At 34.5% G+C, this 69964-nt stretch overlaps 8 protein-coding genes across 12 annotated transcripts in view; 5 read left to right on the forward strand and 3 right to left on the reverse strand.

The window, feature by feature from the left end:
- Window positions 1-10792: 10792 nt before the first annotated feature.
- Window positions 10793-14296, reverse strand: LOC114759466 (actin-related protein 6-like). Its single transcript, XM_028948642.1, has 8 exons — window positions 13169-14296; window positions 12675-12835; window positions 12472-12540; window positions 12016-12100; window positions 11847-11897; window positions 11659-11721; window positions 11428-11587; window positions 10793-11329 (listed from the first exon to the last, which is right to left on the reverse strand). Exons 1-7 carry the CDS (start codon window positions 13903-13905, stop codon window positions 11458-11460), a joined length of 1296 nt encoding a protein of 431 aa, XP_028804475.1. The 5' UTR covers window positions 13906-14296; the 3' UTR covers window positions 10793-11329; window positions 11428-11457.
- On the reverse strand, window positions 14213-26062 carry LOC114759462 (glucan endo-1,3-beta-glucosidase-like). Its single transcript, XM_028948639.1, has 5 exons — window positions 25990-26062; window positions 24818-25522; window positions 15553-15792; window positions 14326-14433; window positions 14213-14217 (listed from the first exon to the last, which is right to left on the reverse strand). Exons 1-5 carry the CDS (start codon window positions 26045-26047, stop codon window positions 14213-14215), a joined length of 1116 nt encoding a protein of 371 aa, XP_028804472.1. The 5' UTR covers window positions 26048-26062.
- A 1636-nt stretch (window positions 26063-27698) lies between these two features.
- On the forward strand, window positions 27699-44203 carry LOC114759460 (caffeoylshikimate esterase). Of its 2 annotated transcripts, XM_028948635.1 has the most exons (9): window positions 27699-27704; window positions 38154-38319; window positions 39417-39446; window positions 39630-39756; window positions 39851-39997; window positions 40840-40970; window positions 41410-41547; window positions 41874-41972; window positions 43551-44203. In XM_028948635.1, the coding sequence occupies exons 2-9, from the start codon at window positions 38176-38178 to the stop codon at window positions 43761-43763; spliced, it is 1029 nt and encodes a 342-aa protein (XP_028804468.1). In that variant the 5' UTR covers window positions 27699-27704; window positions 38154-38175; the 3' UTR covers window positions 43764-44203. The 2 variants fall into 2 exon arrangements, with proteins under 2 accessions (XP_028804468.1, XP_028804469.1); XM_028948636.1 differs by lacking the exons at window positions 27699-27704; window positions 39417-39446 and having other exon boundaries at window positions 38008-38319.
- LOC114759459 (BRCA1-associated protein) lies at window positions 29050-32885 on the forward strand. Its single transcript, XM_028948634.1, has 11 exons — window positions 29050-29432; window positions 29688-29796; window positions 29918-30032; window positions 30134-30231; window positions 30709-30815; window positions 30979-31234; window positions 31447-31500; window positions 31762-31905; window positions 32000-32064; window positions 32338-32392; window positions 32477-32885. The coding sequence occupies exons 1-11, from the start codon at window positions 29146-29148 to the stop codon at window positions 32633-32635; spliced, it is 1449 nt and encodes a 482-aa protein (XP_028804467.1). The 5' UTR covers window positions 29050-29145; the 3' UTR covers window positions 32636-32885.
- On the forward strand, window positions 42630-48512 carry LOC114759461 (protein ABA DEFICIENT 4, chloroplastic-like). Of its 2 annotated transcripts, XM_028948638.1 has the most exons (7): window positions 42630-42634; window positions 46074-46138; window positions 46472-46631; window positions 46861-46961; window positions 47748-47876; window positions 47980-48068; window positions 48168-48512. In XM_028948638.1, the coding sequence occupies exons 2-7, from the start codon at window positions 46088-46090 to the stop codon at window positions 48316-48318; spliced, it is 681 nt and encodes a 226-aa protein (XP_028804471.1). In that variant the 5' UTR covers window positions 42630-42634; window positions 46074-46087; the 3' UTR covers window positions 48319-48512. The 2 variants fall into 2 exon arrangements, with proteins under 2 accessions (XP_028804471.1, XP_028804470.1); XM_028948637.1 differs by lacking the exon at window positions 42630-42634 and having other exon boundaries at window positions 46029-46138.
- A 2516-nt stretch (window positions 48513-51028) lies between these two features.
- LOC114759467 (myosin-M heavy chain-like) lies at window positions 51029-52459 on the forward strand. 3 transcript variants are annotated; one of them, XM_028948644.1, is made up of 3 exons: window positions 51029-51204; window positions 51635-51782; window positions 51863-52459. In XM_028948644.1, exons 2-3 carry the CDS (start codon window positions 51708-51710, stop codon window positions 52199-52201), a joined length of 414 nt encoding a protein of 137 aa, XP_028804477.1. In that variant the 5' UTR covers window positions 51029-51204; window positions 51635-51707; the 3' UTR covers window positions 52202-52459. The 3 variants fall into 3 exon arrangements, with proteins under 3 accessions (XP_028804477.1, XP_028804478.1, XP_028804476.1); XM_028948645.1 differs by having other exon boundaries at window positions 51638-51782; XM_028948643.1 differs by lacking the exon at window positions 51029-51204 and having other exon boundaries at window positions 51591-51782.
- Window positions 52460-66594: 14135 nt separating this feature from the next.
- Window positions 66595-68612, forward strand: LOC114759464 (40S ribosomal protein S7-like). The gene is made up of 5 exons (XM_028948640.1): window positions 66595-66693; window positions 67452-67610; window positions 67700-67823; window positions 68039-68221; window positions 68310-68612. Exons 2-5 carry the CDS (start codon window positions 67462-67464, stop codon window positions 68427-68429), a joined length of 576 nt encoding a protein of 191 aa, XP_028804473.1. The 5' UTR covers window positions 66595-66693; window positions 67452-67461; the 3' UTR covers window positions 68430-68612.
- Window positions 68613-69362: 750 nt separating this feature from the next.
- Window positions 69363-69964, reverse strand: part of LOC114759465 (mannose-6-phosphate isomerase 2-like) — a 3561-nt gene continuing 2959 nt past the window's right edge. Inside the window, exon 6 of the mRNA XM_028948641.1 lies at window positions 69363-69931. Coding sequence (XP_028804474.1) covers window positions 69605-69931 — 327 coding nt within the window. The 3' untranslated portion in view covers window positions 69363-69604. The remainder of the gene's footprint in view (window positions 69932-69964) is intronic.

Consider the following 69964-nt stretch of genomic DNA (forward strand, 5'->3'; position numbering starts at 1 on the left):
AATTAAAATATATTAATATTATTCTCATAGGTTTAATAAAGAAAATCGGTGAATCTTAAATCAGTATGTAAGTATGTTGACTAATTCAATTATCACTGGAATTTTAGAAAGAAAAACTTGTTCTAACCATATTTAATACATATGACATAAATGTTGGCGTAAGAATCCCCTCAAATGATATTCCTCTCTTAATTTAGATTAATTTAAAGGCAACTTTTGTAGTTTTATCCCAATTTCAGCTTGCAAAATACATTTTAATTTATGAAAATTTCAGTTTTCGAAACACACTAGTATAAGCTAGTATGAAATTTCATATCCAAAACATATGACTCTATTGGTTTTTTGGTATTGGGTTAAGGTGCACTTAACATCCTAAAAGTACATTTTTAGTTGCATTCGGTGTTCTAAAGCTATTTATGGTGTAATTTTACCGTTAAAGTAATTGAATTGGTGCAATCTATAACTACTAGTTAATAATTTTAAGAATAAAATGGCACTACAAATAACTTTAAGGCATTAAATATACTTGAGAAATTATTTTAGAGTGTTAGGTGCAACTTAACCATTTGATATTCCAAATGTCTTTAAATATATAGTAGCACACAAACTAAGAAGCTTGTCTTTGTTTGAATTTTTTTTTTGTTCTTTTCAGTCTACCCATTATTAAATTGGTGTATTTTTGGGAAAAAACCATTTATTATGGAATGGGAGGAAAATTAATTAAATAGAAAATATCATATAATTCTAAATTCTACATGATAAAAATGTACATAATCTTAGAAAAAAAAATATCAACCATGCTTAGGGACAAAAGAAAGTAAAATAAATATTTGATTCGTAGATTCCCCTAGAGGAAAAAAAAATCTTTAAAAGCTCGATTGGGGTCTAAATTTTAGAAAATTGAATTAAGAAAATGTAATTATTTTTCCCAAAAAAAGACAAAACTTAATTTTTAAAAATAATTAAAATAATACTAAAATATTGACGTAAAGAAGTTGATGACATGGACAATGTAACAGCTGTAGAGATTCTTTGGTCGGATATTTAAATTTTTAAATAACAAATTGTCAAAGTTACTATAAAGCATAAGCATGAGAATATTTTATTTAATTAAAAATCAATTATTATAATTGCCGGTGGCGAATTTGTCCATTTGTCCAAAAGAGAAAACAGGAGGCAGCAACAAAAGAGAAATATAGACGACAGTCTGAGCTGTAAGATCACAAACTAACATAATATAATATAATAAATTAATAATTAAAGGATCTAACTGAAGAAAAAGTTGAGACAGGAAAAGGAAAATGGAGCAAGCAAGATTCAAATTCAGTTATGAGTCACCGAGCTGGCTTCCACCTATCTCACAAATCTCTTTGACTTTCTTGTCAAAGCAAAGGGCTAATTTTCCGGGAATATTAGTTGCATCGGGAAATTCTCCCTGATTTAATATGATTGCTGAGGATCCTTTGGGGCTTAGAGCCTTGGACTGCCTTTTAACTTTAAATTAAAATATGGGGTCAAGCATGTCTCTCCGCGCCCTCCATTCATTCATAATGTTTTTAAAGAGACTTAATTTGACAGTTTCTATAATTATACCTGATTTTTAAAAGGGAAAATAACATTGAGGTCCCATGCAACACAAAATACTATAAAAAGGTCCCAGGAAATTTGGTAATGATTCTGAAGTCTCAAAAGGACTTGAGTGCAATTTGCTGAATTGTAAAAAGACGCCTCTGCCCTTGTGAGATGCATCTAAACTAACTCAAAGCTGCCCTGTTTTTCAGTCTGAAAATCAGCACCTATACGCAGGAACAAGAGAGAAAAAGCCCAAACTTTATTCTGCTTCTTCCCCCACTCCCATCTGAAATCTCATCTACTCTATTAATGTTAATCATTGGCAAAAATTGCTTATGTTTTTGGTTTGGTGTTTGTTTGGTCATTCAAGTTGGGGTTTTTTATAGGTGGGTAGGGTGATTATGGTGTGTCTGTTTCTTTGTATAATGTGGGTGGATTGAAGGTAGGCTTGCTCTGTCTGGGCATGGTTCAGGGGGAATTGATGAGAAAAATGAAGGTTGGTGTGATTAGAAACCCTTACTGCGAAATAGGAAAATATGTTGTCAATAGGGCTGCGACAGTTGTCAATATAGCTCATTGACTTGTCAATAATGACAGCATTGTACAGATTTACATTAACTGATTTTTTTAAATTTTTTACACAAAGGCCATAACCTTCTGTACCCTTGACTCATTAGTAGAGGTCACAAAAAAAGGAAGAAGATACAACAAAGAAGAGTGAGTAGTTACATGAAGCAAAAGAAAACAAAAAAGCCACTTTGATCCTAGACAAATGATGGCAAAAGAATTTTTTTTGTAAATAAAAGTGACATAAATTTTTTTTTGTAGATGTCACAACACACACAAATAATTAGTTTAATACTGGATACATGCAACTATATGTTTTTTTAATGGGGTTATAAAATCGATGTAATTACATGTAAATGAAGTTATAAATAAAAGTTAGCTGTGTATTACATTCTGATGCATAGTTAGTTGTCATTATCCGCACCCTTCATTGTCAATATATGCTTCATCACTTGTCACTCACTGCACCATCAGTTGTCAATTAATGTGCTGATATAAATTTAAAATAAAAATATGATTTTCATTACATAATGTTATACAATATCACTAATTCCTCAAAACTAATCCATTTTTTATAATATGATGTAGAATAGTTATTAAAAGTCAATCATCACTGATATGAAGTCATAAAATCACTTGTCATGAACAATATATTCACTTGTTAATGGTTTTGCTCTGTTCTGATGTTAGTTTAGTAGCAAAGGAATAAAAAGATGAAAGTTAGTGTGGGTAGAAACTCTTAGCACGAAATGGGATATTGTGTTGTCAATCAGGCCGCGATAGTTGTCAATGTGTGCCACAACAGTCGTCAACGTAGCTCCTTGACTTGTTCATGACAGTTGCGTGATTCTTGATGTAAGTTTAAATTACTGATGGCGAGTACATTGGAAAGCATCTATTTTGCTTTGTTCACATAGGGAGAAAGTTTATAAATGATAAGAAGATGATATGAGATATGTGGGAGGTAGTGTTAGAACAATAATATAAAGGAGGGCACAAGTTATGAAGAATTGAAGGAAATCATATCATTAATTGTTGGAAAAGAAAGTAACTCATTTCTTTTGAAATTCTCAGTTGTGTATAGTTCAACAGCATCCAGCGTAGAAATTAACAACCTGAGTTATCCAAAAACAAGTAATATAAAAGGAGTTAATAACAAGTGATATAACAATTTCATAACAAATGAATGTGTAGATATTAATAATTAATATTCAAAATTTTTACAACTGAAGGTGTCATTATTTATAATGTTAAGTGATATTTGCATTAAAATATAATTATTAAGAAGAAGGTGTTACTCAAATTTATGTTCAATTGATAAGAGACAGTGCTTTTATTAACAAGTCACAGTACTCTATTGGCAAGTCACAGTGCCACCATTAACAAGTCATAGTGCCACTACTGTGGCGTTTGACCATATCTGTCGCAGCACTCCCATCTGTCCCAAGGAGTTGCCATTCTGTGTAAGGCACCCCAGTGCCTAATCATATCCGCCGCAGCGCCTAAACCTTTTAAGAAGTTATTCGGTGAATAACAAGTCACAGTGCTACCATTGACAAGTCAGTGTGCCACCATTGATAAGTTATATTGTCACCATTGATAAGTCATACTGCTTTTATTGACAAGTCATAGTGCCACCATTGACATCTTCATTAATAATATATATGACAATATAACCAAAATATAATATGACAGAGTAATTGAAAATATCATATAATACTAAAACAGGTTATGTAACTTGAATTCATATTGCTGACAACTTATATCAGCAAATTAATTGACAAGTCACAATGCTCCGTTGACAAGTTATGACAGGTCTAATAATAATGCAGGGTGCAGATAATGACAACTGAAATGACAGCAGAATCTAACATGCCAAGTTACACTGAAACCATTAACAAGTGAATATGCTGTTCATGACAAGTGATTTTATGACTTCATATCAGTGATGATTGACTTTTATAACTATTCTACATCATATTATAAAAAATGGATTAGTTTTGAGGAATTAGTGATATTGTATGATGTTGTATAACATTATGTAATGAAAATCATATTTTTCTTTTAAATTTATATCAGCACATTAATTGACAACTGATGGTGCAGTGAGTGACAAGTGACGAAGCATATATTGACAATGAAGTGGGATAATACAACTAACTATGCATCAGAATGTAATACACAGCTAACTTTCATTTACAACTTCATATACATGTAATTACATCGATTTTATAACCCCATTAAAAAAGCATATAGTTGCATGTATCCAGTATTAAACTAATTATTTGTGTGTGTTGTGACATCTACAAAAAAATTTATGTCACTTCTATTTACAAAAAATTCTTTTGCCATCATTTGTCCAGGATCAAAGTGGCTTTTTTTTTCCCTTTTGCCTCATGTAACTACTCACCCTTCTTTGTTGTATCTTCTTCTTTTTTTGTGACCTCTACCAATGAGTCAAGGGTACAGAAGGTTATGGCCTTTGTGTAAAACATTTAAAAAATCAGTTAATGTAAATCTGTATAATGCTGTCATTATTGACAAATCAAGGAGCTATATTGACAACTGTCGCGGCCCTATTGACAACATATTTTCCTATTTCGCAGTAAGTGTTTCTAATCACACCAACCTTCATCTTTCTCATCAATTCCCCCTGAACCATGCCCAGACAGAGCAAGCCTACCTTCAATCCACCCACATTATACCCAGAAACAGAACACCCATAATCACCCTATCCACCTATAATAAAACCCCAACTTGAATGACCAAACAAACACCAAACCAAAAACACAAGCAATTTTTGCCAATGATTAACATTAATAGAGTAGATGAGATTTTCAGATGGGAGTGGGGGAAGAAGCAGAATAAAGTTTGGGCTTTTTCTCTCTTGTTTCCTGCGTATAGGTGCTGATTTTCAGACTGAAAAACAGGACAGCTTTGAGTTAGTTTAGATGCATCTCACCAAGGGCAGAGGCGTCTTTTTACAATTCAGCAAATTGCACTCAAGTCCCTTTGGGACTTCAGAATCATTACCAAATTTCCTGGGACCTTTTTGTAGTATTTTGTGTTGCATGGGACCTCAATGTCATTTTCCCTTTTTAAAAGGTGTTTGCATAGAATAAAAAATTATGGTTTTAAAAATATTTTTACTATGTACAAAATAAGTATGTGGAGGAGTTTATCAGGGTGTTTAAGTAAAACAAAAATCATAATTTTAAAAATAATTTTACAATATATTAAATAAATATATGATAAAAATTATCTCGATTTATGTGAAAATATTTTAAAAAGTGTTTATGAGATTTGCCAAATACCCCTGTCTCCATTTGGGGAAAAATATTTTTAACAAGCACTTTTTATGATACTCAAATACCACCTCATCAAGTTTGTGAAGTTTTTTTTCGTTATGATTTTTTTAATCAATTACCTATAACCACGGAAAATCTAAACATACTAGGTTTAGCAATGGAACAACTAGACTGCAAAGTGAGAGAGTTAAGATTCAAATCCAATTTTGTTGGGAAAAAGAAAAGCTAGAGAGAGGAATCTCAATAAAAAGCCTTAATCCAGATTAGGCAATAGACTTGGAAAGTGTTTGGGTAAGAACAAAATCATGGTTTCAGAAGTGCTTTTACGGTATACAAAGTAAATATGTAGAGGAGTTTGACTCGATTTAAAAAAAAATGCTTCTGAAAAGTGTTTCTAAAGTTTTCTAAATACCCTCTCGATATTAGGCAACAAGACTAGAAATAGCACTAGATACCGAGTGTCTCAAAAGGGTTAGGAAAAACAAAGAACACGATTAAAGTTCACCTTCAAGGTATCAACCAGGGATTTTACCCAAAAGGAATTAGAAATTGAGTCTTTACTATTAGTGATATTTAATGGCCCGCAAATTAAAATATTATTAAAATACGTCAAACAAAAACGCGCGTAATCTGCGCACACACAGAAAAGCGTTATGATTGGATGTATTAAAAAAAAAAAAAAAAGGTGTTCGGGACACGTACCATGTGCATCCTATGCCCCAAGTATTATAACACACCACGCGGTTCACGTTGTAATAATATCTAAATATGTTTTTTGTTGAGAGAAACAAAAGGACGGAAAAATTATTTTAAAAAATATAGTTCAATTGGCAAACACTTAATTGGAATTTTAAAATGTGGATGGATTTATAATATTGTCTTTATTTAAAAGAAAATATAAAATCACTCTCACTAACTAGTTAGCCGCTAGCGATCAATGTCAAAAGTCTGGTAAGTTATTGGGTCAAAAGTTTGGCTGTCCTGTCAGCAACTTTTTTTTTTATAATATTTATAAAATAATTGAAAACTTTTATAATAATATTCACAATTTAATTGACGTACTGTCTGTCAGGTTTTCAAACTAGGACATTTTCAACATTTGTAACATGATTGATAACTCTTATAACAATATTCACAACTCTACTAATGTTATTAATTTATTATTCAAATGTTTTTTAAATTTTTAAATTGATTTTTTTTTAACATTAGTAATGCAATTGACAACTCTTATAATAATATTTATAATTTTTTTAATAGGATTAACTCTATTAAGGCCATTGTAAATAAAATGTCACTGTTCATCATTTTCATCCCTCGTACCACATTCTTGAACCGTATTTGCATTTTCATGCCAGAGAGGTAGAAAGTTTGCGGGACCTTTGGCACAGATGGTGGGACCAGAATTGTTTCCCCCCCTTTTTTTTTTTTGTTATTTCTAACCATAAATATCATGCACCGGGGGAAGCAAACTTTTTTCTTTTTTTAAATTTTATTAAGAATTTCCTTTTGAGACTTAGAGAGCAAATAATTTCCACCCCTTCTGATAACTGCGTTTTTTGATATTTAAATTTATGTTTCTCTTCTCATGAAAGTACGGCCACTTACCACTTTAAGTTACAACTTGTTAGTGAGGGAAGCAAACTTTTGTATTCCATATTTTCTAATTAGAACACCTAATTTATTTGAACATAGATAAAAGATAGTTAAATATTGTTGACATCGGTTTTTTGGGAAAAAAATGTTGCTCTCACTTAAATGCCTTAATTTTCTAAGAAAAAGACAATAAAATATCTTGAAAATTGTTAAATGATAAATTAGTACGAGATGAATTTCAAAATATTAATTCATGCCTTTTATACTATTTTAGAATTTTTAAATCTTGTCAAATTATATAGATGCCCTTTATTTTTTTTTAAATATTACCACTTTAGTACCCTTAACCAGTTTTCTAGCCGCCCTTGTTGGTGGTCAACCGCCGAAACTCCGACAACATGTCATCAGAACTTCGTTGACTCTTCTTTCTTATGTATTGGTTACTCTAATATTATGACATACTACTTTCATTTTAAAAATTTGGTGACTACTCCTGTTTAGTTATATACTACTCTAGTTTCATTATTAATTACTTTTATTTCAAAAATTCAAAAAGTACATTAAGTGTTATTAGATATTCAATAACTACCTTTTGTTTAGTTATTTACTATTCTTATGTAGTCAATAATTATACAAAAGTAGTCATTGAAACTTTGAAAATAAAAGTAGTCAATAGTTAAACTAAAATAGTCAATAGCTATATGAAAGTAGTCATTGGGAGTAAGCGTAGTATTGTCATTTTATAATATTTTAAAATTTAAAAAATAATATAAGAATTTTGATTTGAAATATTGAAACTCACCTACCTTAGTTTGTTTGTTAACATTTTGAGGGTATTTTAGTGTTTTTTTTTTCAACTTTTTTCCAATCATTAAATGCCATCATTAACTCAACTGCAATCAAATGCATCTTTACTATGCAAGAGCAAGACGTAATTGACTAATTGTATTTTAATTATTCCTAGAATATTACTCCTTCTTGTCTATAATATAAGACATTAACTAGAAAAATTTATGACAAAAAATATAAGACATTATCAAGATAATTAATGTAATTTTTCACCCTCACCCCTATTAAATATAGGACAGAAAGAAGAGAGATGAAAACTAATAAAAAATATAACATCAAAGACAACTTTATTATTTTTTAGAAGTAAGATAGGAAAATTCTAGGAAAAATGGTAAAAGAAGACTGCGGAATAGAAAAATTGCACATACGGACTAATTTATAAAAATTATTGTCAAAACCCAAATTATTCTTGTTAAACTCCATACTAATATTGTCATGGGTCTTTATTCGTAATTTTTCTATTACAATGATCTTTTTTGTTATTTTCCCAAAATTCTATCAATTTAGGATAAATTTAATGTCTAAACTTATATTTTTAATATGTAAGAAAAGTTAATCAACTTCTTATATTATGAATCGGAAAGAGTATAAAGTGACTTAGAATTAGATGCCCCACAACCCTAAGTTGAAGAGCTTTGAACCATTTTAAATTTTTTTTTTTGATGTGGAATATCCAATTATTTTCTGGACATACCTCGCTTCAACTGGAAGAATTATGAGAGGCTCAGACAAATTTAGATAATTATGAAGGATAAAATTTTACTACCAACCTATCTCACCTCACCTAAAAGATTATCCTGGACCTATCGCATTCTAACTGGTGGTTGAACTTTCTACCTTTTATGGTCTTGCACAACTCAGGCGTGTCTGGGTATTATGAAAAATACTTTTTAAAAACTTTTTTTTCTCACAAATTGCGATAAATTACTGTACATATTTACCTTATATACTGTAAAAGCATTTTTAAAACTATGGTTTTAATTTATCCAAACATCCTCTCAATCTATATCAGCCTGCCCCAATAAATTCTGCAATTAAAGTGAGTAGGCCTAACAAATTAAATGCTCCAATAAAAAAAATTAGAAAACAATTTAAAACTCCTCACTACTAAACAAAAAAAAACGAAGTTGTCTTTTGTAGCGGTAACGTGAACATTTTGTAAAAATTATGCATCCAACTGACATGAACATGCAATGCTTTGACTGATAGTGACACGCATAATGACATTAGTAGCAATTGTTATTGTATTAGCAGCGGTTTTATATGTAACATCTGCAAATTATAATGTGAACGGTTGGGGCGGGAGAAATGGTTACGAAATTAGCAGTGGTTCAGTGCTAAAAAACCACTTCTAACGAAAAAAACGATGTGACCATTGTAAAATCACATGTTTGTAGCAATTCTAAATGAATTGTTGCAAATTCATTTGCTTTTGTAGCGATTTTCACGAACCACTGCAAACTTGACTCATTGTGGCATACTAACAGCAATTTGTAGTGGTTCTACCAAATAACTGCTACAAATAACTGTCAAAAACTGTTACAAAATACTTTATTACGCCTATTTTAGTAATGATTTAAATAATAGCTATAAACGCATTTGTACATTAAAAAACCACCACAAGCGCATCAAAATAACTGTTACATATGTCTGTTTTTTTTTTGGTAATGCAATAATTTTAGAAAAAATTCTAGATAAAGTTCTTCAAATATACATAATTTTAGATTGGGTTCTGGAATTGTGTAAATGACAGAAAGGATCAATGACCTAATCTGTCATTTGTAAAATCAAGAGGAATCGACAATTTTGTCCTCATTTGTATTTATTTATTACAATAATTTAAGAAATCATTATAAGGATTTAGATATTACCTAAATTCATGTAGAGAATAACTACTTATTTTTTCAGAGTCAGGAATGCCCCATGAGAAGGTATCTTGTTATTAACTACAACTAATCATGTAATCACTAGAACAGTGTAAGCGTTACTTAGATTCGTTTAGAGAATAACTACTCACTTTTGCCTTCATTTGTATTCATTCACTATAATAATTCAAGGAATCACTATAAGGGTTTAGGCATTACCTAAATTCGTGTAGAGAATAACTACTTATTTTTTCGTAGTCAGGAATGCTCTATGAGAATATGCCTTGTTATTAACTACAACTAATCATATAATCACTAGAACAGTATAAGCGTTATCTAGATTCGTTTAGAGAATAACTACTCATTTTTACTTAATCAGGACAAAATTGTTAATTTCTCTTAATTTTAAAAATGACAGATTGGGTCATTGACTCTTTTTGTCATTTACACAATTCCAGAACCTAATATGGAATTGTGTATATTCGAAGGGTTTTATCTAGGATTTTCCCATAATTTTATGCTAGGAATTAAATTAATTTTCAATTTTTAATAACATGATGATGCTGCACGCATTGGGAGCTATTGAATTAATTTGAATGCACAATATTGGGACTCGCTGAGGGAACTGAAAATCCAATGACATCCAATTAGCTGGAAGACAGGATTAAGAGAACCCCTCATTTGGCATCCATCAGGCATCATCAACAACAACGTCCACGATGAGGAGGAGAAATCACTCCGAACAACCGTCAGTTCAACCTTACGCAACACATGACAAGTTTGTTCCGTATCATGTGGCCTACCTACTTCCATTGCATGTTTATTTAATGAGTTAGATTCTCTCTTCAAAGCATAGCAGCAAACTTTTGAAGAGTGATTTGTTCTATTTCTCTAGTTCTTGCATTGAATTCGACTCCTACTTCTTCTCTTCATAATCTTGTATGGACATGTTAATGGTTCAATTTTTTATAAACTTCATTTTTCAAACATGTTTCAGTACTTTCACATCTTTCCTATCCCTTTCAATGCTTCTTCAAATAACTGGAATACCGTTTTATTTGCTTTTCTGTGTACCAGCCATAAATTTGAACCCAAATATTCCATCTTATTTGAGGTTTATTTCCTTTGCTTTCCATATTCCAATAGGGCAATGAAACCTTAGTGTTAGCAAAATGCTACTTACAACTATAAACATCTCAGCTGAAACATCACATGCACAGCAATCCAAACTCGATGGCACTTTAAAAGCAGGCTACAAACGTTGCAGGGGCCAAGGGCGTCTCCATCTCAGGGCTTCTACTGGAAACCTGAAATCCATAAACTGCAAGATTGATTCTCGAATGAATCTTCTTCCCCATGAAGATGAAGTTCCAGGGCCCTATAGTCCATCATAAAAACCACAGAGGAACAGAAAATATGACATGGCTGCATCTTGCAGGACACATTTTGACAGGCTTCGATCGATATCCCTCTCTTCCCAGGCAAGCCATGGAAAACCAGAGTACCCATTTTGTTCACTGAAAACCGATAGCAAATTATTTCACTGGAAAACCACCCTCCATGCCATGCCCTATTCTGTTGAAAGAAAGCTGTAGAATTAGGAGTTTAAACATTCATACTGACAACTCAAATGATCTCATCATCTCAATGGATTAAGTGCATGTTAGGCTTACATGCAAGATAAACATTTCCATGGGTAATACTCAATGAAAGAATCTCTTGCGACATCTAGCAGATCCAAGCTCCTCATACTCAGACTTGGTCACGCACATAGCTTCAAAATCTGGACTTGATGCCAACAATGATCCTCCACGCCAAACACCTAATATGGGACTGTAGAAGAAAAACAAGTTGACATGAAAATTAACAAAGACAAAACAGAACATTTCAAGAAAGATACTTACTCTTGTTGTTGAGTTATCTTCACATGGTAGTCATCAGGAACTAGAGGCCGCAGCTCCATCTCTCTGCAATTCAATTAGTATCAGTTATCTAAGTTTGAATGCCACGTTATTTATAAAAGAAGGCTATGGAGCCTAAGGAGGACAAAAATCGGAAGTACTGAATGCAAGGACTCAGGAAAAGAACCTACAATCTCTCAGCAAATTGAGGAAATAAGGTGCTTCCGCCAGTTAAAATGATGCTGACAAGAAATACAACTGGTGTTAAGAAAGAAATAAACTAACTACCCAGGAGGTATGAATGAAGCTGCAGTAACCTGCAAATAGTTCCATCAAATTCGAATACTCTGAAAGAATTACCTCTCATAGAGTACAGGGTGGAGTTGTGGATGGCAGCAGTTAATAGCTCGTACAATGCACTCTGCTATTCCAGCCTCATTCATTCCTGCAAAGCGGAGGAAACACAAGTAATAGGCAAAGGAAACTAGACTAAGATACTATCTATCCTTAAGTAGCACTAATTGCCAATAACGCCTCAATGTTCAATGGTTTCTTCATTCTTGTGTTGAAAGTATAATGCCATATAAACACAAGTTTAGCAAAAACAAAACATTTTCCTCATTAGATACTTTTAAGCAAGAGGGCAAGCAGGTTGAACAGTGTTTGAAAATAAAAAGAATTGAAAATAAAACTAAACGATACTAATCTAAGTCATTTACAGCCCTTTGATAAGGTCATAATTAATAAATTTCTTCAAGAGACTAAACTGACAGCAGATCACATTTCATTAGTGAGTAGTACTGGAACTATACAGACCTAAATCAGCAGGATGGAAGATCATTTCTGGGACAAGAAAGCGTTCATTTGTCAAGTCAAACTCCTGAAGTAGACAAATTGAATACAAGAAATTAAATTCAGTTGAGATAAATGAACATTAAACGTCAAGTAAAATGATGAGACCCACATTTTGGTCAAATCAACTCTCCTTCTTTCCTCAGGCTTTTCAGTCATTTCTGGATGATTCATATCCTCCTTTTTTTCTTTTGGAGGCAAAGGAGAATCATCAGCCAGAGTAAGATATCTGTGTACTTGATCTGGATATTTAACAAAGCCTTTTGTGTGTGTAACACCATCCGGAAGCACATATGTGCATCTAAAGAGATTTTCTTTTCCAGGTTTCCTACAGGCACAAAAGGGCAAATGAGAATCATTTCTATGACATGATTGTATTACGTAACATGCAAAGTAGACACAATTTACATAGCATAAAAAAATCACATAATACAAACATATTGACAATGGTTTGGAATTATAAAACTGATAACAATGCAACAAGCCACAAGCACTAGAAGAGATCCAAGGAGTGTATGGACATCCAATGAGAAGTACACAGATTATCCACTGGATTAAAGCAGCAAGATTTTAAAGCAATACTAAGTTGAACCATTTTCAAGTGTGAGGTAAAAATAATGTTCAGCAACAGGAAAAAAACAAAGTGGATAACCTTAATTACCTTGCAATCTGGAGATCCCGGGGAACATCAAGGGAAACAAAGCAGAGCTTCTCCTTAACATCATCCATAATAAAAGTTTCCTCCATGACATTAACAGCCCTAAAAGAAACCAACTCCTTCAGATAATTGGTCAATGCTTTGCCACCCAAATCGATTCTCTTCACAGCATAATTCAACGTGAAGTTCTGAAACACCGGTGAGGCGTGTGTGAACGAAAACCCGCAATCCACAACAAGGCTGCACTGCGCTCTAGAGACAAGACCTTCAGGCCTACGACTTGCCTCATAGAGATGAACCAAAGAGGGTGAGTCAGCCACATAAAGAGACTTAAAGTTGAAATCCTCAAAGACAAGCTCATCCATTGATCGCTGAATGGAAGGAAGGGCGAAGAGGGGCTCAGTGAGGAGGAGTGAAGAGTTTGATGGGTTTATGTGGAGGATGGAAGAGAAGAGGTGAGCCCATATCTCTCGTTGAAGTTCAGGATTTATCATATACCCTCTGTCCATGGGCCGTCGAACTGCAGCCGAGGTGAGGTCCACTTCACTGACTGAGGATGGTTCCATAGAGGAGGTGGTGGTGGTGGTGGGGTTGAGGGGGTTTGGTTGGAGCCATTTCTTGGAGGACGGAGGTCGGTAAAGGCAGTTGGGAACAACAACAGAGGGGTCACACTCTCCACCGAGGCCAGCTTTGATTAGGCCTCCACCGTTGTCCAGAACCACCACATTGTGGGGGGACATGTTAGTGACAACTCTCAGCAATGAACGGGCGTGAAAACTATTCCAATCCCCCTCGCTCTTGCGTATGCATTAACAGTACAATTCGATTCCCATTTGGCGTGACACAAGTGAGCTTATACCAAGCTTATTGATTTCAAATTGAAGTACTATGTTACCTGCGGGTCGCATGCAAGGTTATCAAACTTACAAATTTAAGAGACGACAAGTAAACGCATGATAATGCATATCAGCGAAGTATTTAGCATAAGCTACCAGTCAAGAGGACCTAATAGTTCTAAATCCACCATTTTTCTTACCGGTCCAAACTCTAAACTACAGACAAAGCCAGACACGTTATAGATTAAAGTGCTATTTTTCAAATGTATACTACTCGGCTAATACAAAGAACTACCTCTACCCTATTTCAAGCCTTCGGCTTACCTAAGAGGGAGCCTGGAGCTGAAGCTTCAAGAGCACCGCCGGCCAACGTCAAAAACCTGCGGAACCCCTCACCTACAGCAGTGAAAAGCCGGTTTCTAGCTTCTGTAACTGCATCAGCAGCCTTCGAGTTAGAGTTCGAACGATCTCAGCCGTGTCCGCGGTTGCGAAGCGAAAGAGGCGAGCTCCGGGTTTGGTTTGAGGTTCAACAGGGAATCTGCTTTTTTTTTTTTTTGGCACGGAAGATCTAAAATCAAAAGTAAAACAAAAATAATCTTACAGAATAAAAAAAATTGTAACAGGATTTTGTCCTTTTGAAACATCCGCTAATTTTTTTAGTAATAAAATATAAAGATTTCTTGTCAATTTTAAAATTGATATTTTAATTCGATTTTATCAATATTTCATCAAATTTTTTTTTAGCAAAAGCAATGCATTCATAAAAGAATACAAAGGAACAACCTGAGAAAGAGAGCAGGCAGAAAGTTGTCCTACACCTACATGGCTACTAACACTGTCACCAGCCATACAACGGACATAGATGAGTTCTGGCATTCTAGAAGGACTGACAAGGAGATTTAGAGTTTCTTTTCTTTCTTTCAGTTTTTTCTTCAAATATTCATTGTGTTTAATTTTTTTAAACATAAAATGAGGTCATTTCTTGAGGGTAGGAGATTGAAATCATTAAACTGGACAACCTATATTAATCAACGGGTTACATAGTTTTTATTGGTTCTTAATGGTTGAACTGGTTTTTTTTACCAGTTTGAGCATTGTTCGGTTTTTTCCCTCAACCAAACAGGATCGGAGACCGATTCACCGGTTTTCTGGTTGAACCTACCAGTCCAGTCCAGTTTTCTCTTCATTAGGTAAAATCATATGCACTCAAAAACTTCGTCATACTCGTCCTTAAGAGAATAATAAAACAAAATTAGTCATTTAATGACTTTGATTGTGACACTATTAATAACTTTCATTTCATGCCTCCTTCGGAGTCTTCTTGTCAAGAGTTTAACTTCCTTACATTTTTTATTTAGATGAAACTGGAACTATTTAAATTTCATTATTTTTAATTTTAACTAAAACTGCCATTTTAAAAATAAATGTCAGTAAGACCACTATATTTAAATGATCAAAATAAAAGGGGGGAAAATCCAGAATTCATTAAACTTCGCAGAAGAACAATCTACATATACACACACACAGGCATTTGTGTGTAGGTATATATACTAGGAGTGAACGAATTGAATTCAATTCCGTATTTGGGCGACTTATCAGGAGTGAACAAACCAAAATGCTTCTCACTTTCTGCACCTTGCTTTTGGTTTTCATCAAACATGGCAAACAAGTACGTCTTAATGGGTCCATTACGTTTTGGAGTCCCAACGCTGACGTGATTAATCAAATTCTGATAGTACGTACGTGCATCATCAACACTAGGCCCTTTATCTCCTCCAGCCGAAGGCCACCACTACAAAAAAATATGTTAATTCTAGCGGTTATGGTGTTACATTTCTAGCGGTTTTAACCGCTACAAATAACATTTGTAGCGGTTAACGAAACCGCTAGAAAAACAGGTGTTAGAAAAAATTTCTAGCGGTTATCTCAACCGCTACACATCATGGTCAAAACGATAGAACATTTCTAGCGGTTACGAACCGCTAGAAATTATCTGAAGGAGACACATTACTAGCGGTTACAAAACCGCTAGAAATTTTTTCCGGGGAAACTTTTCTAGCGGTTTTATAACCGCTAGAAACGTTTCCCCGGAAAAAATTTCTAGCGGTTTTGTAACCGCTAGAAACCTGCTAAACGGGAATTAAATAATTTCAGTAGCGCGCGAAAATTACTAGCGGTTATAGAACCGCTAGAAATATTTGGGAAATTAAATTTTCACACCAATTGAATTTTTAGAATGGCGGGAAAATTTTCTAGCGGTTCTTAACCGCTAGAAAGTTTGGCGCGAAATTTAAATTTGACGAAATATTTCTAGCGGTTCTGAACCGCTAGAAATGTTTACCGTGCCAGAAAAAAAAATTTATGGTTTTTCATATTATAATTTTAAAAACCATTAAATAAATTATTTTGAAGAATTTTTGTTAATTTGTATAATTAGTTATATGTTACATTTTATATATTCAAATTTTGTAATAAAAAATATGTAATTAAATTATGAATGTGTTAAAAGAAGTGAATTTAATCTAACAAGATAATTTAATTGAATATTTAATAAGATAGTTGAATTGAAGATGATATATTTTGGAATATTGAACCTATAGTATTAAGTTGATGAGTATTTGAATCAGTTGAGGAGGGCATGACAAATGTGGAGAAGAAAAATCTGAAAGGAAAGGAGAAATAAATATGTTAGTAAATTTTAAATAAAAACAAATAAAAGATACAATGAATTATAAAATAAAATTCACTTACCATAGAGTAAAGAGAAAAAAATCACAATATGAGATAGTAAGAAAAAAAGAGAGAATTATGAAGAAGAATAGGAGAGGAAGGAAAAGAGATGGAGTAAATGAATGTAGAGAAGATATGGTATTTATAGAGATCAGCGACACATTTGTAGCGGTGTTTTTGTAGCGTTTTATAACATTTTGTAGCTGTTATTCATTTTCTAGCGTATATAAAAGCGCTAGTAATTAGTAGCGGTTACATATGTAGCGGTTATTAACCGCTAGAAAGTTAGTATTTTTTATTTTTAAAATCTGAACGAATTTTAATTTACAGGTATGTATTTTGTAGCGGTTCATAACCGCTACAAATTTTTTCACGATATTGTAATTTGTAGCGGTTATTAACCGCTACAAATTACAATTTTCACGAAATTGTAATTTGTAGCGGTTAATAACCGCTACAAATTACAATTTCGTGGAAAAATTTGTAGCGGTTAATAACCGCTACAAATGAAAATTTTTTTATTTTTAAAAAATTTTACGAATTTTAATTTATACATATGTATTTATGGACGAAAAATTTGTTAAATAATTTATTTTGGATGCTGCTACTCTCCATCATCATCCGGCCTGAAAGGACATATTTTAAAAAAATTTGTTAAATTTATGTTGTATTTGGAAAAAATTAGTAATTAGTAGTTAATTATTTAAATAATTTAAGAAAAGACGTGTACCTGATAAGTGGCAAATTATCATCTCCTTGAGGAAAGAAGTCTTCAAAATTCGAGGGTTGGAAGGGTTCACTGTCGTAAATAATGTCACCATCACCCATATCGTAAAGATCCCGTGGCTTGAGGTGAACGACCATATTCCAGTCTTTATGTTTCTCGTCCTCGACATAGTAAATTTGGTGTGCCTCAGAAGCAAGGATATATGGCTCATCATCTTCAGATGCCCCCGTATGAATAAGTCTTGAGAAATTGACTGAGGTGATGCCCAAATGGTCAGTAGCGAGTCCCCGTGAAGTTGTCGTATTTGCCCAGGAGCATTTGAACAGTGTCACGGTGAAAAGCTGGTAAGTCAACTCAATAATGTCAATTAGCTTTCCATAGTAAGTGACGCCTCCAAAGCGCATATCGCCATCACTACTGCTAGCATAACATCTCGTTCCGAATGTCCCGCAAACTCCAGAGTTTTGTGTGAGCAATCCCTGATCACGTGCAACCGTACAGAACTTGAAGCCGTTGACATTGTACGCGGTAAACCTCCGTGCATGGTCTAACGGACCGAGAGAAAGAGCTCTGAATTCATCTGTGTATGGGCTGTTGTCATTACGTATTCGACGTGTAAACCAACTGGGAAACTCTTTGTGGACTCTTTTATCAATGTCAGCAGAACGCGCACGGCCCCGTAGCTGACGCCTGAGATAACTCCTAAACTCACTATAGTAAAGTGTAATTTGTTAGAAGAGTCAATAAGAAACAAATATAAAGTGTAAAAGCTAGTGAGCTTATATGATATATATACTTACTGCATGAAGGGTTCAACTTGGCTGCAATTTATCAAAACGTGTCTGTGTGCCTGGAGTTTCTCTGTAGGAGTGAGTCTGAAGAATTCATATCCTCCAACTGGTTTCCCAACAGGAGGAAATAAAGTTGACGTGGAAGGACCGGGAGGAGAATCATCTACGCGACGCGGGCGGTTAAAAGATGTCTCCATGTCATCAAAGTACCTCGAACAGAAAGTTAGGACCTCATCTCCGGAATAACCTTCTGCTATTGACCCCTCAGGCCATGCCTTATTCCTAACATATGATTTTAATTTTCCCAAGTACCTGTAAGTTAAAATTGCATTAATAATTACGAGTAAATGAAAGAACAATGTGAAATTTAAAGAGGCGGGAATAAAAGATAATCTAGTACCTCTCTATAGGGTACATCCATCGATAGTGAACTGGGCCAGCAACCTTTGCTTCTCGAACAAGGTGGACAGTCAAGTGAACCATAACAGTAAAGAATGATGGAGGAAATATCATCTCCAAGTGACAAAGTGTAAGAATAATTTTATTTTGCAGCTGATCAAGCTCTTCCGCTACCAAGACCTTCGCACACAACTTCTTGAAAAATGAACATAATTCTACCAAAACCACCGATACATCAGAAGGAAGTGTGTTTTTCAAGGCCAATGGAAGTAACTGTTGCATAAGAACATGAGAGTCATGACTTTTCAACCCAGTAACCTTTCGAGCCTGCAGATCGATACACCTTGAGATGTTGCTAGAATATCCATCTGGTACTTTTATGTTCTTCAACGTCGAGAGGAAGATATCCTTGTTCTGCTTTGTCAAGGTGAATTTAGCTGGCTGAAACTTGTCGTTTTCATCAGGCCAAGCCTCTTCACGAATTCCCCAGGCCCGTAAATCTTTTCTAGCTGCGAGATGGTCTTTGGACTTTCCAGCTTCATTGAGCAACGTATATAGCACATTATCGCACACATTTTTTTCAATGTGCATAACATCCAAACTGTGTCGTAGCAAATTAGATTCCCAATAAGGAAGAGTGAAAAATATGCTTCTCTTCCGCCATTGCATAGGTTGCGTATCAGATGTCCCACGAGATCGTCGTCCCAATCGTTCGGGATCCACACTCTTACCAAACTCGATATGAACATCTTCTAACTGCCGCAAAATATCCATACCAGACAAAGTAACAGGAGGATCTCTCTTCTCCTGTTTCCCATCGAAGCGAATCCGTTGCAATCTAAGTCTGTGCTTGGAATCAAGGAACCGTCGATGTCCTATGAAGCACCACTTGCGACTGTGTGGAAGGCGACATGGCACAGAATCAAAATTGCACTCAGGACAGGCCAACCCAGTATGCACATTCCAGCCAGACAAAGTTCCCAAACCGGGAAAATCACTTATTGTCCACATCAAGGCTGCACGGAGATTGAATAGTTGCTTGTCATGTGAGTCATATGCCTCAACACCATTCGTCCATAGGTCGAGCAATTCGTGTATCAACGGTTGCAGGTATACGTCAATATCATTTCCTGGTGCTTTCTTGCCAGGAATGATCATGGAAAGCAAAAAGGAGCTCTGCTTCATGCACATCCAAGGTGGTAGATTGTATGGAATTAACACCACCGGCCAGATACTGTAACTTGTGCTCATGTTTCCGAAGGGATTAAAACCATCGGTTGCCAATGCAAGACGTACATTTCTAGGATCATTGGCAAAGTCTGGAAATTTCGCATCAAACGCTTTCCACGCCTCCGAGTCTCGTGGGTGCCTTAACCTACCATCTAGGTTTTCCTCAGTCGCGTGCCACCTCATGTGCTGAGCCATTTTTGATGACATATACATTCTTTGCAACCGTGGTTTCAAAGGAAAGTATCTAAGAAAATAATATATTAAAAATTTAAAATACCGAATATTTTTAGAGACGGAACAAGTAACACGCTGTAATAATTTGTACCTGAGAATTTTGGCCGGTTTCTTCTTTTGCTTCTTGCCCTTTCGTACCGACTTATAGCGTGACGTCTTGCATCTCGTACAAATCTCTTTGTTGGCATCATCTCCCCAGTATAGCATACAGTCGTTTGGGCATGCATCTATCTTCTTATAGTTCAAGCCAAGCTTGTTAATAATCTTTTTTGCTTCGTAAAAAGACGGAGGGAATTCAGCTTGGGGGAAAGCATCTCCCAGTAACTCCAGCAACATAGACATCGCCTTGTCAGTCATACCGCACAAGCATTTGATGTGATACAGCCTCACCAAGAATGACAACTTCGAATACTTTGTACACCCAGAATAAAGAGGCTTGTCAGCTTCGGTCATGAGGTCAAAAAATTCCCGAGCAGTTTCGTTTCTTAGAAACTCCGGTTGAGGTCCCTCTACTTCATCTTCGTTGGGATTCGAGCTTTCGTGAACACCAAAAGCATCACGCACAGCATCATTCACGGCATCGGCCTCAGCCACTCGAACTCCCATCCGTGAAACTACTGGCACTGACTCAGCACCCATATCTAGCCGTTCCCCATGTAGTTGCCAAAATACGTACTCTCGCGGAAAAGGCTTAAAGATTAAATGTTCCCTAACAATATCTTTGGGATGCCACTTTTTGAAATTACATTTAGGACAGGGACACTGAATCTTACCATTTACGGCAGCATTGGCGAAAGCAAAATCCAAGAAATAGTTTAGACCAGCCAAGTATTGCGGAGTCGACCGGTGCAAGTTGATCCACGACCTATCCATGACTAATAATGCTCAAATTTCGTGAAAATATGCCACAGAGCTCAAAGAGAAGTTAAAATGAAATTCAGTTGAAGTGCTTCAGCTTATAAAGGAGGGTGGAGGAACGGTCATTTTTTTGTAGCGGTTACAAAACCGCTACAAATTTGTAGCGGTTTTAACGGAAAATTTCAATTTCCAGCGGTTATTAACCGCTAGAAATTCTAAATATCGGTTACAAACCGATAGAAATTTCTAGCGGTTTAACGGGAATTTTCTCTCCATCTGTTTTGAATTTTCTAGCGGTTTTATAACCGCTAGAAAATTCGGTCAAATTTGAGAATTTTCTAGCGGTTCTGGTGAACCGCTAGAAAATTTAGAATTTTCTAGCGGTTCACGTGAACCGCTAGAAAATTCTAAATTTTCTAGCGGTTCACCAGAACCGCTAGAAAATTCTACAGTTTTAAAAATATTTATTAAATTAATAAATGATTATAGAATTATTTCGAGTAATTAATATGTTTAACGTGTTTAATAAATTGTAATGTTGATGTTGTAATAAATAAATAAATATTTCAATATTAATTAGTACTTGACATAAATAAAATTATAGAAATAAATCAATAAAGGAAACAAATAAATATAAAATTTAGATAAATATCTAAATAATATATAAAACCGTAAAATTAAGATTCTAATAAAATCCGATACAATGAAAGCAAATCATGGGTGGGGGGCAGAAGCAGCATCATCGGGATCATCCTCTGCTGAATCCTCCGGCTGACGGTGGGCAGGCCGCTCAACCTGCTGGGACTGGACTGGCGGATGGCGGGGTAGGGGCGGGACTGGTGGCATGTGTAGGTCGGGGATGTCAGGAACCGAGATGTTTGGAGCTATACTGACCACCACATGACGCAGAGCCGTAGCAGCTGCCAAGAGCTGGTCAAGCTGCGTCTGGAGCTGACGATCACGCTCCTGGAACTGACGATCACGCTCCACGATCCTGGCCTCGAACTCTTGTCTGAGCTCCTCTCGCAATTCCTCTGAAGATGAGGAACCCGGCCGCTTCGCACTCGCATGAGAGCTCCCAGCAGTATATGAAGGGCCAGCGCCACTTGAGCGGGGCAGCCTAGTCGGTGTAGGTCCAAGTCCAAGCCCGCTAACTCGACCAGGGTGCTGCGGCCGGCCAAGACCCGCTAAAAGTGAGGCGGTGGGATCCAAGGCAGACCCCTGAGACTCACGCAACTCGGAATCGACCTGAGTCATCCGTGCCTACCAAAATTAATATAAAGAAGTTAATTATAATATAATGATATCTACACTGTGATATTATATTAATATTTAATTTATTACTTACCGCTATCTCCTCAACCTCATCCGACGCACGCCCGTCTCGGGGTCTATACACCATCGGCCACATCTCGCCATAAGTGGGCGTGTATCCCCGCTCCTGCTGCGTCTTTTCTATCTGTAAATGAAATCAAAGAAATAATTAGTTACAAATTAAATACATCTACATATTTAATAAATTTATTTCAAGTACTCACAATCTCGTCATAAGTGATCGCAAAGCTCCTGGATCCAGCCCTATGACGTATCGTCTGATGCCTGACGCTCCTAGCATTTCTCCTAGAAAGAGCCTGAAGCAAAATGTAAAAAAATTAAATTAAATGAGTCAAGTCGGATAAAAAATAAAGAAATTATAATTAATACAATATTATCATACCATCTGGTCAGCCGTCATCCTAAAATAGACGTAAGTGGACCAGTCTTGGTCCGGGACTCCACCAGGTACATCTGCCAGTATCTCCTGGAGGGGCCTCGTCCCGTCACCTTTCTTCTCCCTCCACAGGTCGGCCCTCCTGTTCTTCCATGCCATCCCCAGCCTCTTGATCGTGTCAGCCCTCAACTCCTCCCCCAGAATAAATTTACTCTATGATTAAAATAATAAATTAACTAAATAACAAATTATAAACAAATAATTAAGCAATTTCAATAATTAAAAACAAATAATTAGTTTTTAACTAATTTAACAATATTATAAATAAAATATAAATTAATCAAAGTTTAATAATAATTAAACAATTAAGTAATTTAAATAAAAAAATATTTTTACTCAACTAAATTTAAAATTATTATAAGTAATAAATTAATGAAATCAATAACAAATTATTTTCATTTAACTACTTTTAAATAATTTAAATTAAAAATATATATTCATTTAACTACTTTTAAAAATATTATAAATAACAAACAAATTAAATAAATAAAAAATTATAATCAAACAATTAAATTATTTGAAAACAAAATATATAATCATTTATTTAAATTAAAAAAAATTATAAATAACAATTTTATATTACCTTCATTATTTCCCAGCCTTGCTGCTTCTTGTCTGAGGTGATCTTCTTCCAGTCCTGCACGTAGATGGGGAACAGCGTCCACTGCTGACCAAGGAGGCGCACGTACTTGTTGTACAACTGGCCACCTTTCTTCGTCGGTTGGCCCAACTCATTGAGCGGCACAACCACTCGTCCGCCCGTCATCATAGACAGCTCTCTGGCTGTCAGCCTCCGATAGGACCTGTTCCCCTCAGTGTCTACAAAATTTAATTAAGAAATAAATTATATATCAATAAATTAATATAATTTCTATATAAATTAAATACTGATCAAAACTTTAAAAAGTTAAAATAAATACTTACCGACAAATTCCACCTCATAACCAGCCTGACGTCTCGGAGCAGGACGCTGTGCAGCCTGGGGATACTCATTCCCCTGATCCTGCTGCTCCTCCTCCTCCTCCTCCTCGTCAGCAGCATCAGCATGGGGTTGCTCATCCCCAGTAAAATGAGCCTCCTCAGTCCGCTCAATACCATCCTGCTCCATAAAACTGAGGATATCCTCCTCGCTCAAATCGTAGTCATGAATGCTGGGAAATGGCTCATCAGCATCATGATGAACCTCACTGGGTCCAGCTCTCTCAGGATCAACTGGGTCTTTCCCATGTCGACGAGGCATCCTAATAACAACAAATAGTAATTATTTATAAATGAAATAAAAAAAATTAATTTATAAGCTATAACATAATAAAATTAATAAAATAAAACATAAAATAAAAATTATTTATCAATAAATTACTATTTTTACCTGAAAATAAGGATCTGCAACTGAATCAGAACTCAAATATGTTTGTGAAGAAAATTCAGCAGAGCTTCGCTTCCAGAACGATTGAAGAAGTGAGAGTGTGGGGGGGGTATATATAGACCGAAACTTTCTAGCGGTTAGGCACAAAACCGCTAGAAATTTCTAGCGGTTTTGTGCCTAACCGCTAGAAATTCCCAACGGTCATATGACCGTTGGGAATTTCTAGCGGTTCACGGCCGAACCGCTAGAGATTTCTAGCGGTTCGGCCGCGAACCGCTAGAAAGTCTGGCGGTTCGGCCGTGAACCGCCAGACTTTCTAGCGGTTCGCGGCCGAACCGCTAGAAATCTCTAGCGGTTCGGCCGTGAACCGCTAGAAATTTCTAAACTCCTCGGGGAATGAAAAAAATTTCTAGCGCTTCATGCATCAACCGCTAGAATTTTTCAGTGTCTAGCGGTTTATTAGCCTGAACCGCTAGAAAGTAAACGCTACAAATTTGGCGCCAAGTTCCCGCCAAAGCTCGGGGAGTTTTCTAGCTCTAATTTTCTAGCGGTTAGGGGGTAACCGCTAGAAATGTGCGTTTAATGGTCAAACCGTCTGTATTTTGCAGCGGTTTTTGTAGGAACCGCTAGAAATATCTGAAATTTCTAGCGGTTTTCTTTAACCGCTAGAAAGGTTCCGCTGCTACTTTTACAATTTCTTGTAGTGCACCCACTTTCAGACACAACAACCTGCAAATTTTGTGCTCCTATCTTCTCAAGAGCAAAATAGAGAGAATCCAACATTGCATCAAACAGGTTTTGATAAACTTGGTCATTTGTTCCTCGTTGTCTGAACAAGGCATAGTCAAGAGGAATGTTGCTATTTGCGTCACTGTAGGCAAAATAGGGATACACATTAGCGAGAAGTGGTGATCCATTGTTGACAAGGAAAGCGATGATGGGCTTTATGTATGGAGTCGCAGAATCCTTAAACTTGCCATTATTGGGTGGGGAAGTGTTCTCAAGTAGATCCATTTTTATTGCTGTAGAGACCTTAACTTTGCCTTGCAAATTTGCTGCAGAAATTGCATTCTGAATGTTTTGGATTCCAGGTAGAATATACTGTGCTTCTACGTCACTAGGACCAATCTCATTTCCTACAGCAATGTACGTGATGTTCACATCTGAGTAGGATACTACAAATTTTCTAACCCAATCATTGGCTGATGCAGGATCAGATAGTGAGGAAAGCGTTTCCTTAGCCACATCAAGCAACACTTCAATGTTTGAACCTCTTAGGGCTTGAAGGGCTTGTTCATCTGGAAAGTATATGCGCATCCCTCCAATGCCATAGGATTTGTATAAGTCTATCACTTCTTGCCGGCTTGGTAGATGATCTCCATTTACGCCATAACACACTCCAATGGATTTCACAGCTGCATATAATATATAGAACATATTAAGCTGGTAATTCTCAAATTGTGAAGGGTCATAAGAGTTGAAAATTTTTTTTTTTTTGAATATAGATTTTCTATTCAAATTTTCATACTCTCTACATATGTGATGTATCGAATATGACTGAGGGGGGGGGGGAATCAATGAGAACGTCAATATCCCATCTGTTATATATACTTTTAATGACTGCCTCAATCGCTTTTGAACGTTTGATAGTTCTGTAAGAGAAATGTTTAGCCAGGTCTAATAATGACCTTTCTATAAGTTAGGACAGAATGATGATTAATTATAGTGCCGTGACAGAAAGAAATGTTGTTTTGGTACATCAGAGTAAAGGTCCAAAAAATAGATTTTAGGAAATACTTGAATAGAAGTTGTTAGAACATATGCATCAATATATAGATAGAGAGAGAGCAATAAATGAAGAGAGGAGAGAGAGAGAACAGACCTGTAAATTGCAGCGCAATGGACGATAGTATTAGAAGAAGCAGTACTATGGGAGACATGATTTTGCTTAACTTTCGTATTCCTTAGAAAGTTATTTATGGTATATTTTGTGCACTTCAAGGCAGCATTTATATATATAGCGAATAGAGTTTGGCAGGTCCCACTTCAATTAATGGCAAAGACTAAACTATACATCCGTCAATCACGTCTCAAAGGGAAAATGTGCGGCATTTCGCTTTGAATTCCCTCAACTATACGTTTATGAATTTCTTCTGCAACTAACTAGGCTGCTTGACGGAGAAGAGGTCAAAGTCAGTGATGAGTGGTGAATTTCTTTATTTTCTTCCTCCCAAGTTGCAAGCATAATAAACTAAAATAAATTGTTGGTTGTTCTCTATTCGGCAATTGTAAACTAGGAGCAAGGTATTAAAAATAATTATATATTTTTAATTATATATTTTAATTATATATTAAATATTTTGATTAATAAATATAAAAAATTAATTGCTACTAAAATCAAATACATAAGCCTGCCGTTCTACAACATTAAGAGCATCCTTCTCTAAAATATGTTGAAAATGAGATGGGGCTGTAACAATCATTCCATTGGAAAGCACCCCATTCTTTGCACGAGCTGCTAAGTAGTCTACGGCATTATTTCCACTCCTTGAAACCACAGTGAGTTGAACATGAGACTTAGCCTTCAAAAGTTCAAGAATGTCAGTAAAAATATCAGTACACTGCCATTCTATATTACAAGATGAACCATTCCTAGCAGCCCTATATAATTCTAGACAATCAGTCTCCAAACTGATCTTCTCACAACTGAAATGATCACTAAAAATTATTGCATCTTTACAATCAAGACATTTAGATTTGAAGGGGGAGATTGCAGCAACTTTCTTACTCTCACAACCAAGAGGGTAGCTAGTATGGTCTCTACAAATAATCCCAACACCAGCAGACGTGGAGTTTGTGTTGAATGTACCATCAAAGTTTATTTTTAATGATCCAGTAGAAGGTGCCTTCCACACTAATTCCCTTACTATGCTCTGACTACTACATCTCTGCCTTTGCACAAAATCAGTCTTTTTAGCAGACCATACTTCATTTGCAAGTAGTGAAGCTGAGGAGACAATTTTCACTGGATCTACCTGAATTCCTTTGAAAATAAAATCACACCTAGCCTTCCAAATGCCCCAGCAAAGTGCCGCAATAAGGGATTTACCTTTATCATCAACGTCTTTACAGTGAAGAAGCATTTTCTCTAGCCACCTCTTGATACAAACTATTTGGTTGTTATTAATAGTTAAAGATAATGAACATCCAAACCAACACCTGTTAGTCCAAGGACATAAAAGAATCAGATGCAAAATATTTTCAATTTTAGCTTGAGAGATGGGACAACTCATATTAGTAGCACATTTCCTTATGCATAATGCCTCCTTAGTTGCAACTACCCCATTCAATAACCTCCAAATGAAGTGTTTGATCTTTGGTGGAACATTCAAACTCCAAACACAATTCCAAAGCTTAGCAGGTACAATATAGGAGCTATTAGGCCGCACCAAAGCTTCTTGTTCTTCTTCTTGTATTTCAAAATGGTAACCTGACTTAATGGTATAGACACCATTCTTGCATAACAGCCAGATAGGCGCATCATTCTCATTAAGTGTAGGAATCCTCATCTTCTTGATCTTGTTCTTTGCTGCTTCAGTAAGCTTATACTCAATCTGGCTTAAATCCCAAGCATCACTTGAGATTGAATCACCCACCTTTAAAGACTTTCCAATGTTAGTAGTTGGACTTGCAGAAAGTTGATAGCTCGGATCCTATGCCAACCATTTTTGCCCAAAGACATTAATATTGCCCTTCCAACCAATTTTCCAGAAGACGTTCTTCCTCAAAAGTTCTCTTACCTCTAAAATACCCAAAGACGTTAATATTTCATCAAGTTTGAAATGGATTTTATTAATTTAAATTCATATCAACCTTACTTAAAATTAATAATTTGGCTTTGAACCCTAAAATTTCTAATCCCTACCTCAAATTGAAATATAGAGCTAGGTAATTTGTTTCCAATTCCTTCATCTCTATTGGGGAATGTCCATCAATTCCTTCATATTAATATATTGATATTATAGTAATATTGATATTGATATTATACATAGATGACTGTATTTTTTTTTTTTGGGTTACTTTTGATCCTTTTGCTTTCAAGTAGTAATTAGTTTCCAAGTTAAATATTACTAGTTTAATTTAATTTACATATATTCTCTCATGCATTATATAAAATTTATAAAATAAAACATGTGATTTTTGTGATAAGATGTAACATTTTTTGATGCAATAATAATATGTGAGAATATTATTATTACTTCAAATTTGTAGTATAAGAATTAAATAGTTTAAAAATATTTAAAAAATTAGTTAAATTAGTTATTTATATTAAATATGTGCCGTTAATTTAAAATTTTTTATAATTGATAAAAATCTTTTTAAAAAATTATAAATTTATGACAAGTGGAGTTGAGGTTGGTTAAAAAAAAAGTTACTTCTGGTTCTTAATATAAAACCTAATTAATTAATTTGGAGAGATTAAGAAAATTAGTTAAGTTAGTTATTTGTTATAAATATGTGTTGTCTTTCTTATAGTACCCTTACTAATCATGTACACTAGCTAGAATTATTATTTGATGAAACATTTAATATGTGCAACTACTATAAGAACTACTTTAAAATAAATAAATAAATATGAAAGACAGAGTAGATTGAAGTTTTATATTTAAGACTACTTTCTGTCCTTAATATAAGACATCGTTTGACTTTTATTTTAGTTTTAAATATAAAATCTCAATTCACTTTGTTTTTTATATTTTTGTACTTTTTTTCAAAAATAATTTTTTTAATAATGATAACTCTAACCAATACATTTAATTTGTAAAGATATTTTAAAAAACATAACACTTATTTATTATAAACAAGTAACTTAATTTTTTTTACATGTACCTACTGTATCTGGCAGGAAAAAAGAAAGAAAGAGAAAGTAAATGTATGCCGGCCCAACATCTCGGCCTCGGTGCTCATTTCCCCGGTTCCCCTCCGTGTTCCTCCTCCTCATCGCCGGCTTTGCGAGCGGTGATTCGACTCAGCCACGATGTTCTTCCTCCAAGTTCACTCAGTGGATTCCGACCACCCTCTCTCCTCCCAAATCACCTTCTCAACTGTCCAATCCAACAGAGATTCAAGCCCTTGTCCTAAATTCAGCGAACGCAGAGGCGTACTGCATTTGTTCAGAAGCATATCGCACTCGTCGCTTCCGAATCCTACTTCTCGCTCCTCTCTCGTTTTTATAGTTGCCGTACCCAACTACCTGTCCTACGAAGACTTGATTCGGTTTTGTGAATCCCACATCGACCATGTGTCCGAGCTTCTCTTCATCAGGTACCTTTTTTATCCTTTTGGTTTTTTTAAATAAAAAATTACGCGTTCAGTTCAATAGGACATCAGTGGCCAAAAACTATAATGGTGTTAATGAAGTTCAAGTGGGAGATACAACCGAATGTTTGTGTTTGCTGAGATCAATAGGACATGATATGTGTGTGCATATCAATCTTATTCATGCTTTTGAGTTTCATTTTGATATAAAATCTTGCCATTTGAAGCCATCTGATTTCCTCGCCTTTTAATTAAAAACAGGAACGATGGGATGGAAGATCGGTATAGTGTGTTGATTAGACTTGTTGATCAGCGTACAGCTGATGGATTTTATAGTAATTTTAATGGGAAGAGGTTTTCTCCTGGCGAGGTAATGAATTCAAAGTTCGCATAAATTTAGTTCCTAATATGCATTTTCTCAGCAGCTTCTCAAATCACTGTCTTGCCTAATTTTCTGTTTTCCTTTACTCCAATCGCTTGCCAAAATTCAGGCTGAGCTATGTCACGTTCTGTTTTTGCATTCTGTGGAGTATACAGAATCTGCAGAAGTTGCTCGAACTCCTCCTGGAGGCTGTACTGAAATACCAACTTGCCCAGTTTGCCTTGGTGCGTTCCATTTTCCTGGATTGTAACTCTGCCTAGAATGATGGTAATCACGTGAAAAGATATTTATGGTATCTGTATTGATTGAATTGTTTGAATGCCAGAGAGACTAGACCCTGAAACAAGTGGAATACTCAGCACGTTGTGTGATCACTCATTTCAATGCCCTTGTGTTTCTAAATGGACTTATTTGTCCTGCCAGGTGACCAGATCCTTCACTCCTTCAACTCTGCTTGCACATTCTATTCCGCACTAAATTTTTTATGGTTGAGTTAATTTCCTCGTCCTAACAAATTATTTTATACGAGTGTCTAACCTTTGTGCTTAGCCATGGGTATCTGGGAGGTGATATTGGTAGCTGATAACACAAAAATTCACATTCTTCTTACTCAATGTGGAGAGGTGAAAGCAGCAATAAAATGCTTGATAAAAAGTTGCTTTTCATTGACTATTGTTCTTACACGAATTCTTGGACAGTTAAACTTGTATTTAATTTAAATTTTACTAACTTGCTTCATTTTGGGGGATTATGTTGGTGTGAAGTAGAATAAATGCTAGTTATATGCTCTGGAAAGTAGACATACACTATACATGGTAGTACTTGGGTTTTGATATTTGTGGGGATGATTATATCGATGGATAATGCTGTTGTAAATAACTTATAATGTTTATATTTTAGGTCTGCCGATTTTGTCAACAGCAAGATGAGAAACCAAACTGTTTTGTCTGTGGAACGGGAGAAAATCTTTGGGTTTGCATCATATGTGGATTTGTTGGATGTGGAAGGTAATATATTATTATTTTCTTCAATCTGCTCTTATAACTTGTCTATAAGGTCTCTATCTTTTAATGATACAAAAGCTCCATCCATTCCCTTTTGTTACATAATGTGTATTTTTCTTACTGCCTCTTTTAGGAGGATTTTACCCCATCATTCTTTTTTCCTTAGATATAAAGAAAGACATGCTATACGTCATTGGAAAGACACGCAGCATTGCTATTCTCTTGATTTAAGAACGCAACAAATTTGGGATTACGTAGGTGACAATTACGTTCATCGATTGAACCAGAACCAGTCTAAATTTGATGGCAAGTTGGGGGAGATGAATTCTCATTGTAGTTCACAGGAAGGAGATTGTGGTATATGTGAATACAATGAAGATTTAGGAATTGATGGAGCCCTATTTAGCAGCAAAGTTGAAGCAGTATGTTTCTCCTCCGTTGCTTGTTATCTTATTCTGCGTATTGAAGTGATGCTCAACATCATTTCCCGTGGCCAACTCATTTGCTTGTTGATTATTCAACAGTTTTTATCTGTCTTGCTTTTACCATTGCAGTTAGCATTTCACACTAAATTTATCACTTTGTTTCTGACTCCCATTTAGGGTCACTGATTAGCTGAAAAACTTGAGTGCAGATTGTGGATGAATATAACCATCTGCTAGCAACTCAGTTGAAGACTCAAAGACAAGTGAGTTAACTCTCTGCTGTCTCTGTGAGAATGGAATAATTGTATAGATGGTCAAATGGGAATGCTTGCTTCTGAGGTTCACAATTTCAGACTATTTGGATCTTAAACTTCAGTATGGTTGGAATTAGGGACATAGAAAAGGTTTGCTTTTAGGTGGCCCAAAAAAAAATAAAAATAAAAATGGAAGGTTGCTTTTACACATGAGGATTTGCAGTCTAATCAGAATCTAACCTAGGCCTCTGATTCTTCTTTTGTTTCTAGTATTATGAATCCTTGCTAGTTGAGGCTAAGAGCAAAGTGGAAAGTTCAATATCTGAAGCAGTGGACAAAGCTGTGGCTTCTAGAATGCAGGACATGCAATATGACCTGGAAAAGTGTTCAGAAGAGAAAAATGCGGTTGCTGATGTAAATACATCCGTTTTCTCTTGCACTCGGTAATACTTTTTTCTTAAATGCCGGAATTATGTCATCATGACGGAGTCATTCCGTTGTCTTTCAGGTCAATAGGAATCTCATTAAAAGTCAAGAGATGTGGCGAAACAAGGTTAAAGAAGTTGCGGAGAGGTATATGCATTCTTGTTCTGCTCCTAAGATTTTTAGAGGAGAATTAGGTGCTTAGTTTAAGTTTTCAACAGAGGCGACATGGCTTGTCAAATTTCATTTCTCAACCCTTCTCAAGGTTTTGTGATAGGGTTGCAAGAAAATGTAGTCTTTTTTACCTATGCAGGGTTAAGTGCTATACAAACGTTGCATGATTGCAGTTGTTTTTCTTCTTGATACTGTGCCTAGCAGCTGCAATATTTTCAATGAATTAAACTATCTGAATCTGCTCTTCAGGGAAGCCATGGCAATGAAGTTGAGGGATGAGAAAATCCGTGATCTGGAAGAACAGGTAATGCCGTGAACCACCTTTAATCTTTGTCAGTAGAGAAACTTTCAAAATTGTTCAATGATGGTCTAGAAATGATACAAACAGATTAGGGATCTCAACGTCTACATAGAAGCTCAAAAAACAATTGATAAGATGGAGGATTCAAATGGGGTTAAGGAGGGAACGCTCTTACCAGTGGCATATCAGCAGTCTTCTTCAGGCAAGACGAAAAAGAACAGAAAGTCTGGTCGAAGACGGAATTAGTTGGTAATCAAACTAGGTCCAAGGAGAGTCCTGCTAATGGCACCGGCTTTGCCTCACCTTTCATCTCTCCATCGCGGCATTGTAAATATGGTATCTGTGAATACTGCTTTCTTGCTCGGCTTGCACTGTAATTAGGTATAACTTTTGTAATACCATTGTGATGTTGATAATAGCACTCCAATGAAACGGACAAATTAAGCCATTCGAATAAACTATCACAAAAGTTCTCAGGAAGCGTACTTGTTGGGAGTATTTTGACCTTAGCAATTCTAGTCCGATAGAGATTTGTTTCAAATCCAAAGTGATTTGCAAATATTGATTTATACCAAAAACAAAAAATCACAAAAGTAACGAAGGAGGATAGCAACGATATTAGCAAGAGGTAACTTGAAGCTTATGTTTTATACTTGGTATCAAGGTACTGAAAACTGAACTAGTCAAGGGTTAATGGGTTAAGTTAAAGTTAACCCAGAGGAAATAAAAAGTTAAAATAATTTAAATTTTCATCATACCATCCAATGATTAAATATCAATTTAGGTACATTGAATTACTAATACAATAATCATATACTTATAATTTTTAACCTTTTATGCAATATTTTTGACAAATTGAAATTGTAATATTATATTACTAAAATCAATAAGTATTGATTCAAGCAAAATATCAAAATAGATATATAATAACCAAATATTCCTTCCTACAATTCTTAATGGTCAAGTAATAATTATCAACTACTTAGGAAAAGAAAGAAATTTCATGTAAATAGCTTTTTTTTCAAAAGAAAGAAAGAGGCAACTGGGTTTACCTACTAATTGGTCGGGTTAATTGGGTTACTCCCAGCTTGGTTTGAGTTACTCTGGGTTGATTTTTTCCCAGCTTATAGGGGTCGACCAGACCAGCTAGGTAATCGATTCACTGATTTCTAGTTAAACCTGGTTAGTTCGATTCAGTTTTCAATACAATACTTGGTATTGAAAGTTTTTTTTTTTGGGCCTTTTCTACTTTCTTTTTTGGATGACAGACTTGATCCTAAAGTTGGATATAGGAGGGAGTTTGTGCTAGGAATTTGACATTCCTATTAAAAACGTCAAATTTTCAATGACACCGATGAAAGTAGAACTTTTTTGGTAAACAATTTATGTCACATATTATCACTAATGCAGTTAATGATGGTAGATGGAAACCGATCCGGGTGTTTAGGAAAGGCCCTGTGGTGTCTCATTTTTATTTGCAGACGACCTTCTTCTTTTAGAGAGGCCTTTTGAGATGGAAGCTAAGTGTATGATGGAATGCTCAGATCTTTTTTGTGAAGCCTCAGGAGAAAAAGTAAGCGAAGAAAAATCTTCCATGTTTTCCTCTCCCAAAGTTCCTTCTCATTTGAAAGCAAAAATCAGGGAAGTTACACGTATGAAAATTACTGATGAAATTGGTAGATACTTGGGATTTCCCCTTACTAGAAAAAGGTGTTCAACTGAGACTTTTCAGTACATTATTGATAGAGTTTGATCTAAGCCGTCATCCTGGAAAGCCAATTGCCTCTCAACTGCTGGAAGAATCACTCCAGTTAAATCAGTAATCAGTACCATTCTTTTATACCCATGCAGGTGACAAAGTTGCCTTCAAAAATTTTTTCATGAAGTGGGGAAATTGCAACGCAATTTTATTTGGGGAACGATGCAAAGTAGTCATGGATTTCATCCGATTAATTGGGACTTTGTCACTGTGCCTAAGAACTTTGGAGGATTAGGAATTAAGAACTAAATTTGATGAACTTTGGTTTCAGAGCTAAGTTGGCTTGGAACCTTTTGATGGGAACCAAAGGTATATGGTTTATTTTTCCGCACCATAAATATATGGTAAGAGGGGAAGAGAATTTGTTTAATGTACAGAAAGGTGAATCTAAGCCTTGGCATTTCATTTGTCAACAAAAAGACCTTATTGAAAAGGGTACAAGGTGGCAAGTTAGGAGTGGTGAGATAGTGAGCTTCTTCAATGACTACTGGTTGTTCCAAGATACAAAAATTGGAGATATGTGTGTGACACCTCTTACTATAGAGGAGGAAAGAAGCACAGTGGCTGAATGGGTGCTAAATGGCACCTGGGGTTATAATAGACTTGCAAATACAGTGAACTCCCAAGTTGTATAGCGGCTTATAGCCATTCTACCTCCTTTTGCAGCAACTGGGAATGATGTTATGACTTGAAAAGCGATTGCTCATGGTACTTTCACCATAAAAAGTGCTCATGATTTAGTTGATTATAAGCCCTCTAATAATTTCACCTCTGTCTATAAATCTATTTGGAGTTGGAAAGGTGCAGAAAGAATTAGGGTCTTCTTATGGATTGCCTTTTACAGTAAATTACCTACCAATGCTTGGAATTCATGGTCTTCTACTTCTGCTAATTGTTCTTACTGCGACAGAGGAGTGGAAAATGCTTTGCACATTTTACGTGATTGTTCATATGCAAAAAGGATGCGGTGCACTCTTGTCAAACCCAGGTATTTGTCTGTGTTTTTTTTCAGCTACTCTACGTGATTGCATAGCTCAAAATCTGTCAACTGAGTTAGCTGTTAAAATGGACTCTGGCTGGAACCTACTTTAGGGTGTATCAGTTTGGCTTCTTTGGAATTGGAGGAATAAGTTTTGCTTTGAAGTTGATTATAATAAATCTATTGATCCTGTCTTTACTGTTCCGAGCTGTTGGAAGTCTTTTGTATGCATGAATGACCCTGTTCTTCTTAAACCAAATGATTCTATTTTAAAAGTTACCTCTTGGCAACCTCCACCGAATCAATGGGTTAAAGTAAATGTAGATGGTGCTGTTTCAGCTTCACGATGTGTAGCAGGTTGTGGTGGATTAATTAGAAACCAAATGGGACAATGGATTGTGGGATTCACTCAAAAGGTTGGTTAATGTAATGTGTTTGAAGCTGAAGAATGGGCTGTGTTCAGAAGCCTCAAGTTAGCTTGGGATTATGGATTCAGGAGGGTCATTTTAGAAATGATTCCAAGACTCTAATAGACATGCTACTGAAAAACAAGACCGAAGAATCTTGCACTCTTATTTTTATGGACATACGGAGATTAATGTGCTTCTCTTAGGATCTGAAATTTCAGCATATTTCTGAAAAAATTAAACCATGCCGCTGATGTTTTAGTTAAAGAGGAGCTATCCACTTCTTCTAATCTATATTACAGCGCGGTGCATTTTAGGAAATTTTGCTTGAAAGATAGTTTGGGAGATCCCTCTTTTAGATTAATTTCTTCTTTTTGTTTAGGTGTGTTGCTTTTTTTCATTTGTATAAAAAAAAATTATTTAAAAATTTAGTTATTAATTAAATATAATGGCGTCATGCCCATTTCAAAATTTCTTACGGAAGGAAGGGCTCAAGCATTGCGATGCTTTCAAATCTTCCATATGAAATTATGAATACAGGTTGTAATTTCAAAGAAAAACAATCGTGGAGACCGAATTGAGCAGTGAGCAAGATGCTACTTCCAAATATGCATCTCCAATAACAAGGCAGTCTTAGTTTTAGGGTAGTTTGGCACGAAAGGAAATAGAGCAGAGGGGAGGAGAGAAAAAATTTTAATAGGTTGATTTGAAAAATAAAAAAAATAGGGTTTAAAGCTTTTAATAAATTTTTTTACTTTTTATCTTATATCTTTTTTTATTAAAATTTTATAACCTTACTTTTCTAATTTTTTAAATCAAGCTTATTAAAATTTTTCTTCCTATCCTCTTGTCTCCAATTTCTTCCTACCAAACATAGGCTATAATCTTTCTTTTTAAGAAGTGCTCAAATTATATTGTGCTTTTCTTTAGGCCTAAAATATATGCAAAATTTTCATATTAACGATAACAAATTTAATTTATTTTAAACTTTTTGAAAGTTGATATATTTAAATATCATAACTATTATATAAGGAATAATTAAAAAGGAAAATCTCAAAAAAATATCTTTAAAATTTTAAAATTTCAAATTAGAAATAATTACAAAATGTGTTGTCATTTGTTTTTCAAATATTATCAATTGCTACTCCTCCGGTCCTAATTATAAGACCCAATTGACTTATTTGAGGAGATTAAAGAAGTAAGTTAAGTTGGTTATTTATAATAAATAAGTGTTGTCATTCCTAAAATATCCTTGCTAATTAAGTATATTGGCTAAAACTATCATTATTAGAAGGATTATCTTGGAAAAAATGCATAAATATAAGAGACAAAATGGATTGGGTCTTATAATTAGGACCAAATAAAAAGTCAAATTGGGTCTTATAATAAGGACCGGAGGAGTATTAAGGTATAGTAAACAATGTTGAGTTGGAATTTTGAAATTTCATAGTGATGTGTTTTTGGGATTTTTCCTAATTAAAAGTTTTAAACCCAAATAAATTCATTCGAAATTTTTTTTAAAGAATTTATTGTAATAACTTTTTTTTTGGTTGTCCAAAATATTCTTCTACCCGAATGGTAAGATACTAACCTCTTAGAGTATTGTTAGGCAGCATGGTAGGAATCCCTCCCAATAATTTTTTCCCCATACACACCAAGCGAATCGGGATATGATGTTTAAAGTACTCAAGTTCTTTCTATTTAGACCAATACTTATTGGTTATTGTAACAATCTTTTTAAAAAGGATTAGGTTTTAAAAGGAATTAGTTTGAATATTAACTAATTAATGAATTTTTATTTTTGTCTCTATATTTTTAATAAGTTTTGATCTGGGTCTTTGTATTTTAATAGGTTTTGATTTTGATTCCTATGCTTATTAAAAGTCTTATAGAAAACACAAAAACCACGATATGAAATTACATGCACTAAGATTTGATCAATTTTAAATAGTAAAGAGAATAATATTAATTAAAAAAACCTTTGTAGGGGAAATGACCCCACTCCGCGAAACAACCATGCCATCATCCTCTGTTGCTGTCGTTCTAGAAACTAGACTCCGGAGCATGATACAATTGATTTGAGCCAGACGAGCCAATAGAAAACGCTGTGAGCCTTACTCTGCGCTAGCAATGCATGACTTGTGGGAATCAGGGCATTTAATTTCCACTAAAAAAACAGATAAAGCACAGAGCCACACGCTTCTCACTTATTCTCGCAGGCAGCTTCTCTTGTGTGAGACTATGACTGTTCGCTGCTGAGTCATCACCAGCCCCTTTATCATCTATCTTCTTTCCCACTGTACACGCTGCTGCTTACACACTACGTGCTGCTTCCCTGGTAAATATCTACTGTGGGGGAAGAAAATTCGTTTCTTTCTTGCTTGGGACCCACAAGACTTTACTGGCGCGGGCGCCACCACTTGCTCGTGCTTTCATTAATTTGTTCTCATTGCTTCTATTATGATTCCCCAAACGCGGTGAAGTTGCTTGCTTTTTCTTTCTTTTTCCTTTCTTGGCTGTGTGTGATGTGACTTTCTTTCGATTCTGTTTCTGGGTGTATTAATTAAGCTAAACCCAAGTCTTGGAATGGTATTGTATAGTTGAAGGCTATTGAAGGAGCAAGCCGAGGAGAGAGCAAGTAATGGCCCCGAGGAAGAGGCTACCGGGAGTAGACGATGAATTGCAGAAGATTCTGGATGCTAAAATGGATCAAGTTCCCTCTAGAAGAAGGGCTCGTGAGGCCTTCAAGGATATTCAGCTTGGAATTGATCATATATTGTTTAAGGTGAGATTTTGGTTTTCTTTCCTTTTTTCCCCAAATATTTTAGAATTGATCAATAATTTGTTTCCTATTTTGAATCTTTATTTTTCATCTTTCTTCCTGGGGTATGAATACTGATATCTTTTTTCTATGATGAACTGTATTGATTCTATTTCTTTACTAATTGGGTATACTACTGATTGGTTCAGTGATGTTTAGTTGAACACCTGACATTGACATTGCAACTCTGAAAAGACTATTTGTGGACCTCAATATTGATATTTATTGTAGATATAGGTTGATAGATGAAAGGAGAGTTGCAGTCAATGCGTGAGTAAATGCCATACAACTGCCCAATAGTTTATGGAAGATTTCGTTGTGTTCTTGGGTTGATCCTTATAGTGAAAATAGGTAGGCCAAACCATAATTTTCTTTTTGTAGGATCCACATCTTATATACATGTGCATATATCTGTAAAGTAGTCTACATCAATCGTAATAAAGTAAGAATAGCAAAAAAAAAAAAAAAAAAATTGTGGCCATGCAGCATTGCTCTATAGGTAGGAAGCCATCCAATGACGTGCAAAGACGGAGTTGTACTTGTATGGTCTTTTGTGTGTCCTGATTTGTTGTACTACCAACATTCAGAATAATTTAGGAAATTACTGAGACGTTTCATATTTCTTGAAATGATCGGGTCCTTGTTTGCTCTTTTCCTGTTGACTTTAGTCTTATAGCCTTGTTACTCTGTTTTGCTCTCTGCATGATCACATGCAGAATCATGTGCAGTGGAGTTTGTACATTTCCCCCCTTGGCCATGCATTTAAAAACCCATGACGTCCAAAAGGATTAAACTTAAAGTAAATTTGCTTAGTTGTCTACTATCAAGTTTTCCAATGAAAATATAAGGCTGGAATTTGTTTAAGCATCCAAGTATTTGTTAGAGAACCTAATAACAAACACCTAAAGTCTATACCAATGTTTTGTCCTTTTTAATATCCCATGGTTTTAAGATTTCGCTGCAACTGTCATTATATCTAAGGGGGTTACAGCTCATGAAGTTGGCCATGTTTTATTTTATTAGAAAGTTAGAATTGATTTCTTTATGTTTGGCTGTTGCAGACTCCATGTGATCAAGTAAAAACGAAGGAGGTAAGGACTCTGGATTAGAGCAGTTCCATGAAAATTTGGTTATGTTTCTACAGCACTCTTAAGGGGGGGATTGGTATATATGTAATCTTAATCAGTGTAAACCCTAGCATTGTCCATTTTTGCTAGGCTGATTTTTTTCCCCTCTTGATGCATGTGATGATCACCTGGTGTGTTTGGTAACAGTCATATGAGGTGAACTCAAGGGGTATAGAAATCTTTACTAAAAGTTGGCTTCCTAAGGCATCTAAGCCAAAGGCAACAGTGTTCTATTGTCATGGCTATGGAGACACTTGCACTTTTTTCTTTGAAGGCATGTATCTGATATTAAAAACTTGAAGATACGGGTATCTTTTCACATTTACATTGTAAATTACCAACTTGTGTTTACCATGAAATATTTACAGGAATAGCTAGAAAGCTAGCATTATCTGGTTTTGGAGTTTTTGCTATGGATTATCCAGGCTTTGGTCTTTCAGAAGGTCTTCATTGCCATATCCCTAGTTTCAACAGGCTTGTTGATGATGTCATTGAGCACTATTCGAAAGTCAAAGGTAATCAAACTCAACATTGATACCCTAGCTCAATACTTTTTGATTAACTTTGTCAGGAAATTCAAGTACTATTGTCTGTGTAGCTCGGCATTATGTTTCTTCATGTGAGTGCAACTTGGCGTTTTGTAGCATAGTAGACAGAAAGTTAAGGCATAGTGCTGTCAAATAGCTTCTGTGTATCTCATGTTTTCCTTCTAAAAATAGTTTATATGATTTGACTCGCCTTAAAATTAGAATTATGACATTAAAGGGATGGGAAAAAGACTTTTTTTGGTGATTTCGGTGGGAAAAGTAAATGTTTGACATTGAAAGTGTTGGCACACAAGGGGAATTTTCTTTTCACTTCTGTCTTTGTTTTTGGGTTGAGGGTGTGGGGAAGGAGGGGAGTTGTAATTCAGCAAATGTATGGTGGCTAAAGGGTTTGTTGTTTAACTTCTGGAAACTTTACCTGAAACTTTTTTAGGTTAAACTCGTGGTGATCTCAGTCACATTTTATGATAATCTCTGACAATGAATGATTGATGTTACTCCTGTAATTGCAAGAACGTAAAAGAGTAAGCAAGGAAATATTTTGATGACCCATTTAAAATCTTCTAGTTGTTTCTGATAATTTAATTATTTGAGCTTTCTTCCCAGAACTGTCATTATCTGTATTAACATGGAACTTGTATGATAAGGCCTGGAATTATAATCTTTACGCACAAAACAGTTAGTCTTCATTCTTCCCTAATGTTAAGCAAATGATCTGTTTATGTTTTCATGTTACACTTTAATCAACTTAAAGTGATTGGAGTGCGAATGTTTTTGTACTGTTGGAAAACTGTTCGCTTGCTTGATGACAGAAAACCCAGAGTTCCGTTCTCTTCGAAGCTTCCTTTTTGGACAGTCTATGGGTGGAGCCGTTGCTCTAAAGATACACCTGAAACAGCCTATGGCATGGGACGGTGCCATTCTTGTTGCACCTATGTGCAAAGTAAATTTTCCAAGAAACTCAGCTAGCTAAGGAGTTCTGGTGGGATCTTTTGTTTGGGGGAAGTACATTTATCCTTTCGAACTAAGGCCAAATGGGATAACTGGTGCATAAACTTAATGTAGAAAAACATCTCCATGAACTTTAAACTAAAATGAAAACATTAATCATAAGTTGAGGTTAACTGCTAGAGGCTGCCTCCTCACTTAAATTATTTAAAGACCAGCATTGGATTGGGATAAGCATGCTGGCATTGGAGGCTATGTGGCCTCTTGCAGTTAATTATAGCTGAAGTTTTAACATTTTCATTGTAGTCTCGGGTAGGTGTTTTGTTGAAGATTGAAGTTCATGTACCATTTTTCTATTTAGGCTCTAGTTCAAGGAGATAAAATGGAATATCCCCTTTTGCTTTAATCTCTTTTTGACCAGAAGCTCTCTATAGATTGCAGATGATATGGTTCCACCATGGTTGCTCACTCAGATTTTGATTGGCATGTCTTATATCCTTCCAAAGAGTAAGTTAGTTCCACAAAAGGATCTAGCTGAGGCAGCATTTAGAGATGTGAAGAAGAGAGAACTGGTTTGTACTTTGAACTTGAACAATCTCCTAAATTAACTAAATTTTAAGACCTTGATTAGTCTTATCAAGTCATCTTTTAATGCACTAATTTTAAGGTGCCTGAACTTTGTTGAATCTATCCTTCTTTTGTTTGTTAATTTGGCTTCAACTAGATCTAAATTTGGATCCTTCATCCTTGGAGATAACTCCAATACCAGTGAGCCAAAGCTCATTGGTGGTTTCTATCCTTTTGCCCCGGCTTTCAACTGCATTTCTATCCTTCAATTTTATGCAAACAACTAGCATATACCTTATGCTTCTGAAAATTTCCTAATATCTTTCTGCAGACAGCGTATAATGTTGTTGCCTACAAAGATAAACCACGCTTGCAGACTGCAGCAGAGATGCTTAAAACTACTCAAGAAATAGAACAGCACTTGGAAGAAGTATGTATGCTGAACTTGCAACTTGTCTTCTTTAGTTATTTAATATCCCAGTAAACTGCCACTATATGCACAAACTTTTCTTGACTGTGAAACCATCTTGGGAGACGTTTCATGCCTGGCATGAAAATGAGACACCAAAGGTCTGCTGCTTTTTCGTGAATTGGAGCGGCAATATCTGATATAGGAAAGTTGTTACTGGTAGAAAAGCAGGAGTAAATATACAATGTGTTGTCCCTGAAAAATTTACCAGCATAAGCTTCAGTGGTAGGATTTATATTCCTATATACCAATTAGTCCCTCAAACTTCCTAACTTGTTACTCATGCATATTGAGTTAGTTTATTGTTGTAGAGTGAATATACAATTTGGACCAATGTAAGAATGAAGGTGCGGTGAGTTACAAAATCTAAAGGATTAAACTGCACAGAGGAACAAATCTAAGGACTTGAGGATATTAGAGGGGGCCAAGTTTTTTATTTAATCAAAGAATAAATAGCTAGTGTGTTAAAAATGCTTATTGTAGAAAGAAACCATGTTTGTTGTGGATCTGCCGTCACATGCGCGCTCTCTTTTCTGTCTTGTTCTGTCTATTCTACCCGATTCTTTCCTATTAGATTTTGATAACAGGTATTTCTTGATCTCTCTTATGTATCAAGTTCATTGGTCTATTTCCCCGCTCCATTTAGATCGGATAAGAAGTTTCAAGAGAGAAAAGAAGTTCGAAAAAGTAGTATATGATACGACTCGAATCTCCCTTTCACAATTGTTGTGTGCCAAAAATTATTTTTGCCTAGTGAAGGCCTAATTACATGATACTTCTTCGGTCCTTAATATAGGACCAGATTGGAGAATTGATGTTGGTCTTATATGTAAAACCTATTTTACATGTTTATCAATTTTTTCTACAAACTAACCCTATTGAAATTCCCCTAACAATAATAAAGTAGGAGAGGGACGGAGGGAATTAAGGAAGATGCTTAGGTTATTTTAGAAAAAGCATATCATGTTAACTTATTTAATTAACATCTTTAATCTACTCAAATTAGTTAATTATGTGTTAAATTAAGGACCAGAGGAGTATATAACAAAACACTCTTTTGAACTTTGGACTAAAATGAAAACGTTAAACTCTAGTTAAAATTAACTGCGAGATTTTAGGCGATCCTTTACATGTGCATTTTCATCCCACGTAATGCTGGTCCTTATTGGGTATTAGATTGAAGAAGCCGCAACCTCGTTTAAATTATCGTGTGCTTAAATTGACCAAATCTTATGAAACAATGCGGTGAACATATCTGCATGCTTCTTAGAATGCTGCAATTTAGTTGAACCCTTCGCCACACTCAACTATAACTTGCTTCTGTGATGTACAATAGATCATTGTACTTACTGTAATTTCCATACCTTGCCACCAGATTGGCACCTGTAAAAATGTTAACTTGCTTAGGGCTTTTAATCCATATTCCAGTAAGTTCTAGTAATGAATGTTGTTTGAAAACTGAGATTGAAGCACAGCCTTGCTAATATAGTGTTGTAAATTTATTGATATTCACATATCAAAGGTGTAATTGCTTTGCAGGTTTCTTTGCCATTGTTAATTCTTCATGGGGAAGCTGATATTGTGACCGATCCTTCTGTGAGCAAAGCGTTGTATGAGAAAGCGAGCAGTTCAGACAAGACACTCAAACTTTACAAGGATGCTTACCATTCTCTTCTTGAGGGTGAGCCTGATGATATCATAATTCAAGTTTTCAATGACATCGTTTCTTGGCTTGACCAGCACTGCTCATAAAATCTTCATCTTCATCCATTTCTCTTTGTATCTCTTGATGCAATGGTAAATAATTACCCATTTGGAATGGGAGCATTATAATTTTCTCAGGTCCTTGGAAATCTGTATATATGAAAAACTCGGATGTGATCAAAAAGAGAGGGAAAAGAGAGAGGAAAATTAAAGAACAAGAGGTTGGCATGGTGTGAGATGAAGTATAATGCCAATTATTACAGCTTGTTTTATGACGGTTATTAGATCGTATTTGATGGGATAGTGGTCTTACGTTTGTATCTTTACGTGGGAAAAAAAAAAAAAGATTATGGGTTGTGCGTTACATAGGATTTGAAGTGGAGTTATAGTACATATGAATAATGCCTTTTATTGTATACTTATGGTGGGAGAAACAATAAAAGCCTATCTGACAGTTCTTATGAAAATTTCCTTAACCCTTTCCTTTGAATGTACTCTTCTAGTCTTATTTATCAGACACTTCCAACATATTTATCAGACACTTCTAACATGTTTCATACAGACTAAGAAAAATGTTAAACTGTAGTAACTCTCTATTAAAATATAAAAATTTTTCAACTTTATCCCTCTTTAATATATACGTTTTTAAAAAAAAAACTATCTCTACTATAATAAATGAATGAAAATATAGTACATTCATGGTAAAAATTTAATAAAGTGACTTATAAATAGAATAAAAAAAAAAACTTTCTTTCTTTGCTTTATAAATAGGATCAGAAGAGGACGTTGGATATGCATAAACTTTTTTTTTTTTTTGGTTAGCCGGATATTGTTTGATTGACATGGATAATGAATTTTATGCATGGAGAGATCCCAAATAATTTTCTCTTGGTTTATTCAGTGTGTTGAGAGCAAATGTTGTTAACATCAGATTACCCACTGAATTTGTAAAGACATTAATTCAGATTTTATACGATTAACCATAAAGTAGATGAAAATGGGGTTTTAAATTATTATCCTCTAATATCAATCTATTGATATAACTATTAATTATGTAATGATGCAATATTTTGGTCCTATTATTGTTTCCGATGGAGCATATAATACTATTCTGCTTTCAATAAAAGGAACAATGAGAATGTGTTTGCATGGAATAAAATATTTGTTATATAAAACATGAATATTGTATTTTGCTGTTGTATACTGGCTTGGATGGAACAACATAAAAATGAGGAGGAGAGACAAGCAAAGGACTATAATACCTATGGTATAAAAATATGTTAAATATTTATCACTTGTTTTTTTTATTTATTTTTAAAATGTTACTTAATTTAGTAAAAAAAACGCTGTAATGCAAACTCTTGAGGGGAAAATGTTTTTAATGTTTTATCAAGTTTAAAAACAATATTTTTAATTGTAATTTTAAAACCAAAATAAATTAAATAATACCCCTCTGGTTTTTAATGTAAGACTTAATTTGAGAGCTAATGTTGGTCCTATATGTAAGATTTATTTCACATGTTTATTAATTTTTTTTAAAATTAATCCTAATGATATTTCCTGAATAATAATCAAGTAAGAAAGAGAGGAAAGAAATTAAGGAAGGTGATTAGAGTGTTTAAAAAAAATATCACATTAACTAATTTAACTAATATTTTTAATCTACTGAAATTAGTTAATTAAGTTTTATATTAAGAATAGAAGGAGTGCAATATGTTAAGGTCTCAATGTAAATTTCCATCCCGTTCCAAAGACTGCTCCTTTCCGTCAAAAGTTTATTTTTGGGCCTGAAACCATCAAAAGTTTGATGGAACCCACATTCCTGAACTTTTTTAATGTAGAAAATTGAAAACCAAACATACTTTTTTTTTTTATTACAGAAAGCCAAACATGCTAATAGGTGGTGGAATCCACACTCCCATTCCTATCACATGCCTTCCATTATAATGATTCATGAACAAAACGGGGCCAAACAGTATGACTAAATTAGAAAAGATGTTTACTTATATTAATTGAATCAGGTCTAAAAATATAAAAACTTGTGGTTGGGATGGGAAAAAAACGCTATTTTTTTCATGATTATGTTATTTTCCATTGTTAGCATTCACTCCAATCAAATATAGTGAAATTCAAAAGAGACAAAAGAAAAGGTGGGGTATGCAAGTGGGGCATAAAGCTTGCTTTGCTAAACTTGGTTAACTTTGCTTTCGGTGCTCTGTTTTCTCTTCCGTCCACTCAACTCCCACCATTTATGTAAGTGCCTATACACAACAAAATATATGAACTTTTAAAACACAACAAAAACACTTTCATTTTTCGACCTTAAAACTATGAACTTGTGGTGAAGTCTGTTATTAGTTTTTCCTTCAGTTATGGCCCTTTCTTCTTCTTCTTCCTTGTGCTATTCTCCATTAACATCAAAGGTACAGTTTCCCTCATGCCAAGACTATGTTTTGAATGTTCTGTTTTCAATTCCCTGAGGTCTTTTGGATTTGGGTTCTTTCTTTTTCTTTAGGAATGGTTTTGGATGAATCTCTCTGGTTTATTTGAATCAGCTCTGCTTTTAAATTTGATTCATTGTAATAACAGTGTTCTTTTCCAGTATGCCATAAAGTATCTGATGTAACTAGAGTTAAAAAAACTATGAACAATATCAATCTTGTAAAAAGGATTTGAGTCATATGATAATTCTGTATGTGACTCTTTCTACAAATACATAATTATTTTACATACAAGTAAGGTTCTGTTTCTTGTAGATTGGTCATTTTGGTGCTGTAAGAAGTGGTGCTGAGTTCTGTAGAAGAAGGGTCAAGTTGGGAGGAGACTGGAGTTTCAGAGGAGGATCCAAAGTCATTTTGAAGCCAAAAGTTGTGACATCTAAACTTTGTCAAAAACATAGCGGAGTTTATGCTTCATGTAATCTCTTTTCATACTTATCATCTACTTCTGATATATTATCTTTCATTCTTGATATAAGAGCTACTTAATTAATCTAGGTAGATTAGGAAGTTAGATAACAAACACGACATGATCTTCCTAAAATACCTCTGTGTAAAGTTAGATTATATATCAGTTTATAAATTAGATAAATTAGTTTGAGAAAAAATGAAAGTACAAGTTTATAACTAATGTTGAAATGTTGCAGGGTTGTCAAGCTCTGAACTTGCCAGCAATGTGTTTACAATGGGAACAACAGCAGTTCTTCCATATTACACACTCATGCTCTTAGCTCCCAAATCAGAGATAGTATGTTTCTTACCGTATTTCAGATTAAGCTATAAGAGAAAGATAGTGACTTTAGCTAGCTAGCTTATTGATAAGTGGAAGATAAAAGATCACATGGAGGCTTCATTGAAATAACTGGTGTGGCTCTCGTGCTTTTACAATTCATGGATAGTGCGATTTATTTCACTTTTTTATATTATGGTAGAGTCCAAACAGAGACAGAAAAGAAACAACACTGTCTCTGGCTTACTCTTCCTCCCAAGAAATGAAGTTAGAACCATAGGAACACAAGAAAACACACTCAAACTGAAACTAAAAATGATGAAGAAAGATGATCTTCCTCCACCCCCAGCTTGCAAAATAAGTCTCTCTCCTTCCCAGGATACACCAGTAGCTAATATAAGCCCCAAAAAGTGATTCACACAATTTTTTTTTTTTGAAATCAAAGGGGCAAGTACTCACAGCTAGAAGTTACAAGTGGGATCAAGTCCCCGACCTCCTATTAACAGGAGAGTGTCAACCTTACTAGGCTAGAAAGCCTTTGGCTATTCACACAGTCTTCAATACATTCCTTTTTAGGTCAGACTCACATCAAGCCTAAAGCCTAAGGTACTCCAATGCTCGTTATCTTTCTCTGAGACAGAAGGAAACTTGCAGAGCAGAAAGTGATTTTCCTATTTGATGTATCTTGCTAATTTTCATTTTATAGGTCTAGCTAGCCAAAGCAATTCTATCATATTATATGAAGATATAGATATATATTAAGGGTATGGATGTTTAGTTGCTGCATGTGATTCATAAGTGCAGACCAAAAAGTCAATGGAAAGTGGAATACCGTTTGTGTTGCTTGGCCTTGTGTATGCATATTTGCTGTGCCTTTCTTGGACTCCTGAAACGATTCAACTCCTTTTTGCAAGCAAATACTTCTTACCGGAGGTCAGTCTTCATCAATCAATTTCAGTTTTTCCTTTTTCTTTTTAACTAGTTCTTCAGAGTCCTTATATCTCAAAACAAATAGTGTTCCGTTTTTTCTCAACAGCTGAGCAGTATAACAAAAATGTTCTCCAGTGAGATGACTTTAGCCTCTGCTTGGATTCACTTACTGGTTATAGACCTTTTTGCAGCCAGGTCCTTTCCTTTCTTGCTATTTCCCTTTTTCCCCCTCTGATGATTCTTTCTTTCTTCATGCTCATCCTTACATTATTACATTATTACAAGTGAATGCAGGCAGGTTTTTCATGATGGACTGCAGAATCAAATTGAGACTCGCCATTCAGTTTCTCTTTGCCTCTTCTTCTGCCCTATTGGTGTTCTTTCCCATTTCATCACCAAACAAATCACCAAAAATGCCATCAAAGAAACACACAGAGAATCATAGTTGCGTACCTATTCACAAATTGTTACTCTCAGTACAGAAAAGTCTGCCTTCTGTTGCCAGAAGCTCTTCCATAACCCCATGATACAATTAGTACTTAATCACTTTGATTACAAGTTGAAAAAAATATCGAACCCCTTCTTGTGTGGATCATGTCATTAATTAAAAGAAAATAACTGCTTTACTGGCACAATTAATACTTCCCCCCAGTTTTGGCATTGTCATGTATAACTAGAAGCCCTTTTCAAAATCTCATGCTTTAAGCTGAGTACCACTGTGAGCAGATGTGTGTGTATCCATACTACTTTGATTCTAGCATATCTCATTAAACTAAGAAAGCCTTAAACCTCGTCAACTTTACTTTAAAACTTAATAAATTTTCAACTTTATCCCTATTTAATATGTATACTTTTTGAAAAAATAACAATCTATATAATAATAAATAAAAGGTAAAATAGTACATTTATATTAAAAATTTATTAATGTAACTTATAGTTATAAATAGAACAAAAAAAATATTATCTCTATATTTTATAAATAAGACCAGAGGAATGTATATATATAGCATATGCTTAATGGTTACTCAAAAACAGGTGTGCATTATCACGTGAGGAGACATTATTACTTCCCCTGAAGCTTGATTCTTCCTGGCACACCATTACTGTTCCATAATCTTGTACTTATTTACACCATTGGAGTTTCAAGTGAAGATAAATGCAAGTTTGTTCCCTATTCCCTAATAATTTAGTGCATCTAAATTCGAGTACAGATAAATGCAAGCAAAGTTCCAAAACAAGTTAACTTGGATTGCGTCTTGTGTCTGTTCATATGGATCCATTTCGGATAGTTCTTTGTAAATGCTACTCCCTCGTAATGTAAATATATGATCTAAATGATTAATCCACACAGGTTAAGAAAATTAATTATATTAATTATTAGGAAATTTAACTCGATTTCAATTAAGAGATTTTTTTTTTTTTTTGGGTGAATGCGAATCAAGAGAAATTGTTGCTGCAAAGTTTCAATCTTCAAATTAATGTCAAGTTCAAGGGACTCAGAGTGAAAGATAATTGTGAAAAGAACAATCACTTAAAAAAAGTTCTCGCATGTTTATTTCGCGTACTATAAAACCACTTTTAAAAAGTTAATCTAAATATCTCCTTGGTAATAGACAAAGATCACAATTATGAAAAGATGCTCTTACCCTTGGTAATACACTGAACCTATTTGCCCGATGCCTGTCTGATAACTAATGGTGCGGTGAAAATAACAAATCATGCGATGTATGATATTTGATCGTTTGTATTTGGCGATGGGGTAGTTGTGTTTTTACATAAAAAATCACGGTAAGTCATGAGCAAAAATTTGCTGCTTATAACTTTTCAACTGTGCTGAGAGAAAACATTTGTTAAAGACACATATACTATTTTTGGTTTTTAATATAAAAGCTAGATAACTACTAATAATTTATAGATATTAAAAAATTAATCAAGTTGATTATTTGTAATAAATGAGTGTTGTCTTCCTCAAAATATATTTATTAATCATGTGTATTAAACAATTTATGAATGGGAATCCCTTAACATGTGCAATTACCAAAAGGCTTACTTAGGGATAAAATGAATAAATATGAGAGACAAGGATTGGATCTTATATTTAGAACCAAATTAAATCTACAACTGGCCCTTATCTCAAAGATTTGAAATGGGATCATTTAATAAAATTCATATCTTTTTCAGTTATTTTACAATTAAACTTGCTTGTTCGATAATAATTCAAATAATTTTTTTGTGTGTGACATAATTCAAACAATTTCTAGTTTTACAAATTTGTTAATTTACAAAAGCTAATTTAAACATAAATCTTGGCCAAAAAAAAAAATTTAAACATAAATCTAATTATTTAATCTAACTTTCACCTAGCCTTAGGTTTCCAAAAGCCCAAGTGAAAATAGGGAAAATTTCAATAAATCCTTCAATAACTAATTAATTAAGACCAGTCAACCCAAAAAATTCTGGAACTTCATTGCACTTTTTGACCAAAAATTTGTGTGTGAGAAGACAAAAACATTTTTTTATTTGAATTGCAAATTGCAGATTTCTTATTACAAGTATTCAGATTCTTATTGTAAATTATCGAATTTGAGTTATTCATTTATTCATCCATGAAATTTACAAGGATTTACAATTCAAATTCAGATATTTACAACAAGAATTAAATTATTTACAATATAAATTCAGTGATTTGCAATTCAAAAATATTTTGGTCTTTTCACATAAAAAAAATTTTGGTCAAAGAGCACAGTAAAATTTTAGAATTTTTTTAGCACTAACTGATACTACCTCCGGTTTTTAATGTAAGACCTTATTTGATTTTTACTTTGATCTTAATTATAAGACCTCAATTCACTTTGTTTCTCATATTTATGTATTCTTTCTTAAGATAATCCCTCTAATAATGATAGTTCTAACCAATAAATTTGATTAGCAAAGATATTTTAAGAAATACAATATCTATTTATTATAAATAACTAATTTAACTTATTTTTTAATCTCTTTAAATTAATTAATTAGTTATTATAATTAGGAGCGGAGATAGTATTATCTCAATTGGCTATTAAGAGAGTCTTCTGAAATTCTTCCTTAGAAAAACAAGCGACTTTTTCGGCGCCAGTCCAAACGGCCCTCAAATTGTCCCCCTGTCTAAAAGCTTATTCAGCACTCTCGAACCCTAACCTCAATGTCCGGCAACAGCAAAGGCAATAACCGTAGCCGTGGAAGCAAAGTCCCGTGAAGCAAGTAACCCTCGCCGTCCTTGTGGGAGAAGGAGAACTCGACACCGCAGTAATCTCTGGCTGACATTGGCGACGCTCTGCTAAAGGCGAAACAGGTAGTCACTTTCTCTTCCGTCCTTGCCTGCTACTGTAGTTCCCATATATATATATATATATATATATGCATTTATTTCCCTTCGAACGAAGTCTTCTGCAAAAATCTATAGAAGGGAGAACTAATACAGAGAAATGTAAAAGAACTCTATTTAAAGAACAAGAACTAAATGGAAGGGAGATGGCCGAATAGTGTGCGCGCAAGAGCTTTGATTATGCCAAACAATTTATTTTTGTAGATATGGAAGACTTATTGATCGTGCTTGCGACCACTTCGAGTTCAGTTGAAAATGGTCTGCAGGTCTAAATGAGTTTTTTTCTTTGTTCTTTTTTTTTTTTTATAGGCAGCAGGTCTAAATGAGCTTGTGACCACTTTTTCCTTACAACAAAGTAACGTGGGTGTCTACTGATTTCACTTGGCAAACCCCCTAGCAGACAATAGCATCATGGTTTATTGAGGGCAAGCTGAAGACTCGTGAAACTGGAGGAGGATCGCAATCAAGGGATGCTACGTGGTGTGAGTAACGTAGTTGGGCCTTCATCTAGCGACTTTAATCCAAAAACAATCTTAACTCACCCGGTAGGTAGGATAATGTTGAGCTTAGCTTGGTGTTTTATACAAGTTGACACATGATTAATTTAATTGTTATTATTTTTCAGGAAATAAAGAGAACTTATGATAGGTTTGTGTCCATGGTGGGAGAGGAACTGCTTTCCCTTCAGTCTAGGTTGTTGCATGGGAGTAAGAATGAAGAAGAGGAAGAAAATGTTGGATCAGAAAACTCAGAGAAAGAGGAAGATCAGGAAGATCAGGCTGGGTTAAAAAGGTCAGAGGAAGGGGAAAAAATGCAGAAATTGAGCAATCTGTGTGGGAGAAGTCAGAGGAAGAGGAAGAAAATGATCGAGTTGGATCAGAAAAGTCAGAAGAAGAGGAAGAAAATGATCAAGTTGGGTCAGAAAAGTCAGAAGAAGAGGAAGAAGAGAGTGAATCGGAAGTAAAGGAAGTACTTACCTGGTGATCAAGTGTTGCCTTTACTACGTGGTAATTGGTGAAGCAAGAGGAAGAAATAGACCTCAACCATATATTTATTTTGTATTTTGAAACTTAACTGATAATCATTTTAATGACATCATTGTATAATCATCACTTTATAGTTCATGTGTATTAACATGACTCAGTGGTAAATGAAATATTTTTTGTTTTTTTTGGTGGTATTCATGTGTTCTGAAATGAATTTATGAAACCGTATTATATTAGCTTTTTTAGTATTAGCAATTGACAAGTGAATGGGCATGCATTGATAACTTATTGTGCAACAACCAACAAGTCAAAGCGCCACAAATGACAGCTCTATTTATGTGAAAATATTAGATCCACGTTATATGAAACTATAACCAAAATGTGTTATGCAACTGTAGTTAACTTGAAATCATGTATGGCCAGAATATGTAAACTGATATGAGATTATATGATAGATTTATGTTAGATTTTTTTTTTTTTTAGTCAAATGTGTGGACAGGTAAAAAGGCATGCTTTGACAGCTTGATATGCACCAATTGACAAGTCAGTCGTTTGCCAATGACAAGTCATGATACTAGTAATGGCAAGCGGTCAATTGAAATTGAGTAGTCCGTTTATATCAATGCAAATTCACATTCTATATAAACTACTGAAGGTACTTATCATCTTTGAGCCAATTATTATTCTCTCCTCAAGTAAATTGTTATTCAGATCAGCATTGGTAATATAGGGAACCCATGAAAGGATACTATCAGTTTTGTGATCATGGTGCTTCTTTCAGCAATGACTTTCTATGATCTCTTGGTGAGTATAGTTGATTTAATTTGCTCCCCTGCATCTTGATTCTTCTGTCTCATTTTTTAAAGATTTTTCTGCGGAGAAGTGCCATGCACTACAGTCTACAAGGGCATCTCACATGCTTTTAGTACCATTTGTACTTTTGTAGAGAGGAGGGTTTTCTTGGCCTATATAAAGGACCTAGAGCAACATTGATGGTTTGCTTTCGTGGCTTTTTCAATAATTTGCCTTAATCTTTTTTTTTTTTATTTTTTTAACTCTTATAGCTATTACTTTTCGTGGTGCAGGGTGTTGGGCCTACCAGAGCTACAAGTTTTTCTGTTCACGCTCCTTCTGTCTGTCCCAAAGGTAAACTACAGATTCTGATAGGAGTTTGTATGGAACTTCTTTTAATGTGTCCGAACAAGGTTAAAGCAAATTATCATTGTTCTTGTTATTTCTGGTTCCTTCCTTTCCTTTCTCAGTCTATCTGGTATTGCATCGTCAACAGGTTGGTGAGATTGTGCACTTTCTGTTTGGCATCATGAGTTTAGGCTATTTTGTGGTCCCCATGCTTTCACGCACACATGGACAGGTAGGCTATTTTGTGCATTAGTTTAGTAGTAATTAAGATTTAATGCCCACCGTTTTAAAACTCGTGCATTTCCCTGTGTATTGAATGAAATATGACAAATAAGTTGTGCTATCCGTAATACCTCATTTCTTTCTTCTATATTTTAATGGTTTATTTCTTACTCCTGGGAAGACGACAGGGACACAAAAAACAAATATGGGAGATTCATATTTGGACCACTTTGACATTTTTGTGGAGATGACATGGAAGTAGAGGGGGTTGTCTGCTTGAGGGACTCTGGATAAATGGGGTTGATGAGGGATGGTGAACACAGACTATTCACACCGGTGTTTGAAAAATATGCCAAATGATTTGTTCAAAAATAGTTATTTATACTCTTAAATATGAAGGGTAGAGTTTAATGAGTGGGCTGTATGTATATATATAGTCAATTATGTAAAATGGGTAGTCAATTGTTTGTATCAATCTTGTATGTGAAAGACAAAGAAGTATTAAAAATTTTGACTTTAGACGGCGATGAGGCCATTTTTATGAGTTGTTTCTTTAAAAAATATTGAAGTTTCCCCTTGGCCCAAAAAAAATTGAAGTTTTAAATTTTCTAAGAATTTGTTTCAGATGTTTGAGATTTGAGATTATTTTATTTTCCATATTTCATATTTAAAAAATTTCAATTATCTTTTAATGATCAATAATGGAAAAGTAAATGTAAAAAATTTTGTGCACAGATATGTATCAGCATTGCTTTTTGAAGGTATAATTTTTTAGGTGAAATGTACATGTTTAAACAATTTTTAAAATAAAGAATGGCATTTTAGTATATGCAAAGTGTTTGCAAGTGACGAGTCAGTTTGTTATTAACTAACAAAATAATTGGAAGAAAAATGTAAGCGAAATTTTTAAAGTTACTTACTTTTAAAATGTACAAAAAATTCATTAAACATACATCTACATAACAATTAAGGCATAATAATTTTTTAAAGGTTAAACTTTCTTAAAATCTCTCAAAATTATCAAGGCATTTTACATATATAAGCATATCTCTTCAAATGGGTTTGGATTATCTCTATCTCTACATTTGAAAAAAAAAAAAATCATCGCAATATCTTGGTTAATGTCATGGAAATAGATTTCTTTCTTAAGTATATTGGTTGAGCAGGACGAAACTCTATAGAAATGAAGGAGGAAACAGGAATAAAAGAGCATTGTGAAAAATATAGATTTCTAAAAAGTTAATATAATTTTTGGTCCTTTAAATTTATTTTCATTTTGACTTTAGTTTCTTAAATTTTAAACCATAGGTTTTAATCTCTTAGGAAGCAAAATGGTTCAGATTTTTATTAAATTATAAAGACTAATATTTTAAATAAAAAGAAACTTAAAATTTTATAGTAATGCAAAGAGAGAATATCAGCTAAAATTTATCTAAGTTAAATTTTTAATACCATTATAACCACTAGATTAGGTAATTGATATTCTAAGAAATATTCATGCATGTGAATTTTTAACGAGGACTTGCCATTTTTTACATTGCTAATTGTTGTCATAATCTTACAACTTTATAAATATTCAATAGAACCAATTCACATACTTACTCAAAATGATATGTTCTATCAAATTGAAAATATAGTAAAGAAAGCCAATCAAAGAGTATTTTAAAAATTAGAGAGAACGGAGAGCACAAAGAGTGGACAACAAGCGACGGAAGAGAGTGGCGATAGAGATCAAGGGGGAGGTTGTGAACGTGATAAAGAAGGGGCTCATCTCTCGAGCCCTGCAATCTTTGTCTTTGGTAAGTCTGATTCAGGGGAGTCCGAGGGAGACGGGAAGAGGTCGGCAACGGCTGAAGATGGTGGTAAGGAGACAGCAACATTAGGAGGAGGACGGTGAGGGCAATGGTCTTATAAGGAGAAGTTACTTTCCCCAGGCTGTACCGGTTTTCTTGTAAAACATGATGAATAGGAAGATATCGTGAACGGATGGAAATCTTTTTTCACCAAGAAGAATGAAGACACTACGGTGACACAGGATAAGGAGGATGAGAATAAGAACGAGTGCGATGATGGTAGTGGTAAAAGTAGGTATCCAGTACTATCCGTTTCGGTAGAGCAATACATGGCTTGGTGTCAACCATGGATGAACTCGCTCATTGTCAAAGTCTTAGGAACCCAAGTGCCTAAGAATATCTTGATAGATCGAATTAAAAGGATGTGGAAACCGAAGGAGGCTATGAAAGTGATACCTCTCAGTAATGGTTACTTTATTGTCTCATTTGCAAGTCGAGAGGATAGAGACTATGTGTTTCAGGAGGGACCCTAGATGACAGATGATCACTACCTATTGGTAACCAGCAAAGAAGAATTACAGCATGGATTCGCATACCGAATTTGCCTATGGAATTCTACAATGTGGAATCACTTTGGATGATTGGTAATATGGTTGGTAAGACTCTCAAAGTGGACAGATCAACATCTATTTATGATAAAGGAGGTTTTGCCCGTATCTGTGTAGAAATTGACCTCCAACAACCCTTGCTACCAGCTTTCACGGCTTTTGGAGAGGATAAATAGATCGAGTACAAAGGGCTGCACCAAGTGTGCTTTGAATGTGGTCTATACGGTCACGACAAACATGCATGCATCAAGTTGCAACCGGTGCAAAATATTGAGGAGGCTAATCACCGAAGGCATATTACTGTGACAAGTCGTGAGGGAAACGGTAACAAACAACCTACCCATCCTCCAAATAAAGAAAATGGAGACCGTGGGCAATCGATGATGGTCAGAGAAGGAACGTCAGTATCCGTCAAACATCTCGGTCGTCAAATGTTGGTGAAGAGAGATTTCTGCAGGGGAGTTATGCGAACAGATATGAAAGGATATGGACATAAAGAGGCGACTAAAAATCCGCATGGGATCATAAAAGGTGATGGCTCGAGATTTGGTATTGATTCAAGGGTATCTGGGAAGGATAAGGCTGAAAATATTACGAAGGATCATGGAGTTGGAATTAGAAAGTTTGGGGCCGAGATTAATAATAATGAGTCTGGTTGGGTCAATGTGGGGACCAAGAGGAAGCAAGACGAGAAGCCCATTTGAAAAGGGAAGGAAAATATGAATGCTGCCAAATTAAAATACAAGAAGAAGGAGCTTAGCTTTAAGAGAGTTGGGCCGATGAAGGCCCAAAACTCATTTGAGGTTCTTCAGGCAAGCCTGTCAAATGAAGACAAACACGTTGAGGACCCCAAGCTAAAGAAAGTGGGCCAAAGCTAGACAATATGGATGTTAGTAACTCACAGGATCCATATATGCATCTAATGAACGATACGAGAGGTGTTAAGGAAGGTAATAGCCAAGATATGGACAAGGAAGTGGAGATATCGAATCCAAAGCTAAACCGAGAGCAACATGCGAGTAACTTTAAGGTTGATGTCCAGATGGGGGATAGTAAAAACACATCACCTCCCGCATCTGTTTCCTCATGAATTACATGGTATGGAATTCACGAGGTACCGGTTAAAGGCATTTCCCAGCCTGGTACAAGAGCTATGAAAATTTTACCAATTAGACTTTCTAGCATTGCTTGAAACCAGATTGGATAAGGCAAAAACAGAAAAACAGATAGGAAGACTGGGTTTCCAGGACTACACATTCATAGATATGGTTGGCTTTAGCAACGGCATATGGTGTCTCTGGGGGGTCGGGGTTCGATGAGTGGAGGTCATAGAACAGCACAGACAATTCATTCACTTGCAATTGGAAAATAGTCGGCGAGAAACTTGGTTCATGACTATCGTCTATGCATCTCCGCATGTCGGTTTAAGAAGAGCTTTATGGTTTGAGTTATCAAGACTAGGAGTGTTATCACATAGTCCTTGGGTTTTTGGTGGCGACTTTAACGCCACGTTACTCGAATCTGAACGGAAGTCACCAGCCACTCACCACGTATCCACAGACTAAGAGTTTTGTTTATGGTTCGATGAAATGCAAGTGGAAGACTTGGGTTATGTGGGTCCTCAGTTTACTTGGAAGCGGGGTGGTACAGAGGCACGGTTGGACCATTTTTTGGCAAATGACAGGTGGTGCACACAGTTCCACATGCACGTGTCTCACACTTACCTTTCTATAAATCTGATCATCAACCGCTTCTCCTCCATCTCGATGGGTGCCAAACTAGGGAGAGAGCGCAACGCCCTTTCCGTTTCATAGCACCTTGGGTACTGCATGAGGAGTTTAGTAGTTTGGTGAAAGACAGGGGGAACACTTCCCTGGGTTGGAATGATAATATTGAACAATTCTCTCGAGTGTGCAGTCAATAGAACAGAGAGGTTTTCGGCCATATTGAAGGCCGTAAGCGGAAAATTCTACGTCGACTAGAAGGGGTAACCAGTGCCATTGCATGGGGTGGGAACCAGAGCACTACGACGAGCTCCAAGCTGAATTGTGGAGAGAATTAGAAGGCACTCTTATGCAGGAGTCACTGTTATGGGCATAGAAAGCGAGATTGGAAAGGAACTTGCAGGGTGACAGAAACACTAAACTCTTCCATGCTCACGCGAACGGGCGAAGGAAAATGAATAGGATTGATGTTTTGAAGCTAGAGGTGGAGAGTGGTACTATGATATCAATATAATCAAGTTTGATGCCACAGCTTTCTTTTCAGCTCTGTTCACAGAAGAGATACCAAATCGTCATGATATGTAGTGCAGTATCACTTTTCCTACGATGCATGAGGAGCATCTGAAGGGGTGCGGTCAGGAGGTTGAAGATGAAGAAATCAAAGACGCCTTGTTTAGCATGGGTGCCCTTAAATCACCTAGACCAGATGGGTTCAATGCTCTCTTCTACCAAAGCCAATGGAGTAGGGTTAGGGGTTTGGTTACGACAATGGTGAAGTACTTGTTCTCTCATTCGAGGGCAATTCGAGATATCAATGGCACCTTAATTGTGCTCATTCCTAAAAAAAACCCCCTGAAACCATCAAAGACCTTAGACCCATTAGCCTGTGTAACGTCATCTATAAAGTGGTTACAAAAATTATTGCTAGTAGGATGAAGTGTTATATACCTGACATTATTTCCCCTAACCAATGTAGTTTGTTACCAGGAAGACACAGCTCTGATGGCGCAGGAGGTGGCCTATTCTATGGGAACCATACGGGGAAAGAAAGGCTACATGACTATTAATATTGATCTAGAAAAAGCTTACGACAGAATCAACCAGAGCTTTTTACTGGGATGCCTAGTAGAACTCAAACTTCCTTCTTCGTTCGTCAAAGTGATTGACAACTGCATTCGTACGAAAAACTTGCAATTACTTTGGAATGGGAGTAAGGCAGATTGCTTTCATTCATTAAGAGGTGTTAGGCAAGGGATCCTATGTCACCTTATCTCTTTGTTATCTACATGGAGAAATTGGCGCATCTCATTCAGGAAAAGGTGTCAAGCAACCAATGGCGTCCTATCAGGCTTACTAGAACGAGTCCCCCAATTTCACATCTTTTCTTTGTCGATGACATCCTTCTCTTTGCGGAGGCTTCGGTAAGGCAAGCTGAACTTATTAAGGAGTGTCTAGATATTTTCTGTCAAAGCTTCGGCCTCAAAGTTAGTGCCCAAAAGACAAGAGTTCTTTTCTCCACAAACGTTAACCACACATGTCGCAGTGAAATTAGTTCCATTTTGGGATTTACTCCAACCTCCAACTCGGGCAAATACCTGGGTGTTCCGCTACAAGACCGGTGAGTTAATAAAGAAACTTTTAGCGAGGCCATTGATAAGGTTAAGTCCTGAATGTCTAGATGGAAAACTTATTCAATCTCCCTAGCAAGAAGAGCGACGCTGATCTCCTCGGTATCTACGACTATCTCAGGTTATGTCATACAGACCTCCTCCTCTTTGCTTGGACACACTTGTGAAACTCTAGATAAGTGTAATCAGAGCTTCTTATGGGGCAACACCGTAACCAACAAGAAGATACCACTAGTCGCATGGGAGGCGGTCTGTACAGGTAAGAGATATGGCGGACTTGGTTTAAGACATGCCAAATTGCAAAATCAATCTCTGCTCATGAAGTTGGGTTGGAAGCTTGTGAAGAATAGAGAAGACTTCTGGGTTAGGGTTGTGAGGGATAAGTACAAATGTGGTGAGGACCTTATACCACAAATAGACTCATCACGATAGAGATTGAATGTGTGGAAGGGTATTAAAGAGAACTGGCCGAAGACTCAGTCTGGTCTTGAGTATAGTGCCGATGGTAACAATGTTCGTTGGAAATGGGAGAAGCACAGGAACTTTTCTGTGAAGTTGGCATATACGATGCTCTCTAGTGGAAGAACCGAGCCTAATGCATCTTGGGATAAACTCTGAAAATTATAGGTACCCCAGTGCTGCCGAACATTCATATGGCTTGTCTTACGTCAAAGTTTACTCATGAATGTTGCACGTCACAAACGAGGCCTTAGCGACACTGACCTATGCCACATCTGCGGTCGGGGAGTGGAAGACCTCCTTCACGTTTTCTGGGACTGCAGTAATACGAAGACTCTCTAGCACAAACTGCTCCACCCCTAATTGTGGTAACGCTTCTACTCCTTAAATCTACAAGACTAGTTGTGCTGGAGCTTTCAAAACAAGGGACGCAGTGGAGATAACTGGCCAATTATCTTTACCATCACTTGTTGGTGGCTGTGACGAAGAAGGAATCTCTTTACTTTTGAATCAATGACATTGCCAACAAGGATCTAATCTTGAGAGTTAAAAGCATAACGAGCACCTTGCAACAAACGCGGAGGAGCATAGTAGGATGCTCGCTGCCAAGTGCACTGCTACTGGGTGTCCCTGAGGCTTGGAAGCCACCCCTAGAGGGGTGGACTAAGTTAAACATCGGTGGGGCCTGTTCTCATACCAATCACGCTTGTGCCTGCGGTGGCTTGTTACGAGACCCTCAAGGAAGGTTCTTAAAAGGTTTCATTTGTCGTCTGGATTATGGGGATGCAATGACATCGGAGTTATGGGGATGTTTGCATGGCCTGAGACTAGCGTGGGATGGAGGCTATAGAAGAGTGATCATGGAGTTGGACTCAACTAACGTCATTGAACTCCTATAGCACGGAGTTGAAGAGGAACACGATGATCACAGTCTTATTCAGGAGATACAGTCGGTACTAAACAGAACGTGGGAAGTTTGCATTCGATACATGCAAAAAAATAGCAATAAACCGGTAGACTACTTGGCCAAGAGAGGTTGGGATGCATTGTATGGCTTCCACGTGGTTATTCAACCCCCTGCAGATTTAGGTTCTTCATTGCTTAATGATTGTAATATTGCCACTCTAAGACAGGATGGTATTTAATTGAGGCGTCCTTTTGTTATAAAAAAAAATATAGTAAAGAAATATTGACAAGAAACTTAATAAAAATAATTCTTAATTAACTTATATTATATCTATACATTTCTACTTTTCCTTCTAGCTCTGATACCAACTGAAAAAGAGTGCTAAAAGGAAGAAAAAGAGGTATCAGAGCAATACAAGTCTTAAGACCTGTTTGCTTGAACGAATGGAAGGATAAAAGTAGCTTTCAAAGGCCAAAAGTTAAATTGAGTTATGTTATTGTGTTTGGCATCACTTTTGACTAGAAGTCATTTTATCTCAAAAAGCAATTTAAGTCATAAGTTAATTTTTATGGCTTATGGTTTATCTTGCTCATCTAAAAGTAATTTTTAAAATCAAAAAACATTTTTACTCTTATATTTATGTTATCCTATACTTCTCTCTACATATTCCTTATGCTTCTAATCAATTTTTACTTATTTATTTTTAATCCTCTTTTAAATTAAAAATATTTTTTAGCAAAATTTTTATAATATTTTGATATTATTTTTCATTTTGTGTATACATAAATTGTGTAGAATATATCATCTAATTAATTATGTAATATTATTTGGTTAAAAAATTTTCACATTAATATAAATATATTTTATTCATTAAATAGAACTTCTTCCTATTATAATAATTTAAAATTATTATATTTTATAAATTCATATTTTTAATCATTTTTTATCATTTAATAAAGGTCATACCCATTTTAATCATTTTATAAACTAAACTTACTTATCCAATTATAATCTAAACAACTTTTTTACTTTACAAATTAACTTTTATAAAAGTGAATTCAAATATAAATCACATTACTTAATATATCTTTTGCCCAATCTCACTTTTTCAAAAGTCAGATTGAAAATAAGTTATTTTTCCTACCACCAATCCAAACGAATCCTTGATGGATTTTTTTGGAACAACAATGAGCATAACTATCCGTATGGATGGTTGCCAAAAAAACATGGAAGAATTAGAGATAAGGACCAATAAGAAATGATATTTATGAAAGATAATGACAAACAATTAAAATTATTTAAAAGGACCAAATATTTAAATATAAATTTAAAAATAGCATATTATTCCTATTCAAACCTCTTACATTTTTTACTATGTTCCCTCTTATGTTTTATTTTTAAAATTAATACAAATTAATAAATTTTACTAAATTAAATATGGTTTCTCTCAAAATTTATAACCTACGTAAAAATCAATTAAAAAAATAAACAAGCACTGTTCATGTAAAAAATAAAATTTTATTTTCTTTATAAAAATTGAAATTTTCTTTTCAAAATCAACACAGACTTTAATTTTGAATGTAAAAATTATATAATTTTACTAAAATTTGGATTATTATATCATTTATTATATAAAAAATTTTGAAAAATCAAAGAAAATGATTTATTTAAATTTCTTAACATTACATGAATTTTTTTATTATATAATTAGGTGGCTTTTTGTTAAATGATTTTGAGAAGGGCTCTTATAAAATTATAATGAATAGTCTGAATTCGTCAAATTTCTCAAAATTACATCTATTTTTTATTTTTAAATCTGATATAAATTTCTTATAAAATAAAAAAATAAGTTATACAAAATTTCTTGGAATTTTTAAAATCGTGTATATGATAAATTATATAATAATCTAAATTTTAATAAAATATATAATTTTTATTTTTAATTAAAATCTGTGAAGGTTTTTTTTAACCTTTAATAAAGAAAATAAAAATTTAGTTTTTACATGAAGTAACAAAGTTTGCACATTTATTAAATTGATTTTTACACAGGTTGTAAACTTTGAGGGAAAGCAGATCTAATTTAGTAAAATTTGTTAATTTGAATTAGTTTTAAAAATAAAATGTAGGAGGGAATGTATGAGAAAATGTAAGAGGTTTGGATAAGGATAATATAGTATTTTTAAATTTATATTTGAATATTTAGTCCTTTTAAATAATTTTAATTTTTATAATCCTCACCTATAAATATCACTCCTTATTAATCCTTGTCTCTAATTCTTCCAAAAAAACATTATTAAGTCATTTGAAAAATTCTATGAGATTGTAGAGAAACTGGACGAAAATTAACTTAATTAACTTAATAGTATTCATTTGAAAAATTCAATTAACTTAATAATATTCATTTGAAAAATTCTACGAGAGTATAAAGAAGGAAGAATCCTGATTAAATCTGGTTAAAATATCAAAATCCAAATTAAGACCTATATTTTTAACAAATTCCTATTTAGGCTAATAGGTCTTATTAGAAATTTTTAATTATTATTAAAAGACTAAATTCCCCTTTTATAATTTAAATATGAGAGTATAATATTATTTTGAAAAAAATTAAACCATGAAAACTTGACATTATATAGTATTTATTTATACAAAATTTCTTACATAAAAAAATTGGAAATACTAAGAGCAAAACATTGACAATGCGTAATATAATATTTTATACTAATTTTGATATATTGATAAAATTTATGGGAACAGGGACTTTTTTTAGTAATGGGAATAGGACTTTTTAATTACTTGATTCCAACACCATGAAATTAATAATTTTTTTGAAGAAATTTTTTTCCCTTATAGTTGAAAAATCAGAATCTTAATGTATTAGTATATTTTAGCATCAAATTTGTCGTTTTTTTTAAGTGTTTTGTTATATCTGCCATAAAGATGTTCTTATCATGTTATGTCTTATAATTTTATTGTTAAAATTCTTACTAATAATTAATATGAGTTTATATAGAAATCTAAATAACTTTTCTAACATTTCATGGGACGGATAGAGTAATATGAGTTTCTTAATATAAATTACACACAAAAAAATCATACATTTTACTCTTTTAACAACACATATGGTAAGAATATGTGAAATTGATGGTTCATTTAGCGACATCACAAAAAAGAAGAAGAATTTAAGTCATAAATTGATTAGACCAATTACCAATTTGTTACTTTAAATGGATATTTTAGTCTTTTAACAACATTCAAAATTTCCTAATAAGGCCTCTTGACCTAATTAATAATTTATTAAAAGTGTAAGCCTTAATTTGGATTTTGATATTTCAACTAGATTTAATCAGAATTCCCCCTATAAAGAAACTGGATGAAAATTAACTTAATAACATTGGATTAAAAGTAAAGATTTTATCACTTTCGCATAAATCAATAAATAAGCAGAAATATCAATTTCGCAAAGTGTTTTTTAATTTTTTTTCTCTATACTATTTTTTTTTATCAATTCTTGTAATTTTTTTTTCTTGATCTTGTTTTGTGTGTTAACATTACTAACAATTAAAACATTATTAAAATTAAGAGAATGAAAATTTTTAGATATAAAGATAAATTTAAAATTTTTCATTTATCTTATCATTTTGTTATTTTTAAAAAATTAAATTGTATTTATTCAAATCAATTAAAACATGTTTCTTAAATTTAACTATGTAATAATATATATGCATGTAGTAAAATAATTTATAAAACAAACAAACTAGAGTTTTTTGAAAAGATAGAGAGAATTTTTATTGAAACTCAAATAAAGACAAAGATAAAAATTAAATAAATATTTTCATTTCATTTTATATTTATTTTGATTTGATTTCAATAAATTTTGTTGCAAATATTTATGAAAAAAAGATTATGAATCATTTTAATAAAACTAAGGAGATTATAAAAAAAAAAAAATCAATGGAAGGTGTGATGAGAGAAAATGTAAGAATTTGGTTAATGATAATGTAGTATTTTTAAAATGTTTGATTCTTAGAAATAATTGTAGTTTGTAGGATCTTCTCAATAAATATTATTTTTTTTAGGTCATTTTTTCTACTTTTTCTTAATTAATAATTCTTAATACTTATATTATGTCAATATATTTATATTTTTTCTTCTAGTTTTGATACCGACTAAAGGAGAATACTAGAAGGAGGAAAAAGTAGTATCAAATTAATACGATTCTTAATCGATTTGATTGAAATCAAAATGGTTAAAAACAAAAAAATTGATTAGGTCATTTGAAAAATTATACAAGAATGCAAAGAAACTAAATGAAAATTATTTCAATAATCTAAGAATGAAGAATAATCTTTTGCATAATCTAGGAGAAATTCTTATATACTTCTATAGTGTCACGTCATCCATACTCTCTCTAATGAAAATGTTCCTATAATTATTTTTTCATGAGTATTTGAAATTTCTAACATAAGAGGTCATGAAGAGAGAAAAAATAATCAAGCGACATCTGTGAGCTATGGGAACCAGGAAAAGATTACTAGAATATTTTCATCATAAAGAACATGCATGATGTGGTATTTTATGAACATATAAAAATTTCTCATAGTCTAATTATATATTTTGAGTGAGGCTATGTGAAGGAAGTTTTGTTCAATTTGATAATGAATAATTTGAAAGTGTTTTCAATATTAGTTGTTACAACTATAACCCTAATTTTGAAGTTAAATTTGATGAACCTTTCTCTCTTGAAAGAAAGGACAATCTAAAATAAATGTATATCTTTCCTTTTTTTATTCTTTCCGTATTTTTATTTTTTTATAATTTTTTATTTTAATACTTTTATCCTCCATTTCATGGTATGCAAAATTGTTGAAGGCTTCCCTTAACAGTTTGAACATCTTGACTCACGTCTTTCACAACTGAATACACAATCTCCTAATAAACTAATTGTTGATGCATCCAGTAATAAGCATACTGTATACTACTCAAAAAATAATTTAAGGTGATAGATGTACTAAAAGTTAATAAATTTATGATAGTAAATAGTAATAAAAAATGTTGTAAGTTGATGGATATGTTAAAATTAATAAATTTAGAATACTGGTGTTACTGAACAAATATTTAGGATGCTAAAAAGTAATGAATTTAGGATATAAATGCTTGGTGAAAAATATTTGAAGGATAGGATGTAACTTAACCCAAATCATAAAAAATCATAAAAAATAAAAAATTAATAAAATCATAAAAATCTCCTAATAAACTAATTTTTGATGCATCCTACTTTGTAGTAATAAACATACTGTATACAACTTAAAAAATAATCTAAGGTGCTGAAAAAATGTTGTAAGTTGATGATGTGCTAAAATTAATAAATTTAGAATACTGTTACTATTGAACAAATATTTAGGATACTAAAAACTAAAAAGTAATGAATTTAGGATGTAGGTGCTTGATGAAAAATATTGAAGGGTGAGATACAGCTTAACCCAAATCATAAAAAATAAAAAATGCGTACCTCATGCATCTTCTCATACGCCGTACCTGCTAAAGTGCTAATACATGCGGACCCATATATAACTTATAATTTTTAAAAAATAATTCTTGAAGAAAATAAAAGAATACAATAAAAAGTTTCTTCACTCAAAAAAATATATAATAAAAAGTTTATAAAATTTTGTACCTTTTACTCTAATTGTATTTTTTTTGGGTAATTTTTTTTGCATGTTACTTAAATTGTATTTGTAATTAATTAAATACATTAAACACAATGGACGAACAATTATTTTTATTGATTAAATACATTAAACACAATAGACGAATTATGAATGAAAAAAAGGGGAGCCGTCAAGAGTTAGGGCAACCTTGGAGCGTATTCTAAAGTTGCTATATAAGCCTTGCGTTAACCTGCCCGGCGCCTCCTCTCACTCTGGATCGTGGAAGCCGAAGACTTGGAGCTAAGGTCGATCTGAACTCACCGGCTTCTGCTCATCTTTTGGTACGTTCGACGTTTTGTCTCCTTTTCGTTGTTACATCCATTTTCCCGTGCCGGTGATATTTCCCTTCTCCTGTATTGAAGACTCAATTTTTTAGCTGATCTATTTGGGCTCTTTAAAGTCCAAACTCAGACATATTCTACAATGCAACTGCTCCATGGAATTGTTTTTTCCCCCTCGATCTCCTTCGTGTATTAGTTTTAGTGGATTTGCGTTAACATTGAGAATGTCAGTTGATTATTTTGAAGTTTTTACCCTTTTTTGTTTGCTCCCCAGTGTTTGAAAATTGAAGTGGTTTTAATGGGAGGCGTTTTATATTTTGTGGAAAAATTTAGAATAGAGTGACGATTTCACATTTTTCGTATTTATCATTTTGATTCCTCATCAGTGGTAGTTTGAGATAATTGTATGTTTATTTTTATACAATTGATGTGCATTGTTATAGTATTCAATGATAGGGCAATTGATATTTTTCTGTGGAAGTATTCAAGAATAGGGCTGAAATTCCCATTTTACATTTATCTTCTGATTCTTCGTTAGTGAAAGTTTTGCAATGAGGGTTCTGTTTGATTGACTCTTTTTGTGGTATCAGAATAGTCTATGTTTTGATTAATTCTTGCTTACCTAAGCTGAGGAACCCAATGCAGACTGTCCAGTGACCTGTAGCAGCAGTTAGTTCAAGTTTATTCTGTTTCTATTACCATGGTTAAAATCATGAAAATAAATTTACCTAATAAGCAATTGTTTTGGCATAAAACAGATTGGCCAAAATGTACACTTCAAGAAAGAAAATCCACAAGGATAATGATGCTGAACCCACTGAATTTGAGGAGACAGTTGCACAGTACCTATTTGATTTGGAGAACACCAATCAGGAGCTGAAAAGTGACCTGAAGGATCTCTACATAAATCAAGCTGTGTAAGCATGTTGCTATAATCACTTGTGTAAGTCTAATTTTTTTTATTTTTTATTTTGGTCACAACTCACAAGAGCAAACCATTATGCAGTCAAATGGATGTTGCTGGGAACCGCAAAGCTGTTGTTATCTATGTACCTTACAGATTGAGGAAGGCATTCCGCAAGATTCATCTCAGACTTGTTAGGGAATTGGAAAAGAAATTCAGTGGAAAGGTTGTTGTCCACAATGCTAAACAATGTTTAGGAATTCATGTGCTGTCAAGCATCTCTCTCTCTCTCTCTCTCTCTCTCTCTCTCTCTCTCTCTCTCTCTGTGTTTGTTGTTTATAATGCAATGTACTGTGCCTACTGTGTCCCATTACACTTGGCTGTTTGAAAGTTTTCATGGATAACTAGAGTGCGTTTGCTGAAAATCATGCTGAATTGCAGGATGTTGTCGTGATTGCTACGAGAAGGATTTTGCGGCCACCAAAGAAAGGTTCTGCTGTTCAGCGACCTCGCACCCGCACCCTAACAGCTGTCCATGATGCCATGCTGGAGGATGTTGTGCATCCTGCTGAGATTGTTGGCAAGCGAGTCAGATATAGGGTTGATGGATCAAAAATAATGAAGGTGAGTTCTTTTTAATGCATATTTTGTCCTGCTTCTCTTTATATTATAGTGATCTTCTAATATTCATTTATGATATTTTTAAACTCAGGTATTCCTGGACCCTAAGGAGCGCAATAATACTGAATACAAGCTAGGAACTTTTTCTGGAGTTTACAGGAAGCTTACTGGGAAAGATGTAGTATTTGATTATCCAATCACTGAAGCCTGAAATGCTTCTTCGTTTGATGGAGTCTGTATTTTAGTGCAGTGTTTTATTTCTAGCAATATTACGAGTTTTGTTTTATGCCGTTCGAAATTTTGATTTTTGGACTTGGATTTCTCCGTCATCACATTGAAACAAAGAGTATTTAGTGATGCGCCTGAATTTAAAATTGAATTCTTTTTTGGGTAATCTTCCTGCTTGATAGTATGTTATGCTGGTGGTCCTGGCAATTTCGGATTTTCAGACTCTTCTAATGTTTGTGCTTATTCAGAAGTTCTAAAACATCAAAATATTTTTCCTTTGTAGCTCCTATGAGCAGATAATAAAAAAAATCTCAGGTTTTCGTTTTCCTCTTTATTGAAAGAATTTAAATTTTGGAGTAAACAAGTTGTCACATAATGGCTGAGGGAAAGACAAAGTGGAAAGCTGCAGTGACAATGGGTCTTTTACATGCTCGTACTTTGTTGCAATATTACATATATTCAGTAATACTTTCCAACTACAATTTCATTGTGATTTGTTATAAATTCTATATTTCATATTAATATTGATATTATTGAGAGTAATATAAATTTCTGTGTTAAAAGGTTGTTTGGGTATTGTTGGCCAAAAAGGCGTATTATTTATCTTACAGGGGCATAAGAATCCCATGTTGCGAATGCACAGCTCATCATTATTTTGCAGAAATTACCATCCGACGCTGAAAAATTGTCTGGTAAAATCTATTTTCCCACAGGTGTCAGCATTAAGATTTGAAAATCACAGTTCGTGTTGTTTACATGCAACGAGTACTAGAGTATGTGGCATGTCATATTTTTAATCTAATGATTGTAGGTCCAAAGTGGCGTCCGCTTAGGCCTTTTCTCATACCTGGAGCTTCACCATTACTATACAGCATGTTTGGCCCGTTGATCTGTGAAGTTATTCGATAGAAAACTATAAACATAACTAGATCAGTTTAATCCAACACTTTCCAGAAAAAAAATATGAACAAACAAGTTCAATGGAAGTATACATATGAAGATATTGGCTATATGCTATCTTTTATTGGAAACTAACCAATTTTTTTCCCAATATACTACTACATTACTATGTTGTGATCACAGTGCCTTTTCCTGTATACTCTTGTCACTCTGAAAAACCAAACTCAGAATTCCAGACTTGGCTGACAGAAGGCTTTCCTAAGCCTCGGAAGCTTCAAAGAATTCACCATTAACCCCAGCCCTATACAGAATCAAGTCTGATGCTTCACTTATACAAACTACGGTGTTTGCAGCAGCAAAAATGACATCTCCTTCGGCAGCAATATAGACTCTGAGTGATCCTCCAACTTTTATAATCGCTTCCCCATCAACGACCAGAAAGATGGAAGGACCTGGGACTGCTGGGAAGGTCACTGATTCACCTTGAGGGACAACACAGCGATCAATCTCAAATTCATCGAATGGTGGGAGGTACCTTGTTACATGTGAATTTATGGGAATTCCTCGCAGGATCTCAGGGGGCCCCTGCAAGAGAAGATGGCTTCAGATCCTTTAGTC

The sequence above is a fragment of the Neltuma alba genome, unplaced genomic scaffold (genome assembly GCF_004799145.2).
Source record: "Neltuma alba isolate B1F8T4 unplaced genomic scaffold, ASM479914v2 tig00010853_pilon, whole genome shotgun sequence".
Taxonomy (NCBI): domain Eukaryota; kingdom Viridiplantae; phylum Streptophyta; class Magnoliopsida; order Fabales; family Fabaceae; genus Neltuma; species Neltuma alba.

Coding starts and splice junctions, on each gene's coding strand:
- LOC114759466 (XM_028948642.1), bottom strand. CDS start 13,905: ATGTCCCCCCACAATGTGGTGGTTCTGGACAACGGTGGAGGCCTAATC. Junction 12,836..13,168: donor CGGGATCTCCAGATTGCAAG/GTAATTAAGGTT, acceptor TTGTGCCTGTAG/GAAACCTGGAAAAGAAAATC. Junction 11,722..11,846: donor CCTCAATTTGCTGAGAGATT/GTAGGTTCTTTT, acceptor ATTGAATTGCAG/AGAGATGGAGCTGCGGCCTC.
- LOC114759462 (XM_028948639.1), bottom strand. CDS start 26,047: ATGTCTCCCATAGTACTGCTTCTTCTAATACTATCGTCCATTGCGCTG. Junction 15,793..24,817: donor GGTTGTTGTGTCTGAAAGTG/GGTGCACTACAA, acceptor TTTTTTTGTAGT/GGTGGCCTTCGGCTGGAGGA. Junction 14,434..15,552: donor ATTCAATTCGTTCACTCCTA/GTATATATACCT, acceptor CTGCTGATGCAG/TTACAGAAGCTAGAAACCGG.
- LOC114759459 (XM_028948634.1), top strand. CDS start 29,146: ATGTTCTTCCTCCAAGTTCACTCAGTGGATTCCGACCACCCTCTCTCC. Junction 29,797..29,917: donor AGAGGTTTTCTCCTGGCGAG/GTAATGAATTCA, acceptor GCCAAAATTCAG/GCTGAGCTATGTCACGTTCT. Junction 31,501..31,761: donor AGTTGAAGACTCAAAGACAA/GTGAGTTAACTC, acceptor TTTTGTTTCTAG/TATTATGAATCCTTGCTAGT.
- LOC114759460 (XM_028948635.1), top strand. CDS start 38,176: ATGGCCCCGAGGAAGAGGCTACCGGGAGTAGACGATGAATTGCAGAAG. Junction 38,320..39,416: donor TTGATCATATATTGTTTAAG/GTGAGATTTTGG, acceptor TGGCTGTTGCAG/ACTCCATGTGATCAAGTAAA. Junction 40,971..41,409: donor TTGTTGCACCTATGTGCAAA/GTAAATTTTCCA, acceptor AGCTCTCTATAG/ATTGCAGATGATATGGTTCC.
- LOC114759461 (XM_028948638.1), top strand. CDS start 46,088: ATGGCCCTTTCTTCTTCTTCTTCCTTGTGCTATTCTCCATTAACATCA. Junction 46,139..46,471: donor ATTCTCCATTAACATCAAAG/GTACAGTTTCCC, acceptor TGTTTCTTGTAG/ATTGGTCATTTTGGTGCTGT. Junction 47,877..47,979: donor GCAAATACTTCTTACCGGAG/GTCAGTCTTCAT, acceptor TTTTCTCAACAG/CTGAGCAGTATAACAAAAAT.
- LOC114759467 (XM_028948644.1), top strand. CDS start 51,708: ATGCTACGTGGTGTGAGTAACGTAGTTGGGCCTTCATCTAGCGACTTT. Junction 51,783..51,862: donor AAACAATCTTAACTCACCCG/GTAGGTAGGATA, acceptor ATTATTTTTCAG/GAAATAAAGAGAACTTATGA.
- LOC114759464 (XM_028948640.1), top strand. CDS start 67,462: ATGTACACTTCAAGAAAGAAAATCCACAAGGATAATGATGCTGAACCC. Junction 67,824..68,038: donor AAAAGAAATTCAGTGGAAAG/GTTGTTGTCCAC, acceptor GCTGAATTGCAG/GATGTTGTCGTGATTGCTAC. Junction 68,222..68,309: donor ATGGATCAAAAATAATGAAG/GTGAGTTCTTTT, acceptor TTTTAAACTCAG/GTATTCCTGGACCCTAAGGA.